At 39.2% G+C, this 72,089-nt stretch overlaps 1 protein-coding gene across 1 annotated transcript; it reads left to right on the top strand.

The window, feature by feature from the left end:
• The first annotated feature begins 20,272 nt into the window (after positions 1-20,272).
• Positions 20,273-71,136, top strand: LOC139733153 (uncharacterized). The gene is made up of 2 exons (XM_071643994.1): positions 20,273-20,574; positions 69,204-71,136. The coding sequence occupies exons 1-2, from the start codon at positions 20,476-20,478 to the stop codon at positions 69,426-69,428; spliced, it is 324 nt and encodes a 107-aa protein (XP_071500095.1). The 5' UTR covers positions 20,273-20,475; the 3' UTR covers positions 69,429-71,136.
• The last annotated feature ends 953 nt before the right edge of the window (positions 71,137-72,089 follow it).

Here is a 72,089-nt window from a genome sequence, read left to right as displayed (position 1 = left end):
TCATGCACATGCAGCAGCCCTAGGATTACTGGTCGATGCAAGGGGAATAGACTATGTGAAGTTATGACATTGTGCATTCTCCGCATATTAATTGAAAGAAAATCATTCCACTGATGATAATATGTAAGCCGTACATCAAGAGTCGCTTCACTGTACCATGAATGTATTTGTCCTTGACGTCTGCGATCTGATTTGCCAGGTGAAGTCTGAAAAGTAACATTTTAGTCAAAAGGCACAAGGAGTTAGGAAATATTCAGTAATACCCAGTGGCGTATCTAGGGGGGGGGGGGGGCACGTGTCCCGGGCGCCACTCCTTGGGGACGCCAAAAACTTAAAAAAAAAGAAGAAGGTCTATCTATATAAGGGCGCAGTTTTAGCACTGGCGTATCTAGGAAAAACGTGATTCACAACCAAATACATGTACTGAAGAAAACTCCAGCGTTTCCTTTGCAATAATACAAGAATTTTGACTCTCTATAACTTATATATGCCTCTCCCCAACTTACATATGCCTTCTATCAATAGTTAGCCACCATATCATTATTGAGAATTATATACGATATAACTATTTGCCAACCTAAGTGAAAAATAAAAGGAGCTCACTCGCCGCGCTCGCTTGCACTAACTCTTATGCTTTGTGATGTTTTTATTTCAGTTTTTCAGTATATATCACCATTCATAAATCCAGCCGGACCAGCCATCATATCATAATGTTAATAATTGCTTGAATTATCAACCATATATTGAAGAGAATCCCGTACTTCCTATATTCGAACATGTTCAGAAAATGCTCATACTGATTTGTAAGTTTTAGCAAACTTTTGGATTCAATTGTCGCATGATCTGTTATTTTATATACAGGGCAAGCCACCATATAACAGTGTGCCAGCATTGTATGATTTACAAGTACAACGAACTATGAGATAAGTGCAATGTTTCCTATACAGAAATATACAAATTTCGGCTCACTCGCTCGTACTAATTTAGAGTATTTTTTCAAGTCCTCAGTTTGTTGGTATAAGTCGTTATCTACAAGGCCGTCAATATATCTTAATTAGAATTGTAAGATTTAATAACCAAAAAATGACAAGAATTTCATGTTTTGTAAGCTGAAATACAAAAATTTTCGGCTCGCTCGCTGCGCTCGCTCGCCAAAATTTATCAAAATTTATTGCATTTAAATCAACCTCAAAAGACCCCTTTTAAGTGCTTGAAAAAGGATATCATGTGGACTTTTTAAAAGACTCTACCGGGATGGGGTTGGGGTTGAACACTTTTTCAGAAATTAGGGGCGCAATTTTAGCGCTTGCCCCGGGCGCCGTTTTCCCTAGATACGCCACTGGTAATACCCTCTGTCGGTGCATGGAGTTAAATGAAGATGATAGCTTTTTGGATGACATTCGGATATTAAACCTCTGACGATTATAGCTCCACAATTGCTTCGATGAAAGTGGACAATGTTCAGTCCGCGAATTTCTTCGTATATGGCTGCGATTCCAAGTAGGAGAAGAGTTGAACATTGTTGAATGTGACTTCAAAGGGGAAACATCCACACTGAGTTTAATTTGCAAATCGACTTTTTAGACAGGCAAAGACAACCGACAGTACGTAATCCTTGTTTCTAAGCCTCACCATGCATGGACGTCAACTGAAGACTGAATTGAACGCAAATGATCATATCAACGTCTCTTTCAGCGATTGTTACCTTCGGCGCAAATGCAGTAACAATACACACACATGCTTATTGCAACTGACTAACAAAATTGTCTTTATCGGTGTAAATAAGCACCGATTAATCAGTTCTGGCAGTAGCCATGAAAAAAATCATGAGCATAGGCCTACATACTCCGGCTGGACTCGAACCCTATAGACAGGCGTCGTATTCACTAGAGCAGGGGCGGATCCAGGAATTCCGTAAAGAGGGGGTGCTTTTACAAAATTAAATGGGGGCGCACGCACCCCTCCCAATTTTTTTTTTAATTTCTTTTGTTTCAACAAGAAATAAAGGGGGGGGGGGCGTGCGCCGGTTGCGGTCCTCCCTGGATCCGCCCCTGCTAGAGTATCGAGCTTCGATTCGCCAGACAGCCAGTTCTTATCCCTTATAGCATCGGGAACTGCGTATCTTTTCAAATTAATGAATTCTTGCTTTGCGTTGTCTTTTTTTTTTGCAACTGACCAACAATATATATATATATATATATATATATATATATATATATATATATATATATAGTGTGAAAAGAAGAGCCAGGTGGACGTAGCTAGGTCAACGTGTCTGTTTATTGCCGCCGAGCTTTCGGTCCCAAACGGACCTTCATCAGGGCTTATTAATGGCGGATATAAAGGCTTGCGGCGGTGTCTGTGTGGGTTGAGTGTGTCTGTTCGAACAGACACGAACAGACACACTCAACCCACACAGACACCGCCGCAAGCCTTTATATCCGCCATTAATAAGCCCTGATGAAGGTCCGTTTGGGACCGAAAGCTCGGCGGCAATAAACAGACACGTTGACCTAGCTACGTCCACCTGGCTCTTCTTTTCACACTGAATGCAAATAATGAAGGCCACACACTGGTACTGTAAATGGTCGATACCCCTTCTCACACTCTATATATATATATATATATATATATATATATATCACTGTGAAGATTCATGAGCACTATTGTCTTTTATCCCTGATAAAGGAGGAGACCCCCGAAAATTTGGATTGGGAACAAAATCAATCGGCATTTAATGCATTTTTATATCGTGACATACTATTACTATTAAAATTACTATTACTGCCAATCCACAGATCAAATAGAATCAAATTTATATATATATATATATATATATATATATATATATGTGACCGTGCACCTCAAAACGAACATAAAGTCGCACACACTGATTTTGTGTGAGGACTGAAAATAAGTGAAATGAGTCAACCTAGCCGAACTTGACTTTTTCATATTTTCTGAAAGAGCGGGTCTTTTTTTACATTATGCTAAAATTTGGTATCATAAAACGGGCAGGAAAGTGTGTTTTTTTAGCAGTTTATCTCGAACATTTTTGGTAGAATAGTGTGATTAGGTGTGTCTTTAGAATCTCTCTTTCATTTCTGAAAAACCTTGTCCACACTCTTCACTTTAAACTCTAAGAACTTTTGAAAATATAGTGCTACTGCTTTGAAAGTTGACATTAATTATGGACAGAATGTGTTAATGAGGCATGCTTAATTTCAGTTTAATCTGATAATCCCTTCATTGTTGTTACTCTGGTGGTTTACTTCCTGTTTTTTGTCCCATTCATCGCACAGCCAGCACGGTTTGGTAAAGATTAAGCGCTTGAATAGACACTGTACTTCAGAGCCTCTTTTCTCAGTTCACACTTTTCCTGAGTTTGTGCTTTCTTTCCAATATTTAGATAGGTTACGAGAGTCCATTTGATTTGAGTTATACATCATTTTAAAGCTTAAAGTCTACTTTTTCAGAATATGGTCTTAACTAAAAATTCATGTCTGGCGACTTTTTGTTTGTTTAGAGGTGCAGGGTCACATATACCTGTTTTCTTGTCAACATAATTTAAACTTTGCGGTCTGTTGTTAAAGCGCTGCAGTATTATGATTGGAAATACAAAAAAAAAGGAGAAATGTATGACAATTTCATGTACATGAAACCACGACATCAACGCATAAATTCATTCTCTTCCGACCCTTTTGTATATTGTATGCGTGTCTCTACTTCTGCCTCTCTGGACCGTAATTAATATATGATGCCACTTACAGTTATAAACAAAGTAAACTGTGTAATTATTATGTCTTTCAAAGATTTGAGGCCCAGGGTTTTAGAGCATAATATGTTGCTTCGAGTGTGTCGACCTTATCCCGTAGTATCGAAACATTTTTACAGTTCTAGTGGGCGACATACAAAATTCATTTGGTCGACCGAGTTATAATTGGGAATCGAGGAAAAGAGCCCAGATCTATGTGGGCGGGTTTTTACAGCACTTGCTGTAGACGTGTTTGGATGCACTAACGCCCGTTTATCACGTGCCTTCATATATTCTATGCTATATGGTTAACGAAATAAAGTTTGCTCATCCATCATCAAGTCAGAATTATATAGAGAAACTGCACTGTCGAAAAGTCATGGAATGAGGTAAAGCGCTATAAAAAGCTTGACATTTGTACTTTGGCGGTGGGTGGATATGTCATAAAAATGTATCGAGAGTCAGAATTAAATCGCCTTTGATAGGAAAAGCCTAATTATTCAAGTTGATACCACGCTTTAGGGGGTTAAGAACATCCAACTTCCATAAATTAATTACTTTCTCTTTCAGAATTTCAGCAGTCACCTTTAGAATTTGTTTGGTGACTTTTTGTTACTATATATATATATATATATATATATATATTATATTCATAGGGCTTATATATATATATATATATATATATATATATATATATATATATACATATGCTCTTAGGCCGGACCTCATTCCACATTCAGAAACGCTACCAAATTTCTGCACTTTTTTTAAGAAGTAGGCTACTCTCCATCTTTGGAAAAACCATGATAATTGTACATATGTATTTGTATATATATGTATGCATATGTATGCATATATTTCAAATACAATTTGCATATAGATTACGCGAAGCATCTTTCGGTAGATTAACTTCAAGGTATTAACTTTCTGCGATGCTGCTTTGCTAGCCATGAGCGTATCCACTGTAAAAGAGTCATATCCTGAATTAGGTGGGGTAATATTCACATGATAAATCTGTTTCTACTTCGTGATTATTCTTTTACAGTGCCGAAAGAGAGCAGGAAATATCACCTGTAACATGATGTTTAAATGTAAAACTGTCGATTTTTGCTCTTCAGCCAGAAAGGCGCACCGACAGTGTTGAAATATGAGATCATATCCGAACGTAATGTTTTAAAATCGATCATTGATAATCGACAAATCGGGCCATAGCAGTAACCATTGCTCTTCTGAGCGAGAGTGAATGACATGCAGCTTGTTGATCGATTATGATTGCTAGGACACGATAGGTCAACACGTAACGCTCTACCCTGCCACTGCTGAAAAGAGAGGGATCTTCCGGTATAAATGCCGTTTACTACGACCAATTCATTTAACACTTCTGATCTCAAAATACTCCATAGCAACTTATCATCCTGGCAAATCGTTTCAGGCAGACGAGTTTCTTGGTATATAGATTCTTTCGATATATTGCAAGCAATTTCCGAATAGGGGAAGACGATTTTTTGAGCCTTTCTAAGAAATGTGTGGTACCTTTAAAGTAAACGCAAGTGGCAATTGTATCACTTGATATCACGTTCATTTTACAGATTTAAAGGTGTGTTGTTGTGTTCTTTTATGCTATTGCTCGTTGATTCAGTGTTTTTGAAGTGCGATTATTCGTATAGACCTACTTTTAATCACGATCATCATGCATCGTTTGTGGCCTTTTTGATATCTATACTCGTCAATTTTTAACACAAGGAGAAGAAGACTTAAAACAAGATATGTAAATGGGGCTTACCATGATAATTACTTAGATTGAATTCAGTTCAGGTCAAATTTAATTGTGTTATAAATGATAGTCTTGTGTATCAACAAAGCTTCCTCAGCCAATTATTTGAAATTAAGAAATTTCAATTTTGCTTTTTTTTTCCTGCGTTGTCATGATTTGGTGTGTGTTAAATTTTTATGTCTCATTTTCTTGCATGGAGATGCATAAGAGTAAACAGAAGGCAGATAATATGATAAGTATATGGAATTACAAATTCGTAGTTGTACAGGCTGAGCGCAATATCTGTATTAAGTTTAGTCATGTCTTATGTTGTTGACAATGATTGCCACAATATATTTGCATGTACAGGACGTTCAGCATGAATGAGTTTGGTATTACACGTAGGTTGACAAATATATATATATATATATGCATTGAATGAAACAGTAAGTAGAAACACCAACGAACGAATAAAAATTTCAAGAGCAGGCATTATGCCTGGGCATGTTAAACGAGCAATACATCTCATTCTCATCATAAATTGGAATTATAGTGATCAGACCTGGCTTGGAACGTGACCAAATTTACTCTCTTCCTTCTGCTGGCCACTGAACCGACGAGACATTTCATTTTAATGCTCGAGTCAATGTTGCAGTCCAGTTGACACGATAGGCAAGCAACGCCTACCAATTCGTTCAAGTTTCATGAGGACCTGTGGGGGCGTGATGCATTTTCCAAGTCAATGAATCAAAATAAACAGAAGTGCAATTTTCTCGTAGGGGGGCGGTTATGAGCGTGAGCAGGTAACAGCATACCAAGTTGGCATATGACTGAATGTAGGTAGGCCAACTCATAGTCATCACTATAAAAGATCGTGGGCCCGAAAATGAAAAGACAAGAAGAATAAGCCAGTTCGCAGTTCCACTTTGCGCATGAGCAAAAAAAAAAGTCATTCGTACCAACAGGCATTTGGGTTTTTAAATTCACTGGGATAGGCATCTACGATGTAATGATTATTCACGTAATCCTCACGAATGTTGCTTGCCACCACATCCACCTGACAGCAAAAGTGGCATTTGGTAATAGAAATAGAAAGAGAGTGTTAATACATTCAATGCCAAGGTCAACCGGTAACTTAGCATTGCCAAAACCAGGACAGAATATTGTAAAAGAACTTTTTATTGTAGGGGTGCTGTGCAATAAAACAATCTCCCTCCAAATTTAAAAGTTGTTTGCAGTCCTGCCTCATTTTCTAGTAAGTTTATGTCATTTGCTCCAGATTTTTTATAATCCCCTATAGTATACGTTTATTTTCTTTGTAGCTCAGTCAATATACTTTTTTTCTCTGTTGTCAATGATATGCATTTTTGTTTACTGTTTGAATCTTTTTATCCTGATATCAATATCAATTTCATGTTAGGACCCCATGAAAGAACAGCCATGTCTTCGTAGACTGAGCTGAATGGGCTATCCTACTTTACATATTCATTGCTTTTTTTCTCTTGTTTTCTTCCCTTTTCCATATTTGATGCATTTCTATTTTTTAAGCATGTATTCTTCTGTTGATTATATGTTTGTATATTGCTTGTCACACTTTTACTGTACTCTTTTTTTTTGCATGAATTTACGGTGAATAAATAAATCAAATCAAATCAAAATGATCAAATGGATGCTTCCACAGGTGTTAATTGAGGGATCATTCTGGTCATCTGGTCGCTACGCAAGTTCATTCTTTGTTTGAACAGGATTGATGAATCGCCATTAATTGTTACATAAAGCTTATGCATTATGTCGCTCTGAAAACGAATGAAGTGCCCCTAACCGACTGAGAAAAAGAAAGGTCATTCGTACCAATGTGCCATGAGCTATAACTCCGAACTGGCTTATAGCGAGAAAACATTTTGAGTTGAAATGAATTTTTGCAAGGTGAGAGATTTGGAGAATATCGGCTCGTTTATTTGTACATCTATGTATAATTATGCAACGTGACTACAACTCTAATCGCATCCCCAACATGCCCAACGTGCATTTAAAGATTTGAATATCATTGCTAGATATCTATTTCATAGAAATAATGGGCAAGCAGCAAGAGACACAGTTGTTAAATAACACAATCTACAGTGCACGTCAAGCCCGCAACAAAATCAGATATCTTTATTTAGCACATGTAGTTTAAACACATGAAACAAATTTTGTACAATCATTGAGTGGAGGACACCTTTGAAGATTTTAAAAGTCTTCTATTTATTTACAAACAATTTCAAGTACTTAGTGAAGTCTGTGTCGCCATGGAGTGAAGACCGATTGAAGAGCTTTGGTGTTGTTTCTGTTATCCCCTCGGTCGTTTTGTTATCATCTCTATTCAAGACCTGCTGCGTAAAGTACTCCTACAATGCTTGGCCCATAATGTTTTGAAGTGCCCACCCCAAGGGAATTGTGTCCATTCACCGATTTATCAGAGGAAATCAAGTAAAGTGTTCACCGTCTCACTTCGTAATATGGTTTGATATGTAATGATTTATTGGAGATCTGAACTTGCTTGTGTTTCTCCGAGCAGACCCTGGGGATACTCTAAAGGAGAGACCTGAGAACTCAAAGCATAACACGCTTGCGTCCCACGAGGTCTGTGACGATGCGCCTTGTTGATACAGGCGCTTCTGTCCTATCAGATTAAAGGTTTCGCGCGGAAACAAGCTCGCCACAAAACGAATAGACGATCCAACATTTTTTTTCTCTCATTCGTTCAGAAAGCATCACATTGGAAAGGGTAGAGTCAAGATGTAAGGAAAACAGAGCTCACCTGAAGCCGTAAGTTGGCACCTCTCAAGCCTGTCAGTCAATGACAGGTAAGGCACATTTCTAGTTTGCCTGCCAAAATAGTATGGAAACAAACTGTCCCTACAGAATCCCCTAATATGCGGCAAGTGGGAAACAGGGTCCGTGCTTATGGCGCGTTTCTGTGGTGTGTGTATGCCGAATTACCTAGCGCCGCTGGGAGTTCCGCCTAACAGATTGGGCCTGAGGGGACAGACGTGTACTTCCGCGTGGTTTTCTGTTCATATTCTTCTTACTTATTTTAAACAAAGAGAGAAAAAGATAAAACAAGTTCGTGGAGGATGAGAGTTGTTTTGCATCGAAACAATTTCACACATGCTAAAATAGGGAATTGATGTGACCCCTTCGTTTCAAGGAGAGTTATTTTCTTTAACACGTGGGATATTTCGAGGGAGCTATTTTCATGTAGTTTTGCATGCCTGAAAACTCAGATACTTCCCAATTCCCAAAGGTCAGAATGCTTACTATCTCGTAGATTTTATGTCTTGGAAAATTTTCAACTTTAGGAAACAATTAGAAGATCTGGTTTAATTCGATATTAGTGTCATACACAACTTTATTGGAGCGAAGAAGAATGTTTATTTGTGCTATTATGATCTTTATCAGCATATCATTCCAACCATGATCAAAATAGCCTGGTTAATTTATCTGTAGTCATACTTTTTCTAACAACAGCTCTTGTAGTGGTATAAAGTTACCATTTGAGTTCATTGTTATTTCCATACCAACTCTATTGTTACAAATATCTAAACGTCAGGTTACACTTCACTTCGGAATGGAAAGAAGAACAGAAACAACTGTAGACTCTTTTATATTGTGATTATTACAATGTTTTGAAATCAAAGAATCAAGGAGAGTAAGTGAATCATCTTAATGGAAGAGTGTGAGTTACATGTTTTTGATAACAAAAAAGTCGACCTTGTTAATCAAATTGTGTAAGCAAAAATAAAAATGGATTTGCATTTTCTTTATGGATGGATATATGATTCGTGGTTGTTGGAATATAAAACGCAACCATCTACAGAATATTCCTTGTTTAATTGAATATTTGAAGTTAGCATAGGCAAGATAGTGAAGATAATGAAGATCCTCATATTACTTTAAACTTTAAAGGTGAATGTACTCTTATCTAATCACACGCAGCTTTTCAGAAATTATACCGTGCCTAGGTTCAATATTAATAACTAGAGAGAAAAATAGATATCAAATTACTGGAAAAAGTTGAGACATAATCGCATATTTGAAATACTGTAGTTATATAATTGCATAATGTCGCATGCATAATTGCATACAAAACAAAAACAGCAATAACTTCTCTATCTTCATATTATTCGCCTGCTTACTTCTCAATCTGTAAACATGGCTCATTTATTAAAAGGAGTGAAACCCGCATGTTATCATGACTCATATAATGCAATTAATTTATTTCAGAAGATAATATTTTTGAGCTGAAATAAGTTTGCCAAATGAACGAAACGAGTGTTCAATGTCCCAATACTTCTGATTCAGTTTAATTAAAAGTGAATGGTATGAAATCAAGTCTTTTGAAATTTAGAAAAATGAAATATAATTACAATTATAATCACTATCATATAAACAAAAAAAAAATATCCGAATCTATACAATTGAATCTCGATGTATTTGAATAAATTTGATATTTGTTGAATGCCTTATCAATCCCTTCTAAAGATCATTTTCTTCATCTTTTCAAGCAAACTACTCTATTAGTCCTGATGTTTTCGAACGTGTTTTTGATATGCCTGTAGGATCGTTTCTTTTTGACTGATTCATTATTGCTTTTCCATGCATATATTGCTGCTGTGCTTTCCTCCTGACGACTGCCTTAGCTCTGTACTTCAGTATAGTCTCTTTGAATGATACTAGCGCATAGGACTGATGGGAGTTCAATCTTAGTGGAAGTTACGAAAGAGTGTTAGATTTTGAAGTTAAGTACTAATTTTTAATTCCTAGTTTAATAACCTCTGAATAGTCTTACCAAGTTACCTGTATGATAAAAAAAGAATATGTAATTGTAAATTCCAATCAAAACAAAGAACAATCTTCGAAATTAAAAAGGATACATATATGTTTGTTTATGATGAATCAAAATGATTTCAGTGTTTATTCACTAATCCCCAATCTTCACGAGATCGAGAGTGATGATTGATTCCAAGCGATACAATAATCTATGATCTGAATTCCAGAGAAGGTGATAAAGTGAAATATAGAAATGATGTGCATTCTCTGAACAAATAGACCCTTAAAACCGGCATTATGCCTTTCTGAGGGCAATATCTCTTCCTTCCACCATCGTACCAAGTAATTAATGTTTTCTACGTGTCTGCACATTGCGTTATGTGTGAACATGAACAGGGACTCGTTACAAATTCACAGGACAGGGGAGTTGATGCAATGTTTCATGTATGCTAATCTAATCAAGCGCATAACACTATACTCTGGCTATCCAACTCAAAGAGAAATTCTGCCAGTATACAGTTGATGACAGGACCACAGTGTAATTTCTCAAATGAAATTGCGACGCCAAAGGATTAATGGGACGTCGTAAATACAGTTCATGGAAATATGGATTAATCAGTATAAGTTGCATATGCAACATCTGCAAAACAAAGCTGTGTAACGATAAAACAACAACCTCTAGCACACCCACGGCTCTAATGACTCGTGAAAAGTAGTGCCATGGTGGGTTATTTATGCTTCCTACCCGACATGAAGGTTACGGATGAATTACGTTGATAAGAGATTATTTCAAAGGTAGACATAACCTCACGAAAAGATGTCTTTCCTGTCCATCAATGTGATTTCATTTTCTGAAAGTTTATTGAGTATCTGTATCACCCTTGGACTTTTGACCACTGACAGAGTTTACCCCTTAAATTACAGAATTGAAAGGTGATAGCCAAATAAACTGCTGTAAGAAAAAAAAACAATTGTTAGAATGAAAACAATACCTTATTTTGAACAAAACGTTTATGAACGAATAACTATAAAAATAATACAAACTCCAGCAAGTACGATAAAGTGTAATGTGTATGTTCAATACAGCATCAAATTGCACCTAGAAGTGTGTTGCAAAAAATATTTAGTAAGAATATAAGATTAAGGCAAGAGTTAAGTGGGGCAAATGAAACGTAAAACACTCATTCTCTGACTCGTGATCAATGTTGTAGTGGCTAGGGAAGAAAGAGTGCCTTTCATAATACACTCATTGATTCAAAACTTGTTATTATTGTTTTCATCCGTCCTTTAAAGGGTAGGTACAGTTTAGACTGAGACGGGACTTCAGGATTGCAACGCTTTTGATGATGATTTTTTGAGATTATGAGAAACCTCTTGTGAAATATTCAAGATCAGATAAAAAAAGGAATTCAAAGTTTATTTGATGAAAGTTGGACAATAAGATTGGCTTTGAAAGTGCTGAGATATCCAAAACAAAGCAATTTGAATAAAAGGTGTGACCCAGCTTTTATTAGGATTGCTTTGTTTTACTTTGTTTTTGGATTTGATATACCAGCCATTTTCAAAACTTATTTTCATCAACATTTCGTAAAGTGATTTCTAAGTATATTCCGTAAAAGGTTAAAACCGAATCCTCACCTCAACCAATACCACACCAACCCTTTAATATCTGCCTGCGCCAAGAAGGTAACTAGTTTGCAACTTGTATTGTTTAAGTGTTTATTGTTGTTGTAAAGTCATATTGTTTGTCTCTACGTTTGTTTTATGTTTTGTTTTGTTTTGTTTTGTTTTGTTTTTGATTTGATTTTTGTTTTTGTTTTTGCTGTTCAAAATATACTGTTTGGTTAGATAGGCGTTTGTTTAGAATAATGCTGCGAGAGTAATATTCGTATCAGAGGAGCTCTTCGTAAATGCCATTGGCTTTTCGTCATTAATTCTTTATTCTTAACCTTAGCCCGTCCCTTATGTATTATACAGCTACAGTGTTTGCTATCCAGCTTCATTATGTGAGGCATATGGTGTTTTCTTAGATAGGGTAATGTATCATTACATTAAGAATATGCCATTGATTAAAACGCATATACGCAATAAAATGAATAAGATAGTAGTTACGACTCAATATGTTCAAAATTGTTATGAGTATAAAAAAACAACGATACAAATTGAATAGTTGTATGGCTCACAAGTGGTATTTTCTGAAATTTATAAATAAAACACAAGCATGAATGGTTTGTGAAAAACGTGAATGAAATTACGGGGAAAATACTAAAAGAAAGATTTTGGAATTTTATGATGATCACATAAATGACAAAGTTTTGTCGAATGGGTACCACGTAATGTTAACTGATTTCGTTATAGTTGCTCTATGCTACTAGCAATTATGCAATTGTCACGAATAAAATCTCGTATACATTTAGCGCATTCAAGATCATGTAGTTTTTGTATGATATATGTATACACTTTGTGAAGGTTATCTTAATACATAGTGTTCGATGCCGCAGAGGCATGCACAACGTAGAATAATTATGAATAATGATAAATGTGTGTGTGTGTGTGTGTGTGTGTGTGTGTGTGTGTGTGTGTGTGTGTGTGTGACTGTCAGTAATCTCCTGTAGGGCTTATAGAAGAAGTGCTTAAATTCTTTTGTTGACATCAGCTGCAATAACATAATGAAATCTTTGTTGCAATCCTTGAAGTTTGCCGATCACGTCACTTGACACGTGACTTTTTCATCTTAGTCATTTTTTTAAGATGCAGTCTTGATTAAAGAATAATCACGGCAGTAATATTACCGCTTTAGGACGATATTTCTTTCTCCTACATGCTCAGCAAATATCACTCAATATCAAAGCCAAACAGCTTCAATCTGATGTTATAATTATGCGCTTGCATATAATCCTGCCCGCTCCTGTAAATGAAACATTCGCGTGATTACGGTTTCATGACTCTGGGCAGCAATTTTGCTTTTGCTTTACAATCCAAAAGACAGGGATTTACTTCTTTTGTGCCGCCAAACCTAGAGAGCTCAAAACCTTTCTTTTTTCGTGTACGGAAAGCATGCATGGCAAAACAATGTAGCGGTCTATTATCCCTTGGGTGACCTATAGCCGATTCAATATTGCGATATTATGTTTTCATTGAAGTTGACGGTTTTAAGGGTAAAGTTACACAACTACACTAATGAAAAAAAAATCAGAAAATACATCAAACATTAGAATGATTACTATGACATGTAATAGACCTTACGCTTGCCATTACTTGTAGTGTGCTGGGGTCACACTGTCGAGTGGAAACTGAAGAGGTGTCCGTAATGACCGCTCGAAGCATTTTACTCAATATCATTGGAATTCTTCTTGTGTGGTTAAGTGTTCTTGATTGGTAGGTGTATACGTTTTGAAAGAAAGCGTTATGGTGCGGTATCTGTTGTGTATCCATAGGATCAACTATGCATTTGCAGTATTAGAGCGCCATTAGATTAAACTGAGAGTGAAGTTGTGTAAAATTTCCCCTGTTCTATACCTGGCACGCAAAGACACGTAAATTCCGCGCGACTGCAACTTTGGAGCTATGTCTGGACACGTAATGGTCAAAGGAACATTCTTAAAATACCTTTGGTACCTACTTACCCTCTTTTTCAGCCCAATCATCTTATGATGATGACGTAAGTGATGATGAAATGTTCCAAAGGAGAGTTTGAAAAATTATGTCAAAGCTTGATTGGAAGGCATTAAGAGCAGAGCTACATACCGTGTCACGTGATCATTGAGCAGGCGCCACGACGTGGTAAAATAGGGATGACTCTACGTGACATTTCGCTGGAAATCACGATCTTGTTGAAGTTGCTAGTCAAATCACGCTCTGCATAATGGTGGCGGTGTCGTGTATTAGTTTCCTATTTATTCATGTGTGTGTGTGTGTGTGTGTGTGTGTGTTTGTGTGTGTGTGTGTGTGTGTGTGTGTATAGATACGGTTTCTTTCCATGATGTTTACTTCTTATTGCTTCAACGACTTACCTCATTTCAAAGAAATATACAGTCTTTGGTAATATTTGTATCATTCCTCGTGCTATGTCATTGCCTTTTTTTTTTATTTGACTTATGGAGAATTCAAATTTGCTGAAATCAAATTATTTAATTTCTGTAAGTTTTGAATGTTATGACGTAGCCATTACCTACACCTCATTGCAATTTACAACTTCAACTCCTGTGCCTATGTTTCTCTAGCTTTTATGCTCCATTCCAGAAAAAAAAAACATTTACCATGCCCGAAATATTAGAATCCAAAGTTCAAAGTCGTCTTCGTCAAAATGTTAAGAATAAGATGAAAGCTCTTAAGGTTCCTACAACTTCGAAAACAGCCCTTTCAAGGAAAAAAAATAAAGTTTATTATGGAAATGCAAACAAACGCATTCTAGTGAAACACTGAAGACATTTCATTCAGCATTCACTATGAGTTATAGATTTATGTTCCAACATGACTACTTCGCCTCCCCTGGGTATGGAATATTTTATGTCATGGCTGTGCTATCCCGATTTATTTTTTAGAACATCCCATTACTCTTCGACAGTTCACGCAACAGTGTAACACTAAGGGCGTCATAGTACACTATATATCCAACAATTTCACGCTGGTGCATATCAAGACAGTTAATTTGTGTACATAATGAATTGAGTAATATCAAAGACACATGACGGGGAAGTTAGGTAAAGGTAGGGTGAAACTTAGAAGTTCATTAGAGTCTTAATATTTCACACGTTCTACCAATGAGAAATGATTTCTTTAAATAGAATTGAATGTCAGTCTGTATGAATGTCAAAGTTCAAGTTGTTCAGCGATATGACATCATCGTTCTCATGTTATTTGCATAACTGATTCAGACCAACACACAGTTACGTGAAGACACATGAAACTTTGAAATATCAGTACTTTCTTACTCCACGTAATAAAACTTCTATCCCTGTGTGTGCGTTTGATTTAACTTGTTTGGTTTTTACTGGTCAGACGTAACCTAAACGGGAAGTTGAATTTCCGCTACGCTGAAATCACGGGAGGAAACCAGTTTCATTGGATCTGTACGATATGTTCCACATGATTGGAAATCTCGTCTCACGCGATCGTCTGCTCTCCCGACGGATATTGTTGGCTCACCTCGTGGGGGGAAAGGTCGTCGGTTTTCGTTTTCCACCGACGTTTGCGACAGCACATACTTCATTGTCTGCGTGGCGTTCCAGTTGCTTATTAAAGGTCTTTTCCGGCGCAGACATTCTTCAGGACAGTGCCTTTTAGGAGATTGCCGTTTATCAATTATAATCTTTCTAGTTGCTAGGAATGCCAGTGTCCTATTGTAAATTCTGGCATTCACCTCTCATGATAGTTATTATCTTTATGAATGTCTTCTGGTAGACAGCAGTATGGTAATCTCAGACGAATATAGTGTATTTCAGTGTACTATGGTATGTAGAATCTAAAGGGATCGTATAGTTTTTCGTTGAGATCTATTATCTCTTCTCTTACATTTTCGGTGAGGTAACGAAAAACTTTTTATGAAATATGAAAGAGCATGCAATTTCAAGAGGAATAAAACAATTTATTTAATGAAAATTGGTTTTGAAATGGTTGAGATATCCAAAATAGAGCAATCGTAATACAAGGTGGGACTCACCTTTTTTCGTTGATATTTCAGCCATTCCAAATCCGATTTTCACCGGAATAGTATGCTCTGTACTATTTCACAAGTGGTTTTTTTTTTTTTTGGGGGGGGGGGTATTTCGCAACAAGTTAGAAGCCCAATCCTCATCTCCACCAATACTATACCATCCCTTTAAAATGTATAGCTACTTTAAGAAGGTCAAATATTGTATAGTGATTATTATTACGTACATATCCCAATATACGCCGATATATGACTTAAACTCGAAACTTTACAACTTTAATTGCTTCTTTAGGTTTCCCTCCATAACAATTCACTGTATCATCTTTGCTATTTCAAGAACAATTAGTATGTATTGTTTAATTATTTCTGATAATGTTTTGTAGAGTTGTTTTATTGTTTGTATAGACTATGATTATCATGGGAACGAAAATCAAATGAAATCATTTTAGAATAGACTTTGCACAGAAATTATATATATATATATATATATATATATATATTTATAAGGTACGGATGATAACAATTTTGCTCTTCCACCTTCACAAAATATTCAAAAATCTATGGAAGCTGATTTCTGGACTAGATGTGTGTAATGTGTTCTCTTCGTTTAATCTGAAAGCAAGAATAATATGATACAATGTTCGTATATATAGTGTTGATGTGTACTGAATTCACATCAAATTCGAAATTAAGTGCATTCTAAAAAGAATACTTAGTATAGTAAATGGGCTTTACGTGTATCATTTCTTTACAGCGCTTGAAGTGATAACAGACGGTTTCTAGAAAACGCAGCTCTTTATGTTCAGATTAGGACAAAATCAGCAAACCTGAAAGGTGATTCTGACAGCATCTTTTGGATCGTAGAATCACTTCATGACATATCAAAACTCCACCATAACAGATGTTTTCGAGGATTCAGTTTCAGTGTTCTCTGCAGTAACCACAAATAGCTTTGCATGAAAAAAAAAAAAGATAAAGAAGCTGGATGACAGCAGCGTCTTTCAATACAAAGGTAATGAATACTAATTATTACGTTGAGAGGCAAGAGTGTTGAAAACGTGGAAAATCTAAGACTTGATCCTTCCCGCTAGATCCTTTCTTCCAGGTCGTGTAGAGAACGAAATTTAATATGAACAGTAAAGATAACGCGACAGGGAATCATTGGGCCAATACGTCATCTACTAATTGTAATTATTTCTCGTCACACATTTTGTGTTTAATCTGTTAATTTTCTTTGTCAGAGCAAAAAAAAAAAATCATCGCAACTCAACTAGGCTTTTGGTTCGAGGCCGCAATCTCTTTCGTTATGTAGAAATCTAGCAAAATCAAAACAACAACCCTGGTTTGTGTCAAAAAGTTCACCGCCAGTCTTGTCCATTAAATGTTGCTATTACATATACCTCTAAATAATTCCACACAGCTTTTTGTCAAGGAATGAACGTTTAAAGAAATGTGTTTCGTTTATCTCATGCTCTTTCTCTACAGTCTCCTTCTTTTTTTTCAGCTCCATATTCTGAGGGATAGGGATCTCTCGTTACGGATCCAATTACACCGTTCCATATGGCTGCTGGCACTGTTTATCCGCACCACCAGCCGAAATTAATTGTGCGGTGAGAGTCAAGCGGTTTTTTCGCTTTGTTTTGTTTGCCAGCAAGCACTGGCGGTCTGTCCGACTCCTTCTCATTGCGTCAAGCTTCTTTTAAGAGCAAGGAGACACAATAAGACATAAAAGAAATGTTCATGTAAGGCTATTTTGCAGCCGATGCCGTGAGTGGCTTACTTGTATTGTATTACGATCTGACAACGCGCAATCACATGATCACATGATATTTGTTATGTCACAAAGCATCTGTCTCGGTACGCTTCGGAAAGTTACACCGCCTTACGATCTAGAAATCAATATTTGAGTTATCATCTTGACAATGTGTGCTTTTATCAAATGTTATCTCTTACTTTACTGGTGCTTTTTTATTTTTTGTTCCTTTTCAAAGAACAAAGCGTTCACTTATCTACAGGCTGAGCTCTAAAGCCTGTCGGTATTCATCGAGTAATTTTGTCACTGCTTATTCATATATTACATACATAATGTAACGAACATTTGTGAACACATAGACACATAAACACACACACACACACACACACATAATCATGTATATGTATATATATATATATATATATATATATATATATATATCTTAGAATTTTCCACGTGTTGGACTTCGAATGTTGTTATTATTATATGAAGAATGAGTCTCAAATACGCCATCTGTACATCCAACAAGAAGGTTTTTATTCACAAAATTTTCAACCCGCCTCGGGCCTTCGTCCGTGTAGTGTAGACTAGTACAATGATAAGTGTTTGCAAAAATCAAAGACTTATCATTTTACTAGTATACACCACACTGGCGAAGGCTCGAGACGGGTTGAAAATTTTGTGAATAAAAACCTTCTTGTTGGATCTACAGATGGCGTATTTGAGATTCCTTCTTTATATTATATATATATATATATATATATATATATATATATATATATATATGCAAACGGCTAGACACTAACTTTCTTATCTGGTGGTCCATTCCACCAAAAGATGAATTTGGTGGCCGGACAACAATTTTAAGTGACCCCGGGCAACCAGACCACCGCTATTGTCGAGCCCAGTTTATGATTATATCATACTTTAATATGTAAGAATATATAAACAAATAGAAGTTCGCTGCAATGATATCATTGACTCAAAAATGGAAAACACATCTTTCTTTTTTTTTTGTACCGCTATCAGGGAATTTCGAAGAAATGAAAGAGGTGAAGTCTTCCAAGAAAAGTCAGGTGAATCTGCAAATACAGCATTATGTTGAAGCTGTAAAGTAAGAAAAAAAAAGAATGAGTGGTCCGAAATAGAAACTGGAAGAGAGAGAGACCAATAGAAAAAGACAGAATATCGGACAAATTTCACCAGAAGCGTGCTGTGTCTCTACTGTCGTAATCCTTGCTTTTATAATACATGAGTTTATTTGCGTGTCACTAGCTTTGCGTCTCGGTGCGCTGCGTCTATATACAAAAAAAAAAAAGCTTCATCAAAAGATTATACAATCATAAGCCGATTTAGGTGCAGGTTTAATAAAATGAATAACACGTTGTTGTACACAGTGCTTTTAAAATCCAAGAATATGAAAGATCCGAAGGGGCACGTATTTGATAGTTGACTTTTATGTGAATTCATGTTTCTTTTTATACAAATCTTGCTTCTCTTTTCCATGTAGTTGAATTATTGATCACCAAGAGCCTGCAAATGACGGGAAACCTTTAGACGCATGATTTCCCTTCTGATAGCAAGCACGAATACATACTCCCATGGTATCATACCTGTAAACAATCTCTATAGTTATGTTGTCTGCCCAAGAAAAAACAAAACTTACCATATGAAGAAGAAGAAGAAGATGATGATGATGATGATGAAGAAGAAGAAGAAGAAGAAAAAGAAGAAGAAGAAGAAGAAGAAGAAAAGAAGAAGAAGAATAAAAATATCCGTTGGCACAGTAAGGAGCACAGAAATATGAAAATATATTTCACCAACTTGTCATAAGTGCAAGAATACTTACGTGATTGCACCGCAGATAGTAAAAAAACACGTTCGGTCCATTAAAGAAGACAAACGGATAAGGGACCCCCCCCCCCCCCCAAAAAAAAAAAAAAAAAAAAAAAAAAAAACACTCACACGCACATACACACACACCACCACCACCACCAACAACAACAACAACAACAACAACAACAACAACAGGAGTTCAGAAAGGCTTTTAATGTTATATTGTTATCCCACCTCGTAGTATGAAAACGGAAAGGGAAATAAAATTGATGACTGGTCCAGACAACAGTAATGTACCGGGGGACGAACATAAGCATTCTACCTTTGGATTGATGTGAGCAGCGCACGAAGAGGAGCACGACTGCGCTCCTTGCCTCTTTTTTTTTTGCTCTGTGGAACAACTGACCAATCACGAATGTCCCAGAGCTCGCGGGAAGAAGGCAAACACGGAACGTCACCACTGGAAGAGGATGTCTTGGTACGGCGCCCAGATGTGCGAGAGGTAAAAAGCATGCGCGCTGACGTCACGACCATTGATCGACTCCATTGGCTATCCCAGAATGTGACGGCGCCTCGAAGTAACAGAAAGCGTGTGGGCGGAGTTTCCTGAATGAACGTTCGAAGTACAAGTCGGGGGAAAATCGCATGTATATTTCTGGCGCCGATATATTGGCTCTACTCAACGGGAATTCTCACACATTATAAATCTGAAGAGATCTGCACGCACACTGAAACGCGTCTCCAGTGATAACACAAAACAAGGTTAAGCTTTACCTACAGGCATCAGCAACCTGCTCGCCCCCGCCACTCTACCCTCGTCTTAAACTGAGCTCTGAACTTAACTACCGGAACTGCTCCGCGTGCTGTCTTGCCTACCAGAGAGAAAAACGCCTGAAACAAGATCACCCACCATCATGAATTCACTGGGCCTAACTATCTTTGCTGTCGTCGCGGTTGTCTGCCTATCAACATCAGCAGCTTTACCTGCCGGCATTGACAGTGGACTTCTAAGGGTAAGTGCAAGAACTTTAAAAGAGCAAACTTTCATAACTGATTAAACATCATGCAATTTAGGAGAAGGAAAAAAACAACAACTGAAAAAAAATGGAAATGTATGGACTTACTTCTCTCGATTGGAAATGAGAGAAGTCAAGTGTCTCGTGAGAATGTTTTGTTGTTTTGTTTCCACCTGTTCCTACTTCTGTCGTAGTGTATTGTCACCACGTACGTCGCTATCTATTTCTATCTCTCTTTTTTGTCGAGGGTAATTCCGTCTATTATCATGAGGCATGGCATCAGCTGAAGGTCCGAGAGGTCAGCAATTAATAAACGAAATGAGTTTAATGAATATCTGGGTCTGTATATAGCGCTCGATCAAGCAGCTTGAGTGCATCTGAATTATATAGCAATCTTTGGTACGGCGACACATTTAATGAACTTTGATGAATTCCCAGAGGGTTCTTTTTTTTTTTCGCATGCCCCCCCCCCCCCCTCCCCGCTGCAGCATGATAGACACATCGCCATGCGCAAGCATTATCATTTTCTTCTTCTTCTTTTTTTTTTTTTTTTTTTTTTTGGGGGGGGGGGGAGAATCATACTATGGGCATGGTTGCCATATTTAGTGATGTACTAGTATTTGATCATTCAGTCATGTCTATTCTCCTGGTTAGTGGGGGTGATGGATGGTGTATTTTGTATTATTTCATTCCGAAGGAAAAAAGAAAGTAACTTTAGCAAACTAAAACTGAACGAAGTAAACGCATATAAAAAGGTGTAATCATATCCATACATGTGTTTGTGTGTGTGTGTGTGTGTGTAGCGTTGATGTGTCAGTAGTGAAACTCGTATCATGCCGAACGAGAAAAAAAAGTCTTATATATACACTGTATATGCATATATATATATATATATATACATATATGATCATTGCAGGTATTACCAAATCAAGAATAAACAAAGCGTAATGACCTTAGGCGTATATATCACTATGACGCAAAACAACAAGAAAAACCCTGAACTAACCAAAAACAAAAAAGAAAAGAAAAGAAGAAAATATGGCAAAAGAAAAGAAAAGCAGGGCCAAAAATTGAGTTTGACATTCAGGAGTATTTACGCGTCGAGGGGGTAGCTGCTATACAAAATGGCATTAAGCCGAGGCGAAAATCTCCCATCGTACAATACCTCTTGAGTCGAGTCGACAATAGAAAGTATATAATACCCGCCCACATAATGACGTTTGGGGTATTTCATGTTCATGAAAATGAACCGCCATACTTCTTGTCTTCTCCTCATTACCATAATTCTTACTTATTGCTTCGACTCGCTTAGCACTTTCAACTCAATTTCAGTGTAATTCTGAATAACGTTAGCTACAAAGTGAAAAAGAAGCTAAAATTCTTTTAAACTTAAAAGTTAGAAAGAAATTATGATCGTTGCCCCGAAATCACATCTCTGTGTATTCCATTTTCAGAATTTGATCAGAACTTACAGTTGAAAAAAAAATATATATAACCATAACTAGCAGCGAATGTAGTATAGACATATCTGTCATGTCTTTGGCCAATATAATCTGTGGACTTTCGTCATATATACCTTCAGGACAAAAAGGTTTGGTTGTTGTTGTTGTTGTTTTTTTTTTTTTTGGGGGGGGGTTGGTTAGTGGGAGTGGCTGTCCCCTTCATAATGTTTTGAATTTAGTGTTACCATAGTAACGAGAGTGCGTTTTAGTGGCCGTCTGTCGCTTCTCAGTTCCGTCCTCCCGGGAATGCATGCATGTGCCTGGAATTCAAGATGGAATATGCCCCCAATCACGAATGCGTAACTGTGGCGCTGATGGATTAGGCAAACACTAAAATGACAAGTGCACTATTCGCTCCTCTTTATTACGGGATTGGATGTTTGGGAGGGGGTAGTGGGGGTGTTGCTGGTTTTAATGTCTCCAAGTGCACGTTTCGATCGCTTATCGGTGATAGCGTGTTTCCACTATCAGTGAGGGCATCCCCGTGTCCGGCAGACGACAGAACTGGTGCCACTTCCCCATTGTATTTTAACAATTAAAAGTGAGTGACTGAGTAAGTGATGGAGAGGAGAGAGAAGGGGGGGGGGGGGGGGGGGGGGGAAAGAAAGCGCGAAAGTGCACTGTATCGAGATTGTGAGTTATAAACAGCAAATGGAATCTCCTAATCCATTACACGTCCCGTGGGGTCGCTCGGACCCTTGAGGTAGTTTATATGCAGTCTTTGTTCATAATGAAATAATGTCCCCAAATCAACGGTAGATATGAACTGTATACAAGTTTATTTCTTAATGGATGAATGCCGTCTTGGACATGACTATGGCTCTGATATGAATGATCAAACGGGATGATGTATTGGAAAAAAAAAGTATCCGAAAAGCCAAGATTGGTCACGAATTCATCTGGACAGCATCTTGATATCTTGATTCTTATGTAATTGATTAACAGTTTTAACCAGAAATGGTGTCTAGCTCTTGATAAGAAACTGAGCTTGAAAAGAGGAATACTGCTCTGAATACAAGCTCAGGTGTCCTCAAATGTAAAAAAAAAAAAAAAAAAAATCATAAGAAACATCAGGATTAACTGACGAAAGCTTAAAATTATCGAAGTGAGGAAAGTTTTGAGTTATCACATTTCCCTCAAGAGTGACTTTCGTTGGAAACTAAGCAGGAGATTTACCTCCACCATTATATTATTGTAATATATTCATCGCCGAAAGCTTCTTTGTAAATGCTTTTTACGCCAGTTTAGGTTCACTGCCATGATACCTTGAAATGGATTGTGTTGTCATTTCAGGTCTCTTGTGTCATTTGTTTGAGTAGAGAAGGATATTTCAGGGAGAAACAAAAATGAAAACTGCAAAAACTGGCAGCAGCTGGTTTGGTTTGTCAGTACCTAATACTGTGCGATCTGGCTGCAATGAAATCAAGTGACTATACTTCCAAAGGCAGCTCTTAACACTGGCACGAGACTAGTGCGTATTTCTTTTTTAAAATTTTGTTTTGATGAAGTGTAACTTTGTTCTTGATGATTATAGGGACATCACTAACACCAGCAAAATGCTACCTGGGTATCTCGAAGAGAGGGAAAAAGAAACTGGCGGGGAGAATGCAATCAGAATTTCACGCGATTTCTTGATTTTCTCCTCTTTTTCTCTAAGGAATACCTGATGAGTAACGAGATTTCTAAAGGTGTAAATATATTTTGAAGCCATCTCAGTTGGACTGGAAGAGGAAATGCGATACCGCTGCTGCCAAGGTGACCTAAACGATAGCAGGAAGCAAATCTATAGCTTTTCTTTGTACAGGCTCATGACGATAACACCTTCAAATATTGTTTGCTGTCAAGGAATATAATTACAGCCCTTTCTGTCGAGATCCGTGCATTCTCAAGGAAGGTAATACTCTCGGTGTCTGCACCGCGTCAAAAGCCTAAGAGAGCGTGAAAGACTATCCTTGACTCGAACCGTTTGCAAACGTAAAGATAAAGATACCAAAGAGTTAATGCGAGAAAATGAAGAGAGATAGCGAGAGGACAGATGAAATAAGAAAGAGTGAAAGGGGAGGGGTGGGGAAACGTTCCTCAGGGAAGTGGTGTATCGAGACTTCATAATCTCATTATTCAATTTGGTAAAAATGATCTTTAGAGATTGCGAGCGACGAAAGCATCTCGCTGAGAGTGATATCTTGCAATGTGTTTTCTGTTCACACCTCACAACAATAATAACAACGGTAACAACATGCGCACAGTCCGGTTTTGTTTTGTTTTGTTTTGTTTTGTTTTTTGTTCACGTTTGCAATTGCACTGTCTACAAACTGCACTAATCGCCACCGAACTGCTGCCTTGGAATTGCATTGCAGTTTTCCATCGTTTTATGCTATTTACTTCTTAGTATCTTTATCTGAAGTGGGGTGTTAGAGGTCATAAATGAATACAGGTTCAATGTTGAACATCATGGCATGTAATTCCTAATCACAATACAGACACCTGAAAGCTCAAAGCTTTAAAAGGCAATTTATTATTTCTGTGTAGAATAGCATAGGTGACGAAAATGATACAAGGATCGCAAGGGGGAAGAGCAATATTCAATTCTCGCGATCCAACCTGCCTTGACTTATGAGTTTGAGTGGGTAGACACACACACACCCACACACACACACACACACACATACATACACACACACACACTCACACACACACTCACACACGCATTCACATGCACTCGCACGCACACACACGCACATACACCGTCGGGTTTACGAAAGATTTTACCACCTTTCCAACGAATTTGGCGCCGGTGGGAGGGTCTTCGCAAGAGAGGCATATCCTCCGCCACACCTCACCGCGAGCTCCATCTCCACGGCTCGTTGACTCTACATTGCCCTTACTATGATCGACACCTTTTTTTGTCTCTTCATCCAACCGGCATCTTCCTTAAGTGACAGCTTAAGGGGTAGTTTCGTCTCTGACAAGCCTTTACCATCTTTACACACGATTTTGGCGGAAGATGGAAGTGGGCGTTAAAATGCGTGCAGCATATCAAATGATATTGAGATGGTAATTGTTTATTCTAATAAAAAACAGCTCTTTTAACAGCAGTAAGTGTGAGGCATGTCTTTTGAGTAGTTCGGGCACTTTTAGTTTACCTGTCTGTGGGCCACTGTCAATTTTAAAAGAGTACCGTTTACAGAAATGATTATTGTGTTATTATCATTGCGTCATTTGTTATATTGTATAACTTGCCAATGAAAGCTAAAATGACACTTCTGATATAGTCTTCCAAGAGACCTTTGCAAGTGATGGTCTCCCTACACATTAATCACGCGCGCACGCACACACACACACACACACACACATAATCAAGGCAGAACACGTGCTCTTAAGGTTTCTCCCAATTGAAAAGAAACTCTCATGATCATTTCGAAAGAGACATTGATCATTCTAGCTGCCTTTCTTGATAACCTCGCCATTTGCATTGTCATTGAATTTGTCAAATTGCGTTCCAATCATTCTTTTTTTTTTCTCTACAAGACTGTTACATCATATCACTACAACTTTATGGCAACAGCTTACCCTTTTTTCCGGATCTGTTGAACATTGAAATTCCCGAAACTAAAATAAGTGTTCCTTCTGAATTCATGCACGACAGAGAGCTGTAAAGGTGATGATATACTCATTATTACCCTAATCGCCCTCTTCTGACTTTTAGAGAAGACTCACCGGCGGAATAAAGTACGTCAACTCGCGAATATTTTCTATTTGCGTGCAGCAAGGAAAAGGGCAAGTAAAAAAATAGACCAACAGCAATTTCCTTTCGGGTGTATTAGTCCAGATGTAGATGATTATGCATGTATATTTTTTTTCTGCCGGTAAATCCCAAGAATTACACATATCTGTGATTAAATGAATAGCAAAGTGGGTGACCGAAGAAGGGGGGGGGGGGGGGGACAGTGCAGTTTGTTATGGATATATTTGTGTAAATCTTCGCTCGGAGGTGAACATGCAAGACTACTTTAGTGTCAATCCTTACCTATCGCATCTCCTTCTCACGCCTGCATTAGAATTATTTCATATTCTACCAACACTTGCACATGTTATACTCATTACTGGGACCTGTTTTGGGGGACCAATGAACATGATAAAGACAGAGGTCGGTTATTCCAGTTATACCTGTTCCGTTCTTCAAGTTCTAAATACCAAAGAACGAGATAATCGTGTAGAATACGGCCAAATTGGACTCTGCATGCCTATCAGTCGTATTTGTTTTCCAAAGCAATTGGGACATTTGAACCGCCATTCCTTTTCCTCGTGTCTGCAATAGCAATCACACAATGGGACCTGTTCTACAATACCCATATATCTTTGGTATATGGATGGTATATTTCGAAATCAGTGTATCATGCTCCCAAATTTGCTTCTTTTTTTCTGTTTCCCTTCCTTTCAAAGACATCATTGGGCGCATAAACCTTATGTATCCCTTTGTAGCCAGTCGAATAATCCATGAACTCCTCGTGACGTCATAGTTTATGAATTCATATCGATTTTCGCGAGGTGGAGAAACGTGTTCATAAGAAAGATTGATGAAGTATTGAAATATTCATTAGTAGATTATCTAAGGGCAAGCATTGCATGACATGTTTTACGTGTGTGTGTGTGTACACGTGTGTGTGTGTGTGTGGCTGATATTTTCTTACATTTATATATTTGTAGAGCCTGATTAACTTGACAAGCCACCCCCCCCCCTCCCCTCCTCAGCTCGGGGTCGCCATTGCGCTCAATTACCTTAATCCACTCCCACTTCCGTGATCGCCCACATCAAATACTATGCCGCCCCTTTATGCTGTCTCCTCAAATGGACGAAATTAATTACAGATCATCTGGGGAAAGGTAACAGGAAGCATGTTTGCTGAATATCTGACAGCCAGCACTAGATAACTTGAACGAACGCGGCTGAAAATACGAATCTTACATACAGCCCTGTCTTTCTCACAGAATGTCCCACTTCCATCAACACGCAAAACAAAAATGTAAACCCTGGGAGTGTATGCCGGTAAAATCTCCACACCGCCGTCGAGATAACATGTACAGGAAGTTGCAAAGGCATCACTATTCTATTTACGTTCAACTCCCCTTCTAAACTTTATCTTATTGCCGTAAATGTAATCCATCTGATGTTTACTGTCTTGATGCGCCCAAATCTGATCAAGTTTAACCAGGGAAGAGATGGAGAGGAACGTATACTTATGTATAATCAATAACGCAAAAAGACTTTCGCTTTCGAGTGTCGGTTTCGGGTTTCCGCATTTTACCATTACAAGTTCAACCGAAATTCTCTTCCATGAAATCTAATCCAGATGAAAGTGGACAAATGCAAGTGCATGATGAAAGCTGACAAGTTTCAGATCTTAATTCCGATGTTTTAATACCTCATCTAGAGTGATGTGTGTTTTTTTTTTGTTCGATCTTGAAGGGCAGCTTGTCGGACCTGCCTATGTTGTTTTCCTATTTCTGTGGGAAAAAGGAAACCTCCAAAGCTTTGGATATTTGGGGTCTTGAAATCATGTGTTTCACTAGGTGATAAGGGTCCGTATAGATTAGGTTTAATTGCTCCAGAAGCTATGGCAGCAAGAGCCCTGCATCAACAGCCATCTGTGGTTCTGTTCATGAGAAAGAAAAAGCAATTTTCATTTGATGCTTATACTACTTGCACGTCTATATTTATTCCAATACCACTCGAGCTAAATAAAGATAAGGCGCACTTGTCTCTGATTGACAGACGTTGTAAATTTTTCTGCACTTTCCCCCCCTCGAAGACTTCATTGTGGGCCCGAGGACCCTCGTTCGTCGAATGCTTTCTGTCAAAAAATTGAAAATATTGAATTCTTGGCTCGAAATAACCAGTTTTTGAATGGATTTTGATGAAGCGCTGGATGACTTTGTCGCTGGACGGTACATCCAAGGTGACTGGAGAAATAGAGTAATTTGCCGGGAAAGGTTAAACGAAAGAGTGCGTGAGGTCGGGGGTTGAGCTGACTACCGGTAATTTCGTTCGCTCATTGCCAGTGCGCCATGAAACCTTAAGGAAGTAGAACGGGAATTTGGTTAATCAAATAGCGATTTTTTTTTTGTACCCATATCGTTAGAGTTTTATCTGTGTAAATTGCGAAGGTATTCCTTGTCGTGTTATTTGAAGCCTTAAGCAGGTAAAAGAAGAGGGAGAGAGATAGATAAATACAAAACAAGGATACAGAGCTATTCTGGGAACCATCTGCTGTACCTGATGAACATATACGCACTGGGTACATGTATGTGGTGTAACTGTTGTGTATAAGTTGTATTGATGAGGTCAGTGTCGAAATGAATCCCACCACCCCACCCCATCCCCTTCCTCACATGCAAGAACAAACTTTGTACAATGGAAAATCAATTGATTTTGAATCTACCGAAACAGTACAGCTATTGCACTTTAAAGTGCATATCGGCAGAATCTTAAATCTGCCGTTTTCTGGTACGCTTGGTCAAAGAATCTAAGGTGCATGACTTCAGCACACAGTAAAGCATTTTATTTTGATCAAACTTGAATAATATATGCATTTCTTAAGCCAGGCATCCGCCAATTATTCCCATTAGGTGCTGCTAGTATTCAGGAAACAGAAGCAACAAAAGAAACCATTAACGGTCTTCAATGAGGGTGGATGATAAATAGCCACAATTTTTTCCTTTTCTTTATATCTCTGTGTGTCTTGAAGAACCCATAATGATCTCTCTATCAGCCCTCCATTGCCATATGCCATTCTGTCTGTTGCAAAGAATATCACTTTCAATTGATTTTTTTTTTCAACCCAAGCGATGTCCTTACGACGGATAATCAGCCAATATTTTCAGAAATGCTAAGACAGATTCACTTCGTTTATTGGCCTTATAAGCTTGAATACGATAGATATATCCATCTTACAAGCACCTTGGTCCAATACCATTATACTCTGCCACAACACCTTCAAGCGATGCCATGTACCTAACATCATTATATCACTAGCGTCCAGTGACTCGGTCGTAAGTAATGAGCTCAGAAATTGAGATCGAAAATTGTGAGTGTTCGCGAGGTGTACGCGGTCATCTGTATTCTCCTTATACGTGGTGTACGCGCATCCCCAATAATTGAAAAGAAACCGCACCAGGGCCAATTCTTTGCCAGGTCTATTCCTTGAAGGAATCCAAAAGTGATTAACTCTGGGACTTCCTGCCTCGCCCACTCTTTAGATCGTGCTGGTGGAAAGAGAGATTGAGAGTTAGATAGATATAGAGGATGAGATACGTGAATAGAGAGAAATAGATAGAGGGATAGCGATAGTCAGACAGGTGTGGATAGATACAGATGAAAGAGAGAGGGAAGGGTGGGAGGGGAGGGGGGGGGGGGGGGAGGGGAGAATGAAAGGTGTTTGATTAGCCAGCGGAGAACTCCCAGGCGGCAAATGTTATTTATGATGCATGGCGTGTTTTCAGGGCGCATTGTTTTCGGGGTCTATAGCAGACTTACTATAGATAAGTGCAAAAACAAATTCACCTGTCTCGCGCAGTATCAGTATAAGAGCTTAGTTGCAGAAAGAGTTAACTCCATTCTTGTTAACTTGAAACATTTGCTAGTAAAACTACTAAAAAAGAAGAACATTTTAGGGAAATGTGGGATATTTCTAATGATAGCGTCAAGAATATTCCTTGCTATTTCGCAAGTGAGCTATAGCTTGTGAGGTTTTATTTGGCTCTATCTGATGATGGACTTCTTTAAAATGTATAAAAATGGCGCCTAGCCCATTCATCGACCAAATTCTTCACTCATACTGATTTTAGATAATATTGATAGTACACAAAGGAAAAAAAGCTACTTCCATGTAGTAATGCCATCGAGGCTAAAGGTATCTTGGTGAAATAAAGACGTAGTTTTATCCTGCTTGCCAAAGAACGATAATTATTGAAGAAGTTGCCGCGATAGAGATAAGGCAGTCTAAAAGTACTTCTAAGCACTTAAGCTCTTAATGTAAATGCCTATGGGAGATAGGGAATCCTTCTCTCTAACTGTCACTCTGTCTGTCTGGCCGTCTGTCCGTCTGTCAGTCTGTTTGTCCGTCTCTCCATCTCTCTTTTACACCGGCTCTCCAAGAGTGAGCAAAGAGGAATGCCTTGGAATTTAAAATCACTTTTTTTTTTAAATTCCTAGTGAAGAAATATCAATGATAAAGAACAAAGGTTCAGCTTATACATGGTATTGATACACATCACCTCTGTAGCTAAGACTTCTTCAGACATTTCTTTAGGAGTTCAATGAAAAAAAAAACCACACAACACACACACACACACGTGGATATCAAACTTTGCAAAAGAATAGCATAGTAAGTATGCAGAGAAATCTGTTCAGTCAAACATCTGTCGGTTGGTCAACTCCTTGATTTCACACTCCTGGAAATATTGTACAATAATGTTAACGTCATCTGATCGGAAGCTGAATACTTTCCAGTTATAAATGCGTTTCTGAATAGACTATTTTTTAATGGGATGATTTTTCTATAGGGTGATCAATTTTTGTTTTGGTACAGCGGCCACGGCCTTTCCAAACTCTTCTCAGCGTTAAAATACAGCTGTAATATATTTTTCTATATTTGCACATGCTAGTGCGCACGATTCTATGTGGTTTGTGTCCAGAAAGTGTACCATTTGTGTGGGAGAGAACATGTCAGCTGAGACGGACGCTCTTATCCTTTAGCTGTGGATGATGAAACTAATATCAAATGCAAAAGGGCGGGGCACACACCAGGAAAAGAGGGGCAAGTGTCACCACATACGACGCTTCGGCAGGAAATTAATGTTGAGTCACTCGGCGTAAGTCTACTTGTCGCCGTGTTTAGGTATTTATGGTACAACTATATTGCGTTTTGCGGTATTAGCAGGGATGTAAGCTTCCACCTTCTTGCGATATTTGGCAAATTGTTAGGAGAGACTTGGTGGTAGGTACATAGCGCCAAAGTGCGTGTGCCCAAGTGCGATCTTTGGTTAGAGGATGTTTTTGTCGGAAAGGGGCCTCGACTTTGTCGTGGTAGATGACATAATTATGGAAAAGAATGTGACGATCAAACGAAACAAGGTTCAGTGAAGGATGGCCACAGTAGTTTGGTTCTGGACCGAGCAGGCGACGGTAGCCTACATAAATTGCCCGTTGTAGAAGCTCTCAGTAATCACTGTGATGTCATAATGTGATCCATCACTGTGAATCATTATCGGAGCAACTCTAATTGATGCGAGCGAAGGACCTGTCGCGTATTTTTGAATTGACCCGCAATCTAATATAAAACGCCCCTCTTACACACTCACACCTAACGACACCGTCAATCGTTATCAGTGACCTTGCCATAACATTTATGAAAGCTCTCGTGGTGGATCGTATATGTGAAAACTGCTGCATATCGACAGGATGCCGCTATTCTACAAAGAAAAAAAAAGTCTGATTGGTAATTATTGTGTAGTGTCTCTACGAATGTTATTCTATAATAATTGTTGGCACGGTTAAAAGGACGGACCAAAGACAGTTATAAAGGAGTCAAGGATTTTGAAGCATGAGACACCTTATTGCAAGGGAGGGGGGGGGGGGGTGCCAACTTTGTTCTCAGCAACATAAGCCTCTTATGATATACGAACGGAAATGACATTACTCACGGAGGAGGGGTATGAGGTGTGCAAACAATCATGAATTAGGGTGATAGATGATGATAATAATTGTGTGCTATCATTGTTTGTTACGATAAAACATGGATTTCAGCCTGCTGTTTCATGCAATTTCAATTACGGTAATGTAATGGATATCTATTTCTAGGTGATTGAAGCGTGGGACGGGGAGGGGGATTGAGCAAGAGTTCCCCAAAACAAGCAATAATCAATTTCGTCATGTACCCAAATGATTCATTATTGCTTGGGCCTTTTATCACCTTTACAGTTTTGGCAAGGTGCAGATCTACTTTCTTTCCATGACATGTGTACGAGCGCGCCAAATGAAATTCGAGAGTTACCAAAACACCATGAAGGACAATCCAAATGATCGCCATCTGTTCGTGGCGGGTCAAGATTAAATTCCAGACTTGTCCTTAATGAGCCGTCAGCAGCTTTCCCAACCCACGAAATTATCTCCGTCCAGGATGTATCAACCCTCTTCACCAAAATAGAAATCCCTCGCAATTAATTATTGACGAATTTTGCGAGGCATTACGTTTGGGAAATCAGTTCTAGATAATAACATCGCACGCTTGACTTGGACCAAATGATTGCTGATAGCAGCCTCTACAATATCGTTGTCAGACTGTGTGACCCTAAGAAGGAAAAAGAAAAGGAAAATAAACTTGGTAACTCCAGCGAGTTACTTCCACACTTTACTTCCACACTTCCACTTGAACAATATTCTCACTTTAGTAAGCACAGAAAAAGCAAAGAACAACAACGTAGGCAGTCGTCACATAAATTGATGGAAAGAATTTAAAGAGCAAATCAGGTTCTGATACTTTTAGACAGTTGACCAAGAAAATACTAGCATGATCAGTACAGCATGTAATTCTGACCTTAATTTTATGCGATATCACTTTGAAATGTGAGGTTTTTAAATCAGCGATGTTTTATCCATTGAGCTGACAGGACACAACTTAGGGAAAACTATCTCCAGCCACGCCCTCAGTAACTGAGGCGCATCATAAATAGCATATGTCCTAATACATAGACCTAGAAAGTTTTTTGTACAAATTCAGTCTATGTTTTTATTTCTCGCTGCTTTGATTTGCTGTTTTGATGCAAGGATGGAAGAATTAATTTGACTGGAAGCTTGCAGACAGGCAAAAGTCTTTGGTAGCTCGTCGCCATCTTCAACGCATAATCGGTGTACAATAAATCTATGGAAAAAAAAAGCCCGACATTGTTTGATGCAGAAATCATCCATTCCTATCTACCTGTTTATCGCCAGGCGCAGTAAATTCAAAATCATTTATATTATCTCCATGTGATTGTCAAATACCGTCACGGGAGAGACAAAAGCTGTTTCTTAGTAAAGCACCTGACAATTCTCTTTACTCATCAACATAACTGATTTGTAGAATTGAAAATCAGGGGATCTCATCGTTTTGACTACCATTTCTTTTCTTTCTTTTTTTTGTAAATGTGTAAAAAACACACACACTGTGATTCCCTTTGCGCTTGATACTCGGAGGATATTCCTGAATAAAGAAAAAAAAAATCATCATCCTCCCACCTCCCCCCCCCCCTTAAAAGTCAAGAAAATCGGTCAGAATTAAATGTTCATTCTTACATCGCTTGTAGAAAGTCGATTAGATCAATAGGTAATTGCTATCATAAAATCCTTAAGTCATCGGGTAAGTGCCTCCATTTGTCAAGTTTGTATATGGAATAGCTGACTAGAAGAAGGGAAAGGCATCTTGTCAAAAAACCCATTCATTTCAGGTAGCCAGAAAGATACAGAGAGAAGAAATGCCGTAGATAACTCATTGGAACTGCACGCTTTCACCGAAAGGTGACGAATGCTGTCAATGAACGAAATGCTCTTTGCTTTATACTGTTATAAGATGACGGGGTGACATTCCAGTCGTGAAGAAGGTGTCTCTCGTAGGCACTTTTCTCACACTTTTTCATTCTCTCTCTTTCCCTTCATCATGCAATGGGAACGGTAATTCGGAGGGCGAGAGACTTTTTCCCAGCCCGCGGTGCAACATGATGGAAGCGGCACTTCGGGAAAATGCACGAACTTTGAGACGTCCAATTTCCATAAATGTCAGATGTGACACAATCATGATAAATCAATGCTTAATTTCTCGCAATGGAGCCCAAAATTCGGGACACAAGGGGGGATATGAAGATGGTTTACAGCGCTTGAGATAAAGTGATGAACCGTATCTTTCCACTTCTACCAAGTATCAGTGCATTCTTACTTGCCAAACAACAGATCTAACTCAGGACACTTAGGAAATACAAAATAACAGGAAATGATTGGTACATGTATTAGAATTTTGAAATACTGTAATTAATGATCATACATACGATGTGGAGGCTTTTCATCCCCCTATTTTGCGATGCTTATATTCACTGCTTGGTTCAAAAGTGCGCAATGACGCCATTTGACAGGAAATGTTTTAAGAATGCCTTTTGATGTATCTTGTATTACCTCTTGGCTGCATGTTGCCATGTGTATTTCATGCCCTCAACGTCTTGACGAGTAATGGTGTATTACTTTCAAATCAGTGTCATATTAGACGTATTGACGGCACACGACCCTGTGTTACATGGCACATACATTATGATAATAAATTAATGTCACATCAAGGACTAAAGTACGCCCTGAGGAAGGCAAATGACTTGGTCATGCACGTTAAACAGCAATGTGAGGTCTCATGTAATATAATGCTCTCTTGCTGCTGCGCTAATGTGGGTAGATATCAATGTCAATGTGTGTCAATGTCTTATACGAAATCCCTCGGCAATTAGCCCAGCCAAGATCGTACGGTTTCTTCATTGTGACCAGGAAAAGACTGCATCAGCATTACGTTGGACTTCACAGTCAGTTGTGGGAATTTATGTTGCTGTTCCGGCAGGCAGCATTAAATAATCCTTTGGAGATGTTTGGTAGGCCTCAGAATCATAAATTAAGAAGTGAACTGGTTTCAGCACGCCTTAGCACTAGGCGCGATGAATACTGCAGGGGGAGGTAGTCAAGTAAAGACTCGCACGACTAGTTAAAGTCCCTGGGACTTTCTTCTTTTTTTTTCTTGGCGGGAGATTGATGAGGTGAGTCTGCTCAAGAGAACACGCAATCGTTTAATCTGTCGTCATCATCAGGTTGGGGTTGACGAGTTCAGCAGTTCCGACCAAGAGACTGCCGTGAAAATTTCCTTGGAACAAGATACGGTATCTCCCTGCCCCTAGGGGGTAACTCATAAGTATTCAGATCATATCTTCCGCATATCGTTACTGGCTTAACACAGCAAACATAATCATTAAGGTACGATACTCAAGGCGCGGTCTAAAAAGCAACAACAAATTACACATTCCCTGAAATATTTGAAACAAAATGTATGTGTAAGCCAGCGAATATATAAATATATACATATGAACAATATTAACAAGCCGACTGTGAGATCTGTACGTAGCAAGTAATTCGCCTTTATTAGTATTGATAAGTGCTTTTCGGGTAATGGCCAATTACTGATGAGCAGTGATATTATTTATTTATGAAGAAATACTAATTTTCGTTCTTTTTTGTGTCCAGAATAGGGACGGGTGCATTTAGGTTTCGCCTCCTAAAAATCTATTATAACAGCTCTCATGACTTCTGATTTCTTTTTCACTTTTGCTTTGTGTGGATAAAAAGTACTATTTCGCCGGCAGACTCCTCTTTCGTATCTTTACGACCTATTTGTAATGGAAGCGTGCTTCCTTCAGAAAATGTCTTTTTTTTCCCTTCCAATACATTTCTCTTCAAACAAACGATGTCAGACACAAACAAAACGATGCCCTGGAAATGCTTGTCAACCTCACTTCCAGAAAAAGCTGTCAAGGAATGATAAGAACCATTTTGGCAAAGGTAAAGAAGTCACATGTGCTACCATTCATATCCTCCTCGCCAGGAAATTTACCGCCACAACACGCCACCCCCCTGCGTACGATGTCATGCAGCATTAACCAAGCGCTCACTCGCCACCTCCGCCTCCTACATATACCCCTTTTGTCTTTTATGCGATGTTTGGTGATTCCCTGGCCCGTGAGATATCAAACACCATCAGCCCTTTAGACATCAAACCATTACCCCCTGCCCATATAGGGATATTAAACCGGTGTTCCCTACATGCGGCCCCTACAGGGCGTGGATGCTCACCACCTGTCCATCATAGGTTCGCCGCCCTTCCCCCGATGTGATGATTTCTTCCAAGGGTTAAGCATCCGTTAGCGGTCGTATCAGATCCTCTCCGGGGTACGTTTCGCGCGGCTTACGCAGAGGAGATGAAATGTGATAGAAGTTGCCCGTGGGATGTTTGAGGAACGAAAATCCCCGATCCATTTTCGCCGCAATTCACTATCAATCAAGCAACGATGTTGCGTGAGTCTTGTAAACAGTATAGACAGCTCTCTCCTTCTTTCATTCTTTCTTTCACTCGGTCCATCTATCAGTCTCTACATCTATCTATCTATCTATATATCTATCTATCTATCTATCTATCTATCTATTTATCAATGTATCTATCCATCTTGCCTGATAGTCGTTCGTTTTTCTGTCCGTTCATCGTTAGAGCAATGAAGGTACAAGTGTAAGAGTTTAAAAACATCCAGTGCCATCTCACTTACTGTGTCATTGCTCCATCCGCCATTACGTCTGGTATTTGAACACAAATTTACAGACGGTTGGTCGCTGCTTGTAACTCTTCTGACGGACGGTTGTAATGTCCACTATCACAAATTATGTGCACGCTTTTGCTGAGCTAATTCTAGCAGAATATCTACTAGAGTGCATGTCGCTGCAATCTTTTTCGACTTGACGAGCTCTCTACGTCTAATCATACACCCGAGCGGTCGCAACTTGGAGTGAGATGGCCGGCCCAGTCTGTAACTGTCCAGTCTTGTAACAATAACAACAACAACGTCGTCTAGTCCGAAACCCACTGCTTCTCCCCTCGGCCGTCCACACTGTCGGCAAGCCTTTGGCCACGATGGCGACAGCGCTCTAATGTGAGGTGTGATGCGACATTAATTTCCTGTCGGTACGTCAGACGTATGCTACGCCATCATTCCGCGTTTCTGCAAATGAATACCCCTCCCCGTCCCTTTTTAATCTAATCCTTTTTTCCTTTTTTTTTTTGGTCACGTACAAGAATTATTTCAGGTGTAACTGCCAACGATCATAAGTGATGAAGTGCTGAAATGAAATCCGAAGGAGAGTGAGCGAGTATATAATCTATGGTTGTGAGGCGAAAATTGAACTATAGAATAAGGAATATAATCTTATCAATAAGGTTTGAAATTAAGCTAAAAAAATGAATTTTTAGTCCTGCCTGATCATTGGCACAAGCATTATTCTCAATAGGAGTGGAGAGAGAAAACACTTTGTGGATGTAACAACGAAGCTATAGAGAAAAGTATACTTCGCATGAGTGAGATGGGAATACAGTACATCAGTGTGTCTGGTGACTATAGGTTCATATCTTACTAAGATGATAAGAAGTAGCTGTGGACGCGTGAAATTACACACCAGCAAGGCTCGGCAGCGGCAGTGCCGTTGATGAGTGTGAACAAACTCGTCTAGAAGTGCTCTCACAGTGTACAAGTGATTTCAGGCAGGTCGATTGCCCGTTTGCTTATACCAACTGGGAGCACTTGAAAACGAATACGGAAGAATCGATTCCCTGTGACACGCGTTAGTGGTTTCTCGACACAGTGTAGTTGTTTCCAACTGTCTCTATCGTTTATAGTTGCCCAACCATTGGGAATTGGGATGTTCTGAACTTCCGCTTGTACTTGCTGATGATTGTTCTCATTTGTAGAATGGTTTCAAATGGTTTACAAATAGGTTTCAAAGTTCAGCGTTAGTAAGGTCTTAATCCTCTGAATACTAAGTTTTCTTTTATGAAAAGGGTGCGTGTGCGTGCGTGCGTGCACGCCTGGGCTGTTATTCAAACACCGTTTCTACTCGTCATGTGACATTTGATAGTTTGGTATGATGCAGACTCTTTTTACTTTGCTGTCGTGATCTTGTTATCAAGATTAAAAGTATTATCAGTCATGAACATAAGTACTTCCATGCATGTGCAAACGATATCTGCGAAAACTTCTTCGATTTATGGCGCAAATGTCGCTACCTCAGTCATATCAACTTCTTGATTTATCTCTGTGTGCTGCCGTGTATAACATGATCAATGTCAAAGCATCATAGGCAACAGTTTCTTCCAAATGAACATTAGTGTCGTTACATGAACATTATACCATCATCCCGGAGTAGATATTAGTGCTGCGGCTAATGAAGATGATAATGATCTAACCATTATTATTTCATCACTGGTGGGGACAAGAAACTCTCGTTTCTCCCGTCACACGAGTTCGTATCGTATGGCGGAACAACACGCCTCAAGAAGTGGCTAACCCGACACTAAACGATTTACCGTCGTACTAATGGCACAGCCGTCTCTGGCATTAGACGCAAGCAAGACGAGATGCGATGCACTTGTTCTCTTCCGTACACCACTATCGGGGATGCTCTTAACTGATTAAACAAGTGCTTTGTGGAAGTAGCGGAGCGCACTCGACCGCACGTGAGACGAGTATCTTCAGCGACAGTGAACACCGAACATGTTTACCAATGTTGCCACTAAAAGTCGTTTCACTTCTCATTACTAATAATGAACGGCACTTCCATTTCCATTTTTATGGAGGACAAGCACAGGCCAACTGTGAGACAATGGACCGTAATTGGAAGTGACCTTCTATGGGACAAAATCTTTAAGTGAAACAGTTGAAATGAGAGCAACAGACAGTGAAAAGGGTTTTCAGTGAAATCAGATGTGTATCATGAAGGTTAGGACAGCTTCAGCGAAAACGCGCTATGTCCCATGGAAATCAAAATTGGCGCCTTGGTCAGTTGGCTCCGATTCGACTTTTTGTGTGTCTTAACTCTTAAATCTTATGTAATAATCAGCTTTAATTGTTTTGGGTGTTGAACAACACGTTATCTCTACTTACCGGTAATTGTATGTTGGGAACAATTATGAATATGATCTATATACGAGAGGGGATGTTTTCGGGCGAATATTATCTTCACAATTTGATTCACAGACTTAATTTCAACATTTCTTTTAGCCAGTAAAATGCCGTGTAAAAAAAAAAACGCATCACATATTAGTCTTTATTTTGCCATTAAAATGTCCTATTATGTCAAATTACGCTGAATTACACCAATAATGATGAAGCTAATTGGATACACCATTGTCATCTTGCTTTATAAATGAAATGGAATGAAACACTCAGCAGAATATGGATGGCCGGAGTTTCAGGTACACATTGAGTGCTCACTATATAGATGTATTTTTTAGAAAGATCCTGGGGGAACACGAAAAAGACGAGGGACATTTTTTGTTGTTATCCAATTAAACCTAATTCATCGATCTGTTTTTGTAACACTGTATTCACGGCCCTCTGAAAAACAGCCTTACCTCTGATCAAGGACATTTTATCCCATGATTAAATAATATAAAACAAACAAACAATATCGTAGATTCCTAACTGCCAGGCAAGACATCGCACACCACTTCTGGAGTCGTTAGCACACTGGAATCATGTCTATTTCTCAGATAGTGAGACTTTGTGGGCCCCTCAACGGCGAAAAATATTGTAAGGAATTGTTCCTTCGACAGTAAATCAGACTTGATTACCGGGTATTAAAGCGATGATTATTGTGTGCTTTTTTATAGAATGTGCAAAGAGTTTCATCGATTTGACTACACATTATGAGTTTGACGTTTGATTTGTTCATTTTTTATATTAATTTGTTTATCTATCTAGTTTGTGGGAAGCGCAGTTACGTCGTATAAGAAAAAGTGTATTCACCGGTTCTCAGTTTTTGGGTGGTCCCCCAATGTCATTGTCTGCTGCTTACCTTTGTGGAAGCTACCATCAATTCAGGCACATCACATTTTCATTGAATTATATATCAATTGTATTTTCATTTCCCGAGGACACCTTATAATGAAGTCAAAACACGCATTGTCACTGACGGTTCGTATAGAAAGGGAAAAGAAAGTGGACAAACACGAGAAAACATTGATTCAGTCGTAACCTTGAGCGATCGGATACATGTTTTATGTTTGCTCTGTTCTCCGACATTTCAGAATCCTGTACGTCGATGCAAATGTGTTTACTTCGCAAGCCATGCAACAAAGTACGAAAACATTGATAACGTATGATATGCAGAAATATTTCATACTATACAATACACAACCTATAACGTGAGGGAGGTTCATACGTGCACGTACCAATATTTTTGTCATGCTAGTTTTTGTCATCCTTAGTTCTCTCTTTTTTTCTTTCTCTCTATTCGGAATTGTGAAATATGTAAAGAGCAGAGAGTTCCTTTTTTTTAGCTGCTCATTTCTTATGTTGTTTCATTGGTCGTAGGACAAACAAAGCACATAACGCTCGCTTAATAACAACTGATACTGACAAATTTTCTGTCCAACAGATCAAAGAGAGTCAATTAACTTTAGTATATATTATTCTTTTTCGTAATTGAAAGAACTGGAATATACAACAATAATTGAATAGGCGCTAGTAGAATTATAGTTAGTACTCAGGAACTTGATGTGCTCAACACGAAGCTAACATCTTGTAATGAACAATTTAAGTACAGTTCAATTCAAGTTTGTCTCCGTTATTCAACAATAACATAAAACAAAATGAAATGAAAATGAAATTGAAAAAAAACATGAAATGAAATGAAATGAATGAAATAACTTAACATACATCTCACTTTCTTTAGTTAGAGAAATAATGTAAACAAGACAATGTGGTGTGAGCATAATGAACAGCATTACTCGAAATCATATAGTAACGATAGATTGTTATGAGTACTGAAGTAATCAAAGTGAAGTATCTGTGTTCATTGTGCGAAAAATGGATGGGAATTGCCGAAGCAACATTGCTGACATTGATCTATGTTTCTACATAAGACATTTGTAACTTTATTATCATGGTGCTTTTACTTGCAGGTGAGAAGATAGCGTTTTCATACTTTTTAAGTACAAAAACTAAAAACAAGTGAAAGAAGTATGCTCAAGGGATGTTGCACGTATCGTTACATCAGAATTTAGCAGTTTTGCTTGACAACAGCTTTGTTGAGAGGGTCTTTGGTCGAGACACTCTCTATTGGAGTGACTGATGACGTGTGCCGCTGTGAAACAATAGATCAATCATGGAGGTGGAGCTCCATAGATCAGTCGAGTCAAAACTTCAGTACCGGGTTCAACCACTTCTCTCCCGCCAACCTGCGGGTTGGCTGATAGCAGCTATAGGACGTGCGTAATGACTCGTATCTTCGTATCAACACGGGGAGACAAAGAAAGAAGTGCTCAACCAAGCTGAGTGATTTTGGAATTAAAAAAGGGAAATGATAACAACAATATCAACAAGTGGGAGGTGAAAGGGTCTAGAGGGCCACTCATCTTTGGTTTGTTCTTTGATTTGTTGGACGCACGCACGCACGCAGTGATCGGCTGGTAATTTTGCGAATTGGTTGTCCTTTCCCGCTGGCTGTCATTTATACTCTGCATGACACTCCCACCCGCGTACGTTTTCCAGACGCAATTAATCGAGCATCAAGCATGGGGTGCTACATTATTCGGAAGGGGCAATTCCGGAGGGGATGCGGTAAAATGGTGCGATGAATGCACGGTTCACTTTTTGTTTCCTTCCGTTCATGCCGTTTGGGCAGTCTGACGGCCGATCAGATATCAGCACATGAGTCCCTTTTCTGTATTTGTCATTGGCTGAGTGTAGAAAGCCACCAATCCCCTTTTGCAGAATGAAACTGGATTGTGTATTCACCTCTTAGTCGTATTATTAAAGGGGAATTCATGACCAGTTGAAAGGTAGTCTGAGAAGGAGCAAAATCTTCGAACCACATCAACGAAAAACTGATCAAAATCAAATGAAAATAAGGAGGTTATGAAATTGTGCAGTTTATCTAATCTTTCACGAAACAGTTACTGAATAGTCAAAGTAGATATGCAAATAGTGAAGTGATGCTGTCATCCCCGAACAGCTTGCCATATAGTTTGTATTTAAATTGTGACATGTTCAGCCTTTCATTCAAACGCTATTATTCTCCAGTTTCAAAGCCATGATATCTATCGGACTGATCAATATTTTGAAGTTATTCAACCAGGAATTATTTTTTTACACTTTTATGACAGAAAGTTGATTTTTGGGGGTCATTTTTCTGTACATGATTAATAGAAATTGTGGGAAGATGACATCATCACTTCACACATTTACATCATTCATCACATCATCTGTTCAAGAACTGATTGCAAAAAAAAAAAAAAAATCAGTGAATCTTTGATTTCATAACTTCCTTACTTGTCTTCCGATTTTCATAAATAGTTTGATTGCTGTGTTGTGCTTATCATGCTTAACTTTCTTTTCAGACTAACTTTAAAAGGGTCTGGAAGCCCCCTTTAATAAATTTCATTTTCAAAAGCGTCTGCTAGTGAGATTTGACCCTATGAGAAGAATGAATTGTGCTTAAGTTTCCGAGTTCCCCTACCACAGCTAAAGCTGCTGTAGGCTTATCATTTCTTTAAGGTGGCAGCAGTGATCAAGCAGGTTTTTGCTGCAGTTTGCTCCCAGTTGCCAGTGTTATTGTAAGAATATAAAAACGCTGAACAGACACCTTGTTTCACCTTATTAACGAACAAAAAGAGATCATATCACATACATGTATATCATGTCAGACGTTCGCTGAAGCACATGAATGGTTGTCAAAAGATCACAGTCTTTTTAGAGATTTCGAGAGAAGACAAGGTTACAAGGAGCGGGAAATGTTGTTTATTGTCTGAGACGATCCCTCATTATCGTTATCACTTGCGATCGTTCTGGGCCTCTTCTGCTTTTTGGTGCAGCCGCTGCGCCGCGTGGAGGAAAAAAAAAAGAGAGAATTTTACGTCAAGCGTAAACCTGATTATGGAAGGCAATTGAGGAAATTATATGGCAAACTGGGAACGTAATTGGCTGATCTTCTAATTTCACGACACACTTTTCCCGTAACCTCCACGTATATCCTCAAAGGCGGCGAGGTTAAAACCGGTATAATTCGCAGATAATTAGCTAGACCTCACTAGGAAGAGCTCTCGTATATCGAAGGGCGCGTAGCGGCCACAACAGACAACGCATCCTGCATGCAGCATTTACCACAGTCCACGCAGTATAAATCACTCTGGTTGGCCATCGTGCCTCGATGCATTACAGAGTTCATCTTAAAACAAAACCCATCCAGCCGATAAAAGAGGGAAAAATGAACAAAACGATTAGGTCGCATAAAAGAATCGTAACCTAAATATCCATCCCATAACGCTATACTGTGACAACACATTTAATCAAATTTCATTGTTAAATTAACGTCAACCAAGAAGAATGATTTCTGTTTCTTTAAAATCCGTCAGCTGCTGCAGACAGACACACGACGGTTCTCACTGAAATAAGCTTATCCACTGACAGGAAATGGTCCACAGATATTACAACGTCACAAATGTTAGAATGGGATAAGGGAATAACTTTAATAGCAAGATTTGAAATACACTAACACAGTCTAATGTGGTCCAAGCAGAACTAAGATAATCCATTATATACAGTTTATTTGAAAAAGCTCAAGACAAACCTTTGCACATTATATTTAATCTATAACAGTTGGTTTATGTACAGGCAAATAGAACAATGTTATGCTGATCATTGGGTAAGATCTACGTATTACTAGTCACCTCAACTGTGTGTGTGTGTGTGTGTGTGTGTAAAAACCAAGAGTAGGGTTTGTGATGCAGTACTGGGCACTGTTAACTACAAATACCCCTTATAATATAGATTTATTTACCCTTTTCGCAGTGCTATCTTTATCTGTTCAAAGTCGACCAATACGTTTATATATAATACGTCTATAATAAGTTATAATGTGGATTTTTTTTTTGGTGATATAGACAAAGCAGGAAGGGTCTTTTTTTTAATTCAACTCTCTCTGTTTCAAATATAAACATTCATCTTGAGAGCAGGGGGAGGGGAAGGGGACAGAACAAGACGAACAAAGAGACAGCGAATCAGATTTATGTTTATAATGAACGGTGCATTTCTTTCCATTCTTTATTTCATTGATGTGTCTGTGGGCTTTCGTAAATATTGTAGCATTTCTTTCGGTAAGAATTCAATGCAATTCTGTGACGCTCCGACATTAATGGGAGTAGAAATGTTTTCTCCGATATTGATGTAAACAATGAATAAAGGAGAAACTACTTTGGGGAAAAAGGGGGAGAAATCATTGAGCAAAATATATGAAATTTGTTCTCACATTCTAAAAATATGCGAAGCTTTAGTTTTTACCATGCATGCCCATCAGGGAGGACTCTCATTTTCCAGCCTTAAAAAACATTATTATTATTATCTCCACAGCCTTGCTTTTATCAAATATTTTCCGTTAATCCAAAGAATGCAATGGATTCTTTTGTTGGAAGGAAGCCTATCTTGTCCTTGATTGGTATTCTCCAGACAATTTCATGTTTGCGCTGTAGGTTTCAGCTAGCGTGATTCTGATTTGCAAAAGAGCATGCAGTATAAAGGCTGTGTTCAAGAGAATACAATTGGTAGCGTTTAATAATAGAACAGTATATGTGACAATATAGCACCGCACATTTGAATATCTTTCAGGCAAATCCTATAGTGGTAAAAAGTCAGTTTGGTCTTATCTTAAATTTGGAAAGCAAAGCGCATTCAAAGGAAGGCGTTCAAAGTTTGTTTGTTTGTTTGTTTTTTGTATTGAAAATAAACTTTCATGGCGGATTTCGTGACGGGATTTGAATCTAGCGTTTGGCATTGTCCTGCCACTTCAGTTATTGTAAATTTAAAACTGTTACCACGACCTGGGGGGGGGGGGGGGAGGGAGAGATTCCAGGGGTGACATTGGGTTTGTCTTTGGATGTTCTTTAACAACTTGGGGGGGGGGGGGACAGGTTAACGGACATAAGACTCCGATTGTCGTCTTTGTTTATACACTGCGTTCCAATGAGTTACATGTTATCTCCTTTAATTTTTCGATATGAAAAACCAACATTGAATTATTTTACAGGTGGTCTCCTAATCCTACGTCAAGAATTTGACGATGATTGTGTAATGATACCGTGAGCATAATGGTTCCCTCAACTATAAAGTTTGTGTTTTCCGAGTTTAATGAAGTGCCTAGACTAAAATGTAAAGGGGATGTTAAATGTCATTTTGCTCCCATCACGGATTTACACCAGTGATAAACCTGTGCACCACCCTGCATTCAACCATTAGCTCTGGCTCTCCATTCACGCTATCACGTCGAGTCGATGAAAATGATGGTCACCATTGTATTGATTTTACACATTTTAAGCTGTAAGCGTCTACAACGCCCTAACAAAATGATACCACCGAGAGGGGTATACATTATATCGTGGGCGTCATTTCGTTCTCAATCATGACGACTTCAATGTCAAATCTATTGATTTCTATTTTCTTTTAATAATCTGTTAAGCCCATGTGCAGCGGCGATGTCATGGGGGGGGGGGGGTTCTTAGGTGATGTCAAACTGGTTGCCATGGAAACGACGTGGTCGCCTCACTTCCGAATTGTCTGCTTGATACATTGAATGATCATCAGGTTTTCTCACCCGCCTCGGTACTGCTTCAGATCTTAAAGATAAAAGTGAAGTTTTCTAGAAAGCCACAAGCCCAAACGAAAGAAAAATAGCGCGACGTGTCATGCTTGAAGGTGTCTAACGAGACCAGATGGAATATTTTATGGGTTCCTGAAGTGTCACTTTTAGAGCGTGATTCAAGGTCACAAAGTAATGGATTTGACAACTGATAAAGATATGATAGAATAGTTGCTGCCGTGATTTTTCATAGTTCATACTTCTGATTTCCTTAGTTTTATTTTGTATTTTATATGCAACAGTTGCGGAAAGTGAGTCCAGGAAAGTCTTGTGGACCTGATGGAATCCCGGCGAGAGTGATAAAGATGTTTTCACTTGAATTCAGCTCCCCGTTATGTCACATTTTGAACAGTTCCTATACTGAACGTGCTGTGCCACATCAGTGGCAATTTTTTTTAACTTTTTGTTTTGTCTTCTTGTTGTTGCTTTTTTGAGGGGAGAGTAATTCACGATGTAGCTCGACAAGTTCAAACAAAACGAGGTGATTAAGTTTGACAATATTCATGATAGCCTTCTTAATATCGAACGTGTGATGTCGTCGGGAACATAAATAATGACTAATATTCAGTCGTGATAAAGAAGCTCACCTTCGTTTGTACACGCATTTTTTTTTCTTAAGGAAAAAAATGCCTCTATGGTTTTCATTGAACAGCGTAGACGAGTTTGCGCCACTCTTTCAAACAAACGTAATCACTCGCCTCTTTGCTGTCCACTTAAGAGGATAAACTTCTCGATTGTTTGAAATTCAGCTCGCCTGCAATTAGCATACCCGACAGCCCGTTGCACACGCGGAGCCATAAATCTTTAATGTGTATACCTATCACTTTCCCCTCTAACATTTCGAGGAGATACCGAAGTTACAAATCCCCGCAGACCGGCTGGTGCTATTAACACGGACCAGCTCAAGAGGAGATGTTAAGTCATTGTGGGTCGCGGCTTAAGTCTGGCGTATCCACTGGCCGTCTATTGCAGTTAGAGGGACGTCCAACCAGGCGGTTGTGGGAGGTAACGACTTAAGCGGCAAACGTTCGAATTTTTGACACGATTTCGGGTACAGCTAGGTAATGCACTATGGCGAAGCAGACGAGAATAGAATCAAATATTCTCTTTGGAAGCAAAGGTGCCGTTAAACGTGGCAATTCTTCTTCTTCTTTTTTCAATTTTGCTCTATGGATTCCAACGACCTTTCTCTTCATACAAAGGCAGGATTGCCAAACATGAACATGTCCAATTTAGTCGTCCAAAAAGAAAATTAGGTAAATGATTTATCGTTACTATGTATGTGTATCAATGGACCTAGTACGTTTGCGTAAAATCAGCTTTCAAATGGCTGATAGTCTCATTCGAATCTGGAACAGCCTAATACAGCAGTTTGCTTCTTCATTTTTCCACCATACCCACTCAATTTCATCACTTATTGTCACACAAGGATTCATAAGGTTGTTAGGTTTGGGTCCAAACGTAAAACTAAAACGGGCTAGTTTATTGCTGCAAAGTTGCTATTCATTACATTCAAGAATATGCATTTTCTTGCAAACTCAAGAAGTAACCAGTTGAATTACAATCGCATGCACGGGTAATATGATTTCCTTTGTCTCTTTTTAAATTGTCACTCAAGCAGATGACAGCACCTAGAAAAACCCTGGAAAACAATTTTCAGTAGGCAAAATTGACAATAATCATGTTACATCCTGGTTGTTGTATCATGTGGTGGGTATAATCATAAGAGAAGGATAGAGGAGACGCAAAATAATTCATAAAAGAATTAAAAAAAAATGTTGTGTGGATACAGGAAGAGGAATGATTTACAATTTGTGATCATATGCAACTGTATACGTATAAACGCAACACAAGGATGTTAAATAAAATCGATAAATTACATCCAATCAACTGGAACGATATGTATTCGAAGCTACTTAGCTCTACAGACTTATCTTAATTAACTTTTAAGACCTATTTTCCAGCTAACTCTAATTAGCTGCATTGCAGCGTTCTTTCTCCTTTCCTAAAATATATGAAAGAATGAGGTACCCTTCCGGACGTCAGGATAATGGGCGTGGTGAGGCTCATTCCCAACCTTTTCCCCCCTGTTTACCATGACTGGAAGACGACTCGCAATAATTAAACCCGCCAAGGTTGGGAGATCGAGACGCCACCGATATTCCCCAGATGACCTGGAGACATAGCGATCGTGTTTGCATTCCTCACGTCCAGTTCCTCTAACTGCAAATTTGCCGGAATGCCTTTTAAATTGGTTTGTGAAACAAAAGAATAAAGAAGAAATGTTGTCGAAACCCGAATAGGGTTGTTTTCCTTACACTGCTCATCTCCTTTTGGGTTTTAAGGAACCTCGAAAATGACAATGTATTCTTAAAAAAGTGGGATTTTTTTTTACGATGAGATGAAATGGATATCTTAAATAAGGCATTAATCTTTGTGACGCTAAGAGTCATGTTTGTGGCTGTTTTAGAAATCTGAAGTTGAAAAACGTCTATTTGTGGTGGTGCTTGTCGTAGATGGGACCACCACTGATTTTTCTTGCTTTTTTTCGGGGGGGGGGGGGGGTCAGGTTGCTTCCTTTCTTTCCGTGCGAAGGTTAAAAAAGTGAAACAAAAGCCACCTATTAGAGAATTTCTTTTAATGCTTCGGCTCCGTAATGTATTCTTATTCTATGTAGTTATTTGCACTGGATGAAACATATTGTCTTACTGATTGAATTGTAGTAACAAGCATTCCTTTTTTTTTTACATTTCTTTTTCGTATTTTGTTTGTGGCATAGACATTTGCAAGTAGAATCGTCTTCAACGCCTGAAATACGGTGTATGACAATTTAGCAAAATACCGCGGAGCATTTTCAGCCCTTTGGAAAAAGTAAAAGAAAAGAAAACAGAGAGAAAGAAACAACCTCGAGATTCCTAATCCGTGTGGGAAACCCTGTCAAATCATGCCGATAGCATGTTTTGTTTATGATCGAGTAAAGTCGGGATGTGTTAATTGAAGGAAAACTCTCATTACATATCATACGCGGTTACGCAGAAAATGTGCCGAGAAACACAATACCCCTCAATGGGACCTCTACCGGGCAATCATACGCTACTTCTTTCCTGCCGGGAGCGTGGAGGGTAAGGAGTTGGTGGGGGTGGGATGGGGGTGGGGGTGAGAGGGGGGGGGGAGGTGACGGGACGTTGCTCATCTTTTCTTCTGATCTCTACGAGGAATATTAGGTGATGTTAAGTTTTAAGGATTATAAAAAGCGCCTATTTCCTTTATCATGTTAAGCAACTTGTTAAGATGCATGTACTCGTGGCAAACAAGCTTTCGGCTCAGAAAGTGTCCGTGTTGAAATGGAATGAAATGAAATGAATAAATGAATGACAAATTCAAGCTGTCCTCTCGCTGAGTTTGTTTCATACAGGAATTGTAGATGACTAAAGAGCTTATGTGCCTTTCAAGAAATAGAAAACCAAGTGTCTCCGTCTCTATCTCTTTCTCGCCCGCTCTTCCTCAATTACTTTTTGATGGAAAAGCATTGCCCTCGCATTGCCGTGTACAGACTAAACGGCACCTATTATAGACATATTTGAGGGGGAATAACCCCGGAGAAAGACATACTACTTTTGAGTGATGTCGGTCGTGGTTAGAGCCGGAGATGTGCAAAATGTTGAACCAATGAGGCTCACTTTTGAAAGACACTCAGTAGTAATGAGAGTGAGTTATGTGACATTCCCGACATTAGGCGAAACGAAGTATCGAAATCGTCGTCATTATCAAAATACTGTGAAATGCTAACCCTATAATTAAATCATAAATATTTTGTGAGCACAAAATGATAGAACTACATTAATTTTTCTTTAATGAGGGATTCAATTTAACGCATGTGTAGCGAAAAATATTCCTAAATAAAACAGTGAATAATTAAAGCTCAGAAATGGAAGCAACCCCACATTTAATAGGATGACTTACGCTGGAATGTTTCATAAAGGTAAATTATGAGTCCAGTTTCATGCAGAACAAAATAATGGATATTTGGAAATCATGACCAAGCTCGTACTCATGCGAGCGAAGCTACGTACATATTATGGACTTGTGCATTGAACTTTACGTTGGGAAACTTAGCTATATTCGAGTTGTAATTATTGATGAAAAGTTTAGCAAATTGGACAAAAGACAGTCATCAATGTTCAAAATGATATTCAGAGTAATTCTTTCACTTTCCTGCAAGTATACAAAAAAAAAAACACTCTTCTTTGAATATTCGAGCGAATTTCTATACAGGCAAGTTGAGCATTTGCTTTCCGATCACGTTTCAAACATGTTGTTTTTCACCAATTTGCATTTGTTTTCTAGAAAAGTCATGTGAATATATGCTCCAGTGAGTCTGAAAATCTACGACTTGAGATTTAACGAGACTTACTTAATGCATCGCCAGTCACCACCTTGTGACTACGTGATCGTCATTTTTTTTTCTAGCTCTTTATTTCAGTGACGCACATTACTGTTTCTCGAGTGCACTGGATTTGATTATCACGCTTTGCTCGGAACAAGGCTAATGATATAATGTTGAAGAAGTCGGGCATGCAGTCATCTTGTTTTGATCGAGTATACTTATGATACCATTAGCCATCAGTAGATTGCAGAATAGAATATTAGAGGACATCATATCCAGACACAATTCCATTCATGACCATAACTCTGTGTAGTCCACTTACATTGGCATTCACTTGTTGTAGTTTTTGTTGATGTTTCTTTCTTCTTTTTTTTTTTTGGGGGGGGGGTATTGTTCGGCAAGAGAGAGGTGATTTTGATGCTAAAAGAAAAATAATTGCATTGTTGTATTCGTATCCATCATCCTGAATGCGTATGGATTTAATGAAACTATGGAAGTTCTTTTTTTTAAGTTACATCTTGAGATTCGGAGTTTTGAGCTAGTGCCGCTGCTGCTGCTATATCTTAATACTAGCACCAGTCACCAGCGATAGTCTCGAACTTGTAATCAGGCGTTGTGTGCAGGTTCAGCAGGTTTAGCAAGTTGTTGAAGACTGCTGCATATATACGAGTCCGGTCCAATGCCAAGAACAGCCGCAGAGTAAGCTAAGGTGCCATTCACACGAAGCCAATCACCACAGCCAGGTCAGTACGGAGGGGACCCTGGTGTTAAAAACCCAGTGCCCCTCGTGACAACAGGATATATTATGATGGACATCATTCACTCGATCATCCGTGCTAAAGGATGAGGTAAAGCTATAGGGACGAACACACACATCGGTCAAAATGCGCCACACGGACCTGCTTAGAACCTAACGCGACAAACGTTTCAGGTAATCTAGAGATAATTGGTCACTCCCCGAAGATAAATGGTATTGATGAATGCCAACTCTCTCTATCTCTCTCTCAGGCAGGTGCAGATTAATTTCCATCCTCACCAAGAGTTAAGTAGAGAGATGGGAGAACGCAGACCAAATAGAAAACGCTCGATGGTTCACAACTTTGAGGAACAGTTTCTTGGACTCTGATTGTATTTTGTTGGGTAAATTATTTTACCCTATAGCGCTCAGATAGGCTCAGATAAGCATAAATGACTTGTAAACCTCATCTGCGCACTGTTTTTTTTTTCAGCAATGCGACTTTGCACGAGATGTCATTTCAATGCTGATCTCACCCCAAAAAAGTAAACTTTTAGCTTTAGGCAGTACCTTTAAACTGGTTGTTAGATAGAGAGTCTTTTTTTTTCTGAGAATTATACTTAAGCACCTGTGGGAAGAATCTAAGGAATATGCACACATGCACAAATTAAAGTAATCAATATTTTGAATAGATACCAAACAAAACCACAGCTTTAGCTGACTCTTTTCAATAAAAAATAATGTATTTGATTTAAAGACAACCTCACTAGTGGCAGTGTTCCAAAGTTTAATGAGTCAGCTCGTCAAATTTTATTGTCACCTCTAGAAGGAACTACTGTTAGCCGACTGACAAAAATCAACCCAGTTGTCGATCATTAAAGCGAATTATCTAATTAAGAAATGTTTGAGTAACAATATCACTCAATGTTCAAGTTGACTTCAGTTTAATATACATCCAAGTTGCTTATCAAAAGCAACTTTAAGCAACTTGGATAAGTGGAAATTCTCTTTCACCTATTCCTGCGCATGAAATCTGAATTCATCTTAACAAGTGATGCCGCTCGTAGTTGGATGAGTCTTCGCGAGGCAATTTCCAAATTATTGTATGAGTGACGTGCGGGGAAAGTGAATGAAAACATCGATTGCAGCAAAGTATGCCACACCGCCTTCGAAGACAGACAGAAGTTTTGGAGACCGACTTCGAAGTTTCGGTGATAAAGACCAAGAGTCACAATCAATACTATTGCTCACATCACTCCGCAGATCTTTCTCCATCCCTCGTCACCTCTCTATTGGTTAAAAATTCCATTCAATGGCAGGCACCCACCGTCTCATCATGTAAAGGCGTTCCTTAAGCAACCGATATAATTTCACCACCCCTGGAGACCTCCCTTTCTGCATGCTGATGATATTTATTTAGAAGGTGGCCGTCATTCACACGAGCCTATCTATATTTCAAGACCGGCCGAATTTAGCGACGGCAAGAAATGGAGCGGAAGGGAATTGGGAATTAAAAGGAGCTGTCTTGATATCTCGACGAGTTCCGAGCGACACGCGGGTATTCCGTTTCGGCGCACAGAAGTTATAAGGAGGGATAATAAACGAGCGATCTTTTCCTCCCTATCAATAACAAAAAAAAAGTGACATGCGAGTGCTGAACCGAGATCAAGAGGGAAATATCAAGTTCATGGGCGAAGTCATTCTTTCATTGAGTTGGAAATCGATCCCCACATATGTTGTTATAAAGTAACATAGACCGAAGACAGAAAAAAAAAATGTTCTTTTTCTACATTGATATGCAACATCTCATATCCGATTACACCTAAGATATTTAGAATAGATCGTCTATACGTGAATGTTATTCTGCAACTTGGCTTTTTTTTAGTCGCATCTGATACTCTCAGCCATAAACTACTGAGGTACGGTATCAAGAGAACTTCAGTATGCAAGACTTGCCCTGTTAAAACATTTTGATTTAAGTTTGTCTTGAGGACCTCTATACATAGCAATATCGTCTAGCTTTTTGATACAAAAAGTAGTGAGAGATAGTGTCTGTATGCTCATTCTTTATTAATGTTTGAAAGAGAGATAGGTTTCATTTCCTCTTTGTTTCTAAATGTTTTATTTTCGCATAATGTTCGTGATATCATTGAAAGCATAGATTGTGTTTGTTTCTCAGTGTGATGATTCATAAAATGTTTCATCACTCATACTTTTGTGTGGACTCTCTACACATTCATCAGCGTCCAGTGGTCTTTATTATAGCATAATCTAAAAAGTCATATTGAATAATACATATCACACTTTGTGATTTGCTAACTGGGTGACCTACTATTCAAATCTACAACGATCCGATATCCAAACCTCATTTCCATGAAATTTTAAAAAGCAGTTTCTACACCGTTTAGTGTGATTGCCTTGGAGAGGTATTAGCAAATCCCCCTCAAGCCCCCACCCACTCCAAAAAAAAAAAGAAAGAAAATTGCAATTGATTATAATCCTTCTTCGTCTTATGACGCGTAACATTAAGTAGTCTCGAGTTGTTGTTTTCATCGAAATTATGATTTTTCCCTTCCTCGCATCAAACCTCATGTTTTTGTTTTGTTTTGTTTTTTATCTTTATATTTTATTCATTCGTTAAGTATTTGGCAATTGATTTCTTTATAAATATTTAACCGTTGCATTGTACACCCTATTCAAATACATAGCTTTATACATCATATCGGTAGATATGTATGTTGGGTTAAAAAAAACACACCACATAAATAACAAACAAAAAGAACCCTTTCTTGTCTGTAAGCCTGATATATAGAAATGTGAATAGAACTTAAAGTAGGACAAAGATTTCGCTGCTCGATGTGATGAAACAGCAAGGGACCATTATGAGAGAGAGAGAGAGAAAGACAGACAGAGAGAGAGAGAGAGAGAGAGAGAGAGAGCATTCCAATAGGAACGGAAAGGCCTCGGCGGAGGTAATCCCGCGGCACTCTAAATATTCCCGGAGGCGCTTTCTCGCTAATGTCGGGCAAGAACAGCATGCGTGGTTCTGTTATCTTTGGTAGATAGCAAGTTGTCGCGGGAAAAAAAAAACCAAATTTTTCCTCGCTATAATCTGTGTCTACGTTCATAAGTATTCTTATTTGCAGCACTGATTTGCCACACTGATGATCTTCCTCCATCAATACATCGATAGCATTATCCGGGTACCACTTTTTTAACTGGGATATTGAAGGAACTTGTTTTTTTCTTATATATATTGTTTGAAACCAGGGCACTGTTCCACAAAACCTTTTCTCAAAGAGCTGATGAGAATTCTATTTTCATGTATTTTTGATGAGATCAGCTTTCCTGTGTATAGGCGCAAGTTCCGAAAACCTACATTTTAGTCTGTCTTCGGGTGCTTCTGTTCTCCGTAGTTCAGAAATATTCTTATTTTGGCATTTTGTTTTTAATGACAGCTATAATCCATTTTTTAACCACGTCCTTATTCTTTTTTTTTTGTTGGTTACTATCACCCCAAAGTCTCTGTTTGTGTCTCGTTGCCGTATTCTCTCTGCGGATATTTCTAATCTTTTTTTTTCAGTGTGTATGTTTTGTTTGTTTTTTTCAATCGCCAGAGTTCCGTAGTTTATCAAAAAGGGAAATAGGTCATATTGATCACTCCTCTAAACATGCACTCCAGAGCTTATCAGATATGCATTAAATTTTAAGCAAGATTTTGGTCATCACAAGGTGTCTCAGGTGCTTTTTGTTTTAAATCGCGTTTCGCTTGAAGAACCCAACGTTTTATACACATCATGCAGGATGTCTCTTTGTCCCTTTGTTACTTCAAATCTTTAGTTTCTCCGACTCGTGATATATTGGTGATTTTTAGACTATCAACACCACTCTACCCCCCCCCCCCCCCCCGCCGGCTACCGGTATACCTCAATTCGATATCGAGAAATTAAAGCCAAAGGTCTTGATAGAAATGCAATTCTCTGCATTTACAGAACACGGCCCCCTCTTACACGGTGACGCATAAATCTAGACATTTTGTTTTGTTTCACAGCATTATTACTCATAACAATAATGGCTTTTAATCACAATCGCTTCAGCTATGACCGAACTACCTTTCTTTCTAATATAGAAGTTATATATATATATATATATATATATATATATATATATATATATATGTAGAGAGAGAGAGAGAGAGAGCAAAATTCCATTAGTTTATTTTATATTGCTTTTGTAGGACGATTAGTCATCTGAAATAAAGAATGTGGAGAGTGCCTGAAAGCATTAGAAGTAAACACATTATTTGGTATTCGCGGGATTACAATTTTTGTTTGTTTGTTTGTTTGTTTGTTTGTTTGCTTGTTTGTTTGTTTGTTTCGTTGTTCATTTTCTATCTGAGAAGATGGCTGGATAGCCTATATTCAGCTGCACTAAGCTGGTCTTCCATGGGGTCCAGTTGGATGTGAAGCGGGACCACTTCACCGGGTTAAACACCCTGTAAAACAATAAACATACTATCTTGTATCCGCTTGTTTCAACTACAATGTAGTTTATCCAAGGACGTCGTCAAGGCACCGAGTGGTAAAGGACATTTGCCGCCAACTGTTGGGAATCGACAGAATTATGTCGGTTCGGTTCCTTCCCAATATTGCAAAGTTGTTTCCTAGCGGGGAAAAAAAAGATGTCTGCAACGCATGATCGATTCAACGTGTATGCTTTAAGACCCACTACGGTCTCATTTGGAACACTTACAAGAGTATTATCGACCTGACATAGATATTGATTCTATTAGTGATCATTCATTATGACGTCGTACGTTTCGGCCTACGCGTATACTGTATCCAATCGGCATTTCGGTCGACTTGATAAGGCACGCATCATACGTTTGACCATCCAGGGGTAATGGTTCGCCAAGTAAGACCGCATTTGTGGCTTCAAAGTCGCCACCACGACCCACGCCCACGCCACATCTTGCTCTCACTCTCTCATCCGGTATGAGGAATTTCCTATATAAAGTGTCAGCCCACAAAAGGACTGCCAGCGTTTCAGTCTTTTTATTTTGAAACGCATTAGAAAATACAACTTCATTTTAGGCGTGTTATATATTGACTTGTGCAGGCGTGGTTCAGGTCATATGCCCATATTTCATCACACACACACACACACACACACACACACCAAAAAAAAAAAAACAACAACACACACACACGATGATCTTTATTTTTTCGTGTGCATAATATAAGTCATAGCCATAATGTAATCCAGCTTTTGACCAACCTCCCTGGATAACCAGTAGATGGTAGAGGGAAAAAAAAAAACCCAAAACGCCACCCAAACATTTATTGCAGAGGAGGTTGAAATACTGGCAGTTGAATAAGCGGATGTGATGTCATTGATAACAACGTGAGATGTGTGTACATGTAGACTGCAGCCGAGTTAGAGGCCCCTAAAGGGATTTTGTGTTTGCATACAGATTTCAAATTTAGTGCAATTTGATATACCCATCGTACTCGAAAATCCATCTCTGCTCTATTTTGTTTTGTTTTGTTTGTTTTGTTTTGTTTTTGTAGGGTTTTTTTCTCAATGCGTGTCATGCGAGTACAATATTCAGAAGATCACTTGCACATCGCGCCCTGGAACGAGCATTCTGATTCGATTAGTGCAGAGTCAATGTCCTAGGATTAAATTGATTACAAGCGTCCTCTAACTTACAGGTTGAAAATTGAATCACTTTGTCCATAAAGCTCACAATTCTCGCAGCAGTTGCAGAAGCACTACATACATCACAACTAGGAGTACTGAAAGAGAGGAATGAAGTGATTATTATAAGAAGAGTTTTATCGCAAAACGAGCTAACTCCTGACCATTCTTGTGAAGTTGAGATATTTGTGATTAAAGCTGCTGAAAAAACAAAGAAAATGACAAGAATATACGGGATATTTTTAATCATAACTTCTAGAATATTCCTTGTTATGTTACAAATGAGGTATCACCAGAAAGGTTTTATTTTGCTCAATCTGACGATGGACATACTTTAAAATGTTTAAAAATGGCACAAGGCTCATTTTGCTATGAAATTCTTCATATTCATTTTTGTTTGGGATTTTTTTCGGTAATATGTGGAAGGTTAAGGTTTGTGCCAATTTCATATTTTCATGTCTTATTTCAAACTTCCCGCGCGCAGGTTGGCATAGATTAAAAAAACAAAGGCTGGCCTGACTTGACTGAAGACTGCCAGACCAAGTACAAAATTCAATGTAGGCCCTACTAGACAAGTTTTGAGCCCAGTAGTGAGATAACATGATTAGGCGGGTATAATGAGTAGGTTACCACTTGGCAAAGGGGGCAAAACTATGATTAACTTTGAATAAAAACTGACAGATCAAGAGGAGTAATTGTCTGCAATTCTTTTGACAATAGCCGCATTGGCTATAAAAAGAACCAACAACAATCCCGGAAATGGTATATTCTGCACCCACCATGTGTGCACGTTTTTGGCCACGAAAAGACATGGGTGTTGTAGACACTTCTTTTGAATTCAGTCCACGGCTTGAATGTTTTTCAAGTCAAGCGTGAGCGAGAAGCTGTTAGCTTTGCTATTGAATCGTACTGCTGAACAGCAATTAATTTGACTGGACTTGTCTTCGCTTCCCCGACCATGCGCACCCCCTTACATCCTGTTTTCTTTTGTTTTTGTTTTCTCTTCCCAGATTCTCTTTTCTAAGTCACAAGAAACTCTGTAACTTTGTAGTTGCAATTATCTTTGGCTAGACACACCTCACTGTGTCGTCACAGCACGTTCCTCGTTTGTCTTGGCAAGCAATGTAAATGCGCCCAGTCTGCATAAAATGATATACGTTTAGCGTGCGCCAAAACAGACGTGAACACCGGCGACACACATATATCTCAAGTTTAAGTGCTTAAAGTCGCGTAGTTTAACATGCCATCCCAGCTTTGCAGGAAACTCGCTAGCGATCTAGCGATTATATCGCGGAACCACCACGACCCCAAAAGTGCAAGTAAGTACGGAATAATCGTCTAAGAAGGCGCATAGAAGCGCAGACAGTTTTGGCTTCAGTGAGTAGGGAGGTACGGCATCCTAAATACTAAATGAAGATGTACGTCACATACTGAAGTTCCGGAATTCCGCTGGCTTTTTTCCTCCCTAGGCAGAGTTTGGAGCACTTTTGTATATTTGCCGTACCCCCTAAAAGCACATTACAGTAACCTACTTCCCTCCCCCTATCGCCTTCTTATTGGCTCAATGTCTTATCTCACGCTTGTGATTTATACGAGATCGGAAGGTGTTTTAGCGAGTGATCAGTTATAAACGGGGGAGTAAGGCGAGACTCGATGCCCACACCTAAAGCACGGGATCTCCACTGTTTGATTAGTCAAGCCAAAAGATAGGGACGTGGTATGGAAAACCGACAGACTTTTGCGCCTTGATGAGCGGTGTTGCGAGCACATACTGGACGCGCTTCCCCGCGGAGGAGGAATGTGATTAATCCTTTGCCTCTTAGACACTGCAATTCTCGATGAGATCAATAGATGGCAGAGATGGTTCGGGTGAGCAGGTGGTTAATGGATACATGCCAGGAGAAGGCAGAAGTCTAGGAAGGCAGAAAGAATGTGTCCGTCACGTACCTCTGATGAAACATCTTACGCTTATTACTCCTGCGAGACGGTGTTGTAATGATGCTCTTCACACAAAGTCATGTCGCTGAAGAATCGAGGGCATCAGTTTCTACGATTAACAGCACTCATATTGCATTTCACGTTGGAAGGAGTGAAGAATGGCGGCTGTGTTAAAGAAGACATTAAGAATAATCTTTTTGCGGCATGTCGTAGCTCATTCTCTTAAAGTGATAACGCAAGATATTGTTCGACAGTCACCTGTGCTGGTTTCGGGCATGTTGTATATAACGCCTTTTGAAGACCTTGGACCCAAAGAGTATTATCTTATTAGATACATTGATAATTGAATGAAGGCATGAATAAATAGATAGTAAAATATTAATTAAGTAAACAAATATATGAATAGATATATCAGGGCTCCTCACGAACTTTTTTTTTTTTTTGGTGGCCCGAAAAAAAAAAACAATAAAAAACATTGAAAGTCCTGTTTTTTTTTTAATGAGTTACACACTCACTGCATGCATTTATGCATTTCCGGCACAAAAAGTTACGAATTTATTGACATAGGACCCTAATTTTCAAAAAAAATTGAGGGCCCGAGGCGGGCCACCAAATTTGAACTTTTCTAAAATTTGGTGGCCCGACTTTCATTTTTGGTGGCCCCGGGCCACCGAGCCACCGTTAGTGTCGAGCCCTGGACATATTAATAAATAAATCAATCAATAGATAAACAAACAAATGAATAAACAGATAAATAAATAACGAAAGCAAACATGAATACGCATTAAAATATATGCTATATTTACATTTATACATATTCATATGTATGTGTATATATCTGGTATACTTACAGATCTGCTACGGGATGGGTGAAACACATTATTATACCAGTGACGCAAGTTAATGTTGACTCCAGTGGAGTAAAAAAAAAGTCAGAGAGTAGACTGTCCTCTAGCATCTAGCAGCTTCTTTGTTCAACTCGAATCGGCCCCTTCAGTGGTTTGATGGCTTGACCTTTGCATTCTGCAGACTCGCGACATTTGCTCTTTTTTTTTCTTTATCTTTCAAGCATCGTGTGGAGGTGGAAGATAATCCAATGAATTCCTCATTGTATCTTCCACAATCGGAGGATAAGGTTGTCAGGGTCTCCTTCCAGCACAATGTGCTGCACTGCAATCAAGACACTCAGACCAATTCCTTTCCGTTCCATCGACGTGTTTCGTTTACGTGTTTGTCCATGATTCATTTTCTCTCCTTCTATCAACAAATAAAAAACTTCAGGTAAAAAAAAAAATCCACTATTTTTTAAAAGAGCGTTCGATTCTTTCATTCAGGCCTGTTTTTATTTTTGGCAACATGATTGAAGAAGCTACTCGAAGGGGGGGGGGGGACAAAAGACGAATTCAAAGTAGAAGGGGGATGAGAACAACAAAGAGAAAGAATGAAAGATGAGCGAGATGGGAGATGCCAGAGAAATGGAGAAGAGACAAAGAAGGAGAGATAGAGAATGATAGAAGAGAGAAAGCTGAAGAGGGAAGATTAAGAGAAGAAAGATAGCGATGAAAACAACGATAAAATTAGACAGTGTTAGATATCAACAATAATGATAAAAAACACACATATAATGTCAATATTTTACGATACCTAATTCCAGCGCTCAGACATTTGGATGAGCGTAACATTTTACATCATTGTGCGTGACCCGCACATAAAGCCATATTTTGCACTTGAATGGGTGAGGCCTAAACATCATTGTAACACGTTTTCGACGTTTTTACTTTTTTTTCCTCCCTTTTTATTCAGAATATGCATCCATTTCACCTCGATAACATTTTAACTGATTGACAGCCTCTTCACGTGGGCGTTTCACGTTGAAAGGACCAGCTCTCTAGGGTACACAATTATTAACAGCTGGTCAAAAAAAAAAAATCGGGTAAAGACTTAATCTCACACAAGCGAACACGATCAATCAAGTAAGACGATGAATTACGATCGAAATGGTGAGGAGTGCGCCAAAAACACTTTTAGAGAATGATATCTTTTTCTCTTTCCGCTCTGCTACACCTACTAACATTCATCCTTTTCATTCTTTCTGCACATTTGCAGATCCAGTTGTATCTATCGATTTATCTATCGATGCCTTTCTCTGTTTCGAACAAAGAGGAGAATATGTTTAATCTCGCGAATTATGTTATATATATATATATATCACTCGCAATGCGGTACTTTTCTGAGTTATTTTGAGATGGGGTTTGTCTAAGGGTTTGACCCATTTTGTCCACCAACTCTACTCTGTTCGGGTTTCCTCATCATTATTTCTCAGTTCTAATGGCGAGTGTGATAATGTTTTGGTCTCAACTGACATTTTGAGAAACGAACCTCAATTGTAACTCCATGTTTGTATTTTAATTTTTTACTCATTTTGATTTTCGTGTCAATGTTTTTCTCTGTATTTGGTTGTTCTGTCTCTGTGACACAGAACTAAAGTTGGATCATTGCATGCAGAATTTGGCAAAATCTACCAACATGTAGAGCGGCAGCGGTTTTTGAAATTCCTTTTTTATGTTTTGTTTTCTCAACAATAGGATTGCTACTTTACAGGGTGCCCATCGTGTCTCTACCTCAAATCCTGTATTTTTGCGATCCCATTTGTCCTACGCAACCCTGGAATTACTGAAGCAGTGTTTTTTAACGGCTTGGGAATAGGATTGCTATATAGTGGTGCTTTTGATATAATATATTACATATAGCATTATCCGTATTCAGCTGCATCTTTCTCTAATCGATCATTATTTCTAAAGTCTCTTGTAGGCGTTCAAACAGAAGAATGACAATAATTATATAATATTTTATATGCCATTGCTCGCAGTGATTTATTAAACATTGCATAATAAATTGGTTGTGCGTGTCATTTGGAAGTGAATGAGACATGCACCCAGACATTAGTGATCTCGAAATGGGCAGTCAGACGAAGTCATTTTAAAGAGTAATTGCTCAATCACGTTATCGAATTAGGAGTCCATGATGCGGTTTTAATCACGGGCCAATGCTGTCAGTAGTTATGGGAGATGACGATTGTTAAATTGTGCGAGAAACCGACAGACAGTCAGCCAGCCCTCGACAGGCAAGTATTAATGCACACTGAGATTGGCCATTCGAAAGAAGCATAGCGGGGGGGGGGGGGGGGGGGGGGGGAACTTTGCCCCTTCGGCAGGATGCTGTCCCAGTGCCTCGCGTTATGGCCCAAAGTCATGAATATTCAGACCGCGACGTCATGATGCATATTCATGTTGACAATCACGTCCAATCTGTCCTCCAAGCGCAATAAATGAGGCTGTCACACATTCTATGGGTGACACGACATTTGCTCCTGAGACAGTTGCTCAGTCTTATTTTCTCCAAGGACTTACGGTTAAAGTTAGGGTTGTGAGAGGATTTTAGGTTTAGTTTGATATCAGGATTAGGATATGATATTCTACATCATATATTTTTCTATCTTACAGCTAAGAACTTGAGCAAAGTGGAATTATGTTTTCAATATCGCTTCCAATCATTTTGTGAACTACAGTCAGAATGACATAATCTTTTCTTCCCACAATACAAGCAGAAAACTGCATTGCATTATTCAGATATCATTAACATTGCTACATGAACCCGATCGATTAACGCTTTTAGTCCTGTGGGCAAAATGTTTATATAAATTTGTCAATAGGACGTTAGAATCCTCCGAGTGTGGAACCATCGAAAGTTTTCCAAAAACATCGCAAATCATCTCATGGCATGAACGGGACATGGTTACGGTGGAATCAAAACATCAAAACATCAAAACATTTTCGCTCTTCTCCTAACACACCTGCAGCGGATATCAATCATACGGTGGCCTGAGAGCTTTCGGGGGAAAAAAGTAAGAGGGCTCAGCGAAAAGCGGGTTGTGCGGACAGCAGAAACGCACTTGAGCTGTTGCAGAAGGACAGGTCCGTCTTCTAGTAATTCGCCGTTGTTTCACAAATATTAACTCTGTCAATATTGATCATCCCGCTCTGCAGGGTGCCCTGATTCTTTCCTTGTCTTTCACTTCATCTTCTCTTCTTCCATGTCCTCATATTTTTTTTTTTACTTCTTTATCTTTTTCTGAAGAAAAAAAAAAGCCAGACCGGGCGCCTTTTCTGTCGACGTCCTATGCTAGTTATTAGATGGGATTTGTCGGCTTTGGAAAAAAACAAACACCCAAATAATCGGCAACTACTTCTCGGAAACTGCGAAGCAGGTAAGGCGGAGGAGGAATTCGGGAGGGGCGGAGGAGGAGTAAAGGAAAGGAAGGAAGGAAGGAAAAGACCGAAACATCTTACTTCCGAAAAGATTCAGGTTGATGCAATTGGGATACAATCAGTGGAGACAAGAACATGAAGCAAAGATTGGGCTAGTCCTTTGATGTCATAAATTACCTCAAGTGCAGGGATTAGGGTCTTCGCTAACCCTTACCCCCCCCCCCCTCCTCCCCCCCCCCCCCCCGCTAGCTAAACATCAAGTCCATCCCGACGATGAAATAACGGTAAAACAACTCTTGTGAACACAGTTTATCTGTATCATAAGTCAAACACTTCAGAGTACTCTGGGCTTTAGCATGGAATGAGAGCTAGTGATTTGAGCACAGAATGCAAAGACAAAGAGTCTAGTTGGGGGATATAGAAATTTATTGTATTTTATTCACATAATAAAAAAGTATGGCAACTTGTTTTGCCACCGATGCGCAAGCGTATACTCGCGTGATTAAACATCACGCATGGTCAAAAGGGTACATATTTTGTAGTTTTGTTGTTTCATATATTCATCAGATTATAGTATAAATCGAGTGGAAACAGTGATGCAGTGGCGATTGTTTGAAACACATGCTTGGGTTGTAATAGCAAGGGATACTTAATTTTGAATGAAATGAAAAACGAGTAAACTGACGGATCTCGATATTTTGGTGGTGAAAAACTCAGGATGCCGTCCAGGAATGTAGAAACAATAGTGTAAGTTCATTATTTGATAAATCATAACTCATGTCTGAAATGAGATTTGCTACATACATATTCCCTTTTACAGCCTTCACTCGAATAGATGATCCGCTAAAGCTTGTCTTGCGGAAGGGAAAAACAGGAGGTGGTGGGGTGAATAACGAGTTGTTGCTGTTGGTTTTTTTTCTGTAGTCGATTAGCACTGGTTGTTTTATGAAATATTTACAGTATGATGTGCTCATTGATATTGCAAGCCACATGACGAAGCTGATTAGCTCAGAACTCTCGACTGAGCCAATATCATTAGATATGATGCGAATCCACTGGTAGAATCATAGTTGTGGTGATGGGGGGGGGGGGGGGGGGGGTTAGAAACCTGACAAGAGGACTTTAGAGGCCAGGGTAATACCCTTCTTACGAGGGACATGGTTTCCGCTTCGGCGATAATCAGCGTGTTAGAGAAGGGTAACGTTATGTGGCGTCTGAAGTCTTGGTCTTTATACTTTGGAATCACAGCTATCACGTCATGCGAAATTAAATGTAGTGTGCAGCTATTTCAATCAATGAAGAGATTTAGATAAGGAAGATACAATATCGATCGTCATTCATTCAGTCATAATGTTCGCTGATCTTAAAGACAAACGATCTACTTGAGTGATTGCAATTTCACCATTATAGCACAGTATAGAAAGAAAGAAAGAAAGACAGACAGACAGACAGACAGACAGACAGGAAACTTGAGAGAAGAGGCGGCGGCAGTTCATGGTACAATTAAGATATGTCAACTGTGTGCTTGGAACATTAAAGCATTAAATTTGATGATGCCAGTAAATGTGTAGGATAGGGATAATTTGCTAAATTGTTGGGTTTTTTTTTTAAATTTTGAAATGAGCGTCATTATACTCTTAACTTCGGCTTTGTATATGAATGCGTATTGACGATTGGAATAGATGAAAGACATCTAGAAAAAGCACGTCTGCAGTCAGAACACTCTTGTGTCATTGATAAGAAACGCTTAGCAAAGCAGACCATTTTTAAAACGACACCGAACAATTTTGGGATACATAACGTGAGATCAGTATGTCTGCTTCGAACCGCATTAGTGGATTTAGACTAAAAATACGGATCGAAAATTTGGCATAGACGAGTGGTTAAGCCTCCTGTCAACTGGAGATGCTGAAGCATTATAGTCTCAGTCACGGGAACCATTAATGTGGCTTTTTTTCTGTCAGAATATGATGTTTCAGGGGAAAGTGCAATTAATGGTCGAAACTACATCATGTAGACACACTAAAGTGCATATAGATTCGGTTACTTGGCGCGCAAACTCGGCACGGTTAGTTTTCAATGGCGTCCTAATGCTAGGCGTATCAAAAGCCGTTTCATATTTCGAAATGTAGCAGAGTGCGCGCCCTTTAATTTCCTGCGAAAAGTGCAAATCATACCGAGGGCGCTTAATTAAAATGCACTCCATTACTCAAGTTTCGAAATCTTGATGTACGAACAAACGTCCTTCCCCTTTCAAACTGTAATATCATATCTTTTTTCTTCTCCCTTGAGACGCCATGGTCCAGTTGCCCACGGCTGGTACTAATATCATTACTATAGTGATGATTCGACCTTCAAAGTGTATTTTGTTCTCTCGTCAATAAAGGGCAAGGGTGCATCATGTAGAAGAAAAAGTAGCCACAGGCTCTGAGTACCCCTTATGAAATACAATAACAAACAAACAAAGAAACAAGACTGAGAGATGTCAATGGTAGAACACCCAGAAACCTAAATGGGTTGTGTTCTGAGACAACAAAATCCGCTTCTCTCGCTCGTCCAAGAGGCGATAGCGGGATTTTGGAGGTGCCCTCCCCCCCCCCCCCCCCCCCTTCCTGCCATTACAGCGTGCGTTCACTCGTAACCAAGGTAACAATTCAGGCATCTCGCTCCTCTCGTGTGGACGGATTTCGGATGAACTGGAAAACTGCGTTTCTCTTTTCGCTGTCATCCTTCCCTCTCCGTAAATCCACAAATATTGTGATTATTAAAGCATTTCATGCCTTTGCAGAGCTCTAAAGAGACGTGATGAAATGTTGTTAAATGCTTTTAGTAGAAAACGCTTATCGAGCATTTTAACACCTAACAGGCCAGCAAATATATCAAGAGCGCTCACTATACATGCGTCCCTTGTTCGTCATCTTAGAGCAAAACTGGCAAAACGAAAATATACCCTCTAGTGCAAATGGAGGTTATTAGGCATGTTTGGTCCTGCTATAGGAGTATACTTGTTAGTGAATGTTAGAATATCTGTAATATTACCACAGACACTATTGTACATTCATATCTACTTCTGAAAGTGTTGTTCGTACAAAGGAAAAGGGAGGATTTGCCATGATTTGATCGAGTTATACAAATACAAGCATTTACAGGACACTAATCTAAACACAAAACACACCTACGATTAATGGCACGCTCGATGAATACGGAGATGTGATGTGTTCTTTGAAAGCTCCTTCACTTTTCAAAACATGTGGTGTCAGAATGACTGTTTTTAACCCTTTGTGTGCTTTGAGTGTAGATTGGCACAGATAAAGCCAATAGAGTTGTACACACTGTCCAAAGTATCTCAGAGAAAGGGTTGAATTTTACATGGTCAGAGAATGGATTCATGTTCAGTATAATTCCCTTCCTTTTCTAAACCTCTCCGATGAAACTCTTAGATAGTTTAATATATGTGTCATAATCAACGACTACAGACCGTAATGAGACAATACAGCCATGCTGTTAAAAGCAGAAGGAAGATGGCTACATGGCTACTAAAGCCTTAAACCGATAAACCAGTGCTATTGGAGTGAAAAGAGTTATGAAGTGTGAACCTGTAAACGATATCAAACAATTAGTGTCCGTTTGTGCAGCAAACGCTCTTTTTCCTGTACACCAACACTTGAATCCTGTTCGCGATATCGCGGTTTACACGGCCCCAAAACCCTCTTTGCAGACCCCCCCCCTTCCCTTCTTACTTTCTCTCTCTCTCTCTCTCTCTCTCTCTGACGCCAAACTCAATAATTACGAGATAGAATTTCACCCTGTGTCGAATCTCAGATCAAACTAGCTTCACGTTTCTGAGGCGAGGTATTATAGAAGCACTCCTTAATTTTGTTAGCACACATCGGGCACGGTGTCAGCAATTCGTGACAAGTATATATCTTGTGAGTTCCTTTTACATCTAGCAATATCCTAATCTGTCAGGCTTGTGCCAATGCAGCTATGTGCAATGGCGTGGTACGTAATAGTGTTAACCCCGTGAAAATCATCATTCCGAAAGCGTTATCAAGGTTCCCTGCTATTACCCCCGCTTGACCATCGCTTGACAGCCTGCTTGATATTGGTTGAAGATGCGTGCCTGCCCACATCATCATCATTCCTTATATCACTCGTGGTCTATTCCATGGCCACCACATTTTGGGGATAAGTACTTCAAATGGGGCATGAACTTCATTATCCGTCCACGTTAAATTGTGTGAAGCTAGATCCAATCTGACGAAGCGAGGCGTGTCGCTGCTGGCTCAAAAACAATCAGCACTTTGATACTCTGCAGCTCATGCGAGTTAATCACGGCGAACTAGTTCACAGTATGTCTCTGCTCCCAACGAATTGTATTAACAAAACGAAGCACACTAAATCATTCATCTCCCAGAACTGCATTAGTTCCTTTCTGGGTGGGTGGGTGGGGTTTTTTTCTTCGCATATCGGAGTGCCTTGTTCTGCCTAACGCAAAGCCCTGTGGGCAAAGGTTCATCGAGTTGTTTTCAACCGTGCAATCAAGTTTATCCGGCGGAAAAGATCCCGTGTGGTGTGTCAAAGGAATGCTTCTGAATGTTGTTCTCTAATGTTTCTCGTTTATTGGACTTGTGGGTGGATAGAAAAAGACATAGTTTTTGTTTTTGTTTTTTATTTTTTCAAACAAACGTAGTCATCGGATTTTTGATTTTTTTTTTTTGCTCGGTAGTCCAGTGGATACGACGCATGTCCGGTAATCAGCGGATCGTTGGTTCGAATCCAGCCGAGTATGTATGTCCATGTGTGATCTAATGTCTTCTCCATCCAGGGTAGCCTCTTCAGTGTTGCCATTTATTGCTTTAGCCGAGGGCCCTGTCATTATATTATTATCATCCTTCCATTGCCAGGTTTTCCATTTTATTTGCTTGTGGGCAAAGGGGGATGCCCTATAATGAAGTCACGTTGTGGGATTCGAATTCGGGACCTTCAGCTTTGAGTCCAGAGCCTCATCCACTATGGCGCGGTGATTGTAAAATTTAATGTCTCTGTTCAAAAGCAGCAAATCTTAGAAGATTCAACTCTGTTGAAAGGATGCTATGCAGCATGAAAAGCAAAATAGAAGTTCCAAACCAAGGAGAAGATATTAAAATTGACTTTGTTTGTGCGTGGAATGAAGCCATGTCTATGGCAGCAGGCTCCATGACATTTGCTCCTACGACAATCATGCTCGCATGAAATATCTGCATGCTAAGCCAAATGTGAATTCTACCCACAAACATAATTAACCCTAACCCTAATCCTAATCCTCACATCAAACTAAACCTAGAATCCTATCCCAACCCTAATCCTCATCCTATCTATTAAGTCCTTGGAGATAATAAGACCGGAGTAATTATCGCAGGAGCAAATGTCGGGTCACTGTTGCAGCATGGTGTATTGATGTGTATATAGATCTAATGTGCAATCCCGATGGGGGGGGGGGGGACATTTTTCTTCACAAATCTCTTTCTCTATCTCTCTCGCTGTCTCTTCCTTTGTTATTACATTTCAACTTCTTATACTGACATGAATTCAATCTTTAATGACCTGCTATGTCATGGTAGTTCCGGTAAAATTACGTTCCCGCAGTGCCAACCGCGTTCATGCCATCAGCGTTCATGCCATCAGCACAAGAACGTTGTTGAGTAGCCCACTTGGAGGTGTATAGATGAAACACCTCGTGCGGCTTGGACAGGCTAACGTGCCAACCGAATCCCCAGGGGTGAGCCGTGCTGCGTGTACCGGTCACCTCCGTCTACCGCTAGGAGAGCGCTCGGGCTCCATCGTCCGCTCTCATCACGACACTATTGATTTCTGGTCGGTCGCACGGGAGGTCCAACTTGAATTAAATAGAATTGGCGTTTTGATTGTCTTCTCACGCATAGAGCGGATTCAATCATATAGCCATCTTTTTGCCTCTACTTTTGTACATCCAAATAGAATTAACCGTCGACATACGAGAGAAAACAGTTAAATGCAACGGTTTCATATTCTTAATGGAAATTCGTATGTATCTTCAATTTCAGGAAGTAAAATAAAAGACGATGTACTTGAAGAAGAATAGTGATAAGCAAAAACAAGTGACGAGGTTTGATAATCGACTGGAAGATCACAAAGAAGAAGATTGCTCAGAATATGTCATTCTTGTCTGTGTGGTGTTTTTTTTTCGAAAGGCAGTATTAATTTTGGTCAGGAAACTTTATATTCAACTGGGTATTGGCGCAATACGAAGCAGCGAAGAAGATTATTTGCCCAGTTTTCATGAGATTTTTTCTTAAGAGTCAAAAGTACACCATATACTTGTATGTTGGTAAATTTCTCAATGTCAAGGAATTCAATGAGTAGGCCCCCTACACCTCTGTATGAATATCGGGGGGAAAGCACATTGCAAATCAGTCATTCAACCAGCAGATCCTTTTTCAAACTATCGAAAACTCGACGACATTGTCATGCAAAAGAAAAAAAACACACCCCAACAAACCACCAAAAAAGGAAAGAGCGTCATGCTAATAGTCTGTCTGCATTTCACCTTTTTTCTTCTCTGCAGCAACGAAAGAACATGGCCGCCCTGCTTGATCAGCTCCACAACACATACCAGAACGCCGTGAAGAGGAACTTCTGCGCCGACCCCTTCCTCGACAGCCTCGCCGAAGACTTCTGCATGAGGAGGAAGCGCAGCGGCATCCCCGACGAGATCGCCGACTTCGTCTCCAGGAGCAGGCGCGAGACCATGGACGAGACGGCCGCCGCCGCCGCCGCTGACCAGGAGTAGACCAAGCCGCTGCTGCAACACGCAAACACTCGCACACATTGAACACAGCAACAACGAGGACATGAGGGGGCTTCATCAATCTACCAACATGAAATAATGGGTGTGGGACCATCAACGACTTCAACCTTTTTCTATATGTATACCAATGCAAGTTTAGGTGGATTCGTTATGCAAATTTGGTTTTTCAGACAGGGGCCGTGAATTGATAGTAAAAAAAGATTGTAAACTATCATCGTTGCAAAGCATAAAGCAGATACGAATTATTTGGGAAAATATCCAATGATTTAAATTCAACAAATGCAGCTTTCGTGTTCATAAATGAAAATCATGCAGTAGGATGCGATCATGACAATTCTGAATTCAAAGTGTTATGCGTACAAATAAATTCATGGGATGTGCAATGTTTCTTTAATATTGGAGAAAATTGAGACCAGAATCCACCTCATCTCGTATCATTTCAGATGTAGCATAAGTAAGACCACTACACCGTAGCAGTAAAAGGATTACATTAAGTACAATTATAAGCAAATTCTCTCCCGTTCATCGCGTGTCCTGCCAGATACCATGAAATACATTGTATGTTTCCTGTCGTTTACTAAGTATTGTAAGCTTAGACCGTAGAAGATGCTCGGTACACGATAAACGAAAGTCAAAAGTCAGCACATGCACCTTTCTCCCAATAGCATCACCTCTTCCTCTATAGCCGGACACTCTTTGGAATAAGATAAGTCTTTAACTCCGGTCAGCTCTGCTTGAGCCAAGATGATACTTATAAGCAGAGCATCATGCTCGATAGTATGCTACGACAGGCATCGCGGACGGAGGAGAATAGGAACAAAACAAAACAAAACAAAACAAAACAAAACAGAAACGTCTTGCGAAGATCTTGACTCGTTTATTCCGACTGCCCCAAAGGCAGTGCAGATTTCACCTTGCGCACGTGCCACAACTGGCCACATACAGTAACTTTAATTTCCGGTCATCCGATTCCATCAAAATGTCACTGAACAATCTTGCCAATTGATTAAACCTGGAATACTGCTCTCCCATTCTGCTCGGCGATGGCGCCCTGTGGAAAAAAAAAATGCAGAGATGTGCCGGCTATTTAAAGAAGAAGGTAATTCGGACTGGGAGGAGAAGGCGTGTTTATTTCTCTCAAAGAAAGGTTAATAAATAATAGCTGTCGAGCCCCCTGTTTACACTCGCACATTTCTCTTTCACATCGACGTACTTCTACCTACATCTGTAGTCACGTTCCAGTAACTGCGCAATTCATTAGGTCAAGGTATACAGCTGCAACTGAGCTTTTCACCCAGTGCAAATCCTGAAATGTTCCCTTGTCAGTTTAGACTAGAGATTGTCCTTCCTTTTTTCTCTCTTATTGTTGTACATATTTCCTGATTACTGCATAGACATTAGTGTCTCGTTCATCTCTATTTTCTTTCTTGATTGTGTACGTTCTCATCCTGTTGTTGATTGCAATACGTATCATTTGTAAAGGCCGCAAGTATGTACTGCAAGGATAATTGAAGCACGGCTTTGCAATCATTGTTAGCTATCATGTCTGATAGGGAGAGTAATGTCACGTCATCAATTGCAACATATTTCTTCTATTCTTCGCTCCCTGAACGGCGCATCGAACCTTTGAAAACCACAGCTTGTAAAGAAGTCACTTTAATACCTGGTCAGAATTAAAATATATTCCTTACACATCCTCGTTCTGTGAATTGTATCGTGTCTGTGTCTGCAAGTGCAGAAGAATATCTCTCTCTCTTCGGAGTGTATTGGACGATTGTGTGGATGGTTTTGGCTGATTCTTCTCTCACTCGGGTTTCATTGTCCCTGTTCAGTTGCTTTGTGCTTGTTTTCTTGCTGTTGACTGGTCATTTTATTCTTTTATTTTATTTTTTGCCCTATATGAGAGATTGAAACGTTTGAATCGATGTATGGTGCATTAAGTGGTCGCGTTGTCCGTCTACCTTTCACTAATGCGGAGGTACACTGCGAGTCTGGTTGTTGTGCCCGTTTGTTCGGTTGGAGGTTTTAATTCTTGCTGGAAGAAAGAGGACAAACATTGCCCAAAACCTAGTTCGATTGACATGCCTAGATTGCAGACGAGTAGTTTTCCTTTTTGTCGCTGTTTGTTTTTTTCTTCTGTTGAGATTAAAGTTAAAAATGAGAATGGAATGAATTTCAAGAAAAAAAATTACCTCCTCTTCGGATGAGCGTGAAAGGGCACGGAACAATGATCTTACTCGCGTGGGCATCAAGCCGTAATTTTTTTCGAAAGGTTATCCACACGTTATTTGAAAAGCCTCCATAACTTCTCGGCCGTGATATTTGGTACACATGCTGCTGAGACACAAAAGAAATCAGTCAACTTTACACAATTCCCCGTTCTTCAGAGGAGAGGCAGCATATCTCCAATACTTTTTATGTTAAGAATGCTGTTTTCAAAATGTCATTCCCTGATTATGATTTGTTAACATTAAGGGCATCCCCATTCTAGGACGATCATGTTTCTTGTGGTTTTCATTGCATCCGTTCTCTTTTTGTGACGGGAAAAAAAACCACATTTCATCAAGCTCTAGAAATATTGAAACAAAGATTTTGGCTATCAAGAAAATAGAAATGTTTTACAGATAACAGCCAACAACCTGT

Source organism: Diadema antillarum, unplaced genomic scaffold, assembly GCF_040938485.1.
Source record: "Diadema antillarum isolate AM-2024a unplaced genomic scaffold, OU_Dant_1.0 seq00000462_RagTag, whole genome shotgun sequence".
Lineage (NCBI taxonomy): Eukaryota > Metazoa > Echinodermata > Echinoidea > Diadematoida > Diadematidae > Diadema > Diadema antillarum.
This window is presented reverse-complemented; position numbering and strand designations above follow the sequence as displayed.

What these genes read in the sequence shown, in the direction of transcription:
- LOC139733153 (XM_071643994.1), top strand. Translation starts at nt 20,476, where the DNA reads ATGAATTCACTGGGCCTAACTATCTTTGCTGTCGTCGCGGTTGTCTGC. An exon ending in TTGACAGTGGACTTCTAAGG is followed by an intron (nt 20,575 to 69,203) that starts GTAAGTGCAAGA and finishes TCTTCTCTGCAG; the next exon opens with CAACGAAAGAACATGGCCGC.